The sequence below is a fragment of the Pseudonaja textilis genome, chromosome 2 (genome assembly GCF_049901715.1).
Source record: "Pseudonaja textilis isolate UNSWEBS1 chromosome 2, rPseTex1.2, whole genome shotgun sequence".
Taxonomy (NCBI): domain Eukaryota; kingdom Metazoa; phylum Chordata; class Lepidosauria; order Squamata; family Elapidae; genus Pseudonaja; species Pseudonaja textilis.
The window spans coordinates 166,381,233-166,453,321 of record NC_141991.1 but is presented as its reverse complement, the minus strand read 5'-3'; the positions used below and the strand labels follow the sequence as shown (position 1 = coordinate 166,453,321).

The 72,089-nt window shown below is 40.2% G+C and overlaps 1 protein-coding gene across 1 annotated transcript; it reads left to right on the top strand.

The window, feature by feature from the left end:
* The first annotated feature begins 25,341 nt into the window (after nt 1-25,341).
* On the top strand, nt 25,342-67,719 carry LOC113444128 (cysteine-rich protein 1-like). Its single transcript, XM_026712696.2, has 4 exons — nt 25,342-25,449; nt 55,188-55,282; nt 63,740-63,794; nt 67,381-67,719. The coding sequence occupies exons 1-4, from the start codon at nt 25,407-25,409 to the stop codon at nt 67,458-67,460; spliced, it is 273 nt and encodes a 90-aa protein (XP_026568481.1). The 5' UTR covers nt 25,342-25,406; the 3' UTR covers nt 67,461-67,719.
* The last annotated feature ends 4,370 nt before the right edge of the window (nt 67,720-72,089 follow it).

The window sequence follows — 72,089 nt, the reverse complement described above, 5'->3', positions numbered from 1 at the left end:
CGATCTCTATCTGCAAAGTGTGTGTGTGTGTGTTTAAATAAAATGTATAAAATAATGGAGGACCAAAAGTTATAAATAACAAAAAAAAATCAAATACTCCAATAAGAGCTTTTATTTTATTCAAACAATGTGTTTTAATGTTCTTTCTGAAGAAGAAAAAATCATGGAGAAGCCTCTTTTTATAATAGTAGTAGTAGTAGTAGTAGTAGTAGTAGTAGTAGTAGTAATCTACCTATCTATTGCATTCCCTGGCTGGCACCCTTGTAATTAAAATAGATGTGCAAATTTTAAGCAGGGGGTTAAGCAGATGTGAAATTCAGTTTGTTAATTGATTTCATCATGATCTGTCAGTTTTCAGTTGTTTTACTGTCACTTTTCAATCCTCCAGTCAAATATCACACTGCAGTATATTTTTTGGTCTCTTCAAACTGGATATAGAGGTTAAAACTGGAGATTCAGTACAAGTGTCTTCCCTAGCCTGGGCAGGTATAATACAAGAAGTAGCTGCTTTATTGTTGGAAATGCTGTATATTTTAGGTTCTGGTTTCAATGCAATGCATTTAACAGTGTTGTGGGAAATTCCAAATTTTCTTGGATTCCTATTGACAGATTTAGCTGAGTGCTTATTGAACTAATCTTTCCAACTAATAAACTCAACATCCAGTGCCAGACATCTGAGCGATTATGTGCCATTGAGTTTTTTTTGGGGGGGAGGGTCAACTATTAGCAATTACATACTGTTGCCCTGCACAGGAGAACGGAGCTGGAAAGCAGGTTAGTGGGGTGGGGAGGGAATAGAGATTTTGCAGTATCCTTCCCCTGCCACACCCACCAAGCCACGCCCATCAAGCCACACCACGCCCACCAAGCCACGCCCACAGAACCAGTAGTAAAAAAAATTGAATCCCACAACTGCTTTTAAGATGCTGAATTGAAGGATTCAAGATTTGGAGTTGTGTGGGAAGTCCACGAGTTGTCCAACAGGCAATATTATTGATACTAATGGTTCTTATCACAGTTCAATTCAATGGCTCTCTAATGGGGAGTAAATCTAGCTAACCAAGCCTTTATATCAATCACACTACTCTAGTTTTCAATTTTGGGGCTAAGTCTGAAACCGAGATATCATGATGCAGTCACCCTCTCCAAATAGAATAACAAAGATTGAAAAACATGCACCTAAATGAACATCTCTTCCCCAGAAGAAGTCTGTGGAGTTTAAAAACCCGATTTCTAGCATGTGTTGAGCAATCAATTTTTTTTCACAACATGCTACCAATATGAGTGTGAGGCCCCCAGCCTATCTGTCTCCAGACCCCAAATAAGTGATTTCTCTGTGTGTGATCATTTTCATTAGCTGCTTGAGATCAATGTGACTTTTAAATGCATCTGCATTTGTAATGCTTGCACATACCATCCCTTAAATGGACTGTCATAAATATCGAGTGAAAAATTCAACCCTCTGCATTTTGTATCTCTGCAGATGCTACTCACTGTTGGAAATAAATTTGGAACCCCAATGGGGAAGTCTATCATTGTGCAAACTATTTTCTCCAGAGATCTATTTTCATGTGGATCACAGGAGAGCAGGAGTGAATTACTCTTCTCTTACATGCCTACTATGATCTCAATGATTATACTCCCCCATTGAATCTATTTACTCCACCCCCTCTTCTCCAAATAATGGATGCATGCCTTCACACAATAGTTCAATAGCCAGCTTCTGGTAGTTAAAGTATCATAAGAGTTACCTAAAGCCTTTCATTCTTGCACAGTGAAAATATAATTGGAGGGTATGTTTCTATTTGCTTTCTCTCTCCCTCCCTTCCTCCCTCTCTGTCTCTGTATGTTGTTGTGCAGCCATGGAAGTTGCTCTTAAGCACTCAAGATCCTAAAATTTGCACTCTTGGCTCTACACTTGATCAGAACAGAACAGAACAGAACAGAACAGATTTGGAAGGGACCTTTGAGGTCTTCAACCAAGCTGAAGCTAAGTGACACTGGATCTAATGGAGTCCATATGGAACATATCCTGAGCACAGCTTTTGTGCAATTTTGTTTTCCTTCCATGAAAGGCAAGGTGTTGATATTTTTTTAAAAAACAAAGGATATAGTTCAATTAATTGAGAGAGTAGCATGATAGGAGAGCAACTGGCTCCTAGGTTCAAATTATGCAAGTTGTTACCCATTAGCATTATTTTGGCCACTAACACACTTAAAATTGTATTTCTGAGATGTAACTTGGATTCTGGTCCTAGATCCTTATTGTCAGTGGTGGGATTCAAAAATGTTTATTACCGGTTCGGTGGGCATGGCTTGGTGGGCGTGGCAGGGGAAAGTTACTGCAAAATCCCCATTCTCTCCCCACCCCACTAACCTGCTTCCCAGCTCTGTTCTCCTGTGCAAGGAACCAAAGAAGATCCAGCCGAACAGCTGAGACTCGGGAGGTAGAGAATAGATGGGGGCGGGGCCAGTCAGAGGCGGTATTTGCCAGTTCTTCTAACTACTCAAAATTTCCACTACCGGTTCTCCAGAACTGGTCAGAACCTGCTGAATACCACCTCTGCTTGTTGTGTGGAAAGTAATTCCAGAACACAGGCAAGATTGAGCTGGGATCTCCTACAGGCAGGGAAGTTGTCAGGTAAATTTGGATTGTTTTCAGTATTGGGGGCAAAGATTGTTCCTGACTGACCTTTGAAAAATACTGGAAGTTTCCATCCGCCGCGGGATGTGTTGACCACTTGTCCCTGACCAGTTTTTAAGAAGATGTATGGAAATGATTTGGCTTCAATAAAATGAATTATTTTGGTCTATGAAATTTTATAAAGTAATATTTATGAGGAGAAAAATGGAAGACAATTTCAACCACTGAAGAACTTACAATTTAACTCATTTTCCCAATCAGGAGCATAGTGCTATGAGTCCTTTTATTTCCAGCCAATAAAATGCATTGAGAGCACCAGTTTAGGGAATGTGGATAAAAATAACCAAGGGAGGAGAATTGCAAGGGAATAAAATGAAAATGATTTCTCAGTCATTTCCATTGGAGGTATCCAGATTTCGTTCCACAATGGTCCGATATTTCAACACAACATCGGGCTAGGTTTTTTTCAGGGAAATATTGTGGATGTTGTGTTTTCTCCCGTGATGAAAAGGAACAAAAAAAATGATAAACTAATTATTGGCATCTGTGCAACAAGCCTAAGTTATTTGAACAGGGATCCTTTGTGTGCTTCCTACCTCCATCACAGTGGTTTCTGTTCCATTTCTCATTTTAGAAATGGAGGGACTAGCTAAACTGTTAGCAAACACAGATTATATTTTGTCACTCTTGAAAGAGTCTTGGATGAGAGAGACCCAACAGGAATGGAGGCCTTGAATTCTGTGCATTATGTTTCTCTGTGGGGAAAAATGATTTAATGACAAAAGGCTTTAGTGCTTGTGGGCACAAAAGGGGCAGCAGAATTGAATTCTGTTGCTCAAACTGAAAGCAGTCTATTTTCATTAACATTGTGAGTGGTAATCATTTTAGTGATTCACAATAACTCAGTAATATTAGTTTCCTCTTTTATTTTTATTTTTTAAAAATAGTATTCTGTTGGATCAAATTCAATGTCCAGAAAGAAAATAACCAACAGCTCCAAGTGCAAAAACTCAAGTACAGTATTCATGGGATATTGCATCATACCAACAAACCTCCTTAGCTGTAAAAATCAAGATTCTTATGAGGAGAATCCCTTGACTCGTTAATACTCAAAATCTATTTGTAAATTCTTTACGGAGGCATGATTAGATAGATATTGGTCTGTTCCAATAAGGCAATTCTCACAGTTTAAATATTATCTTAAAGGAACATTTGCAATAATTCAATAGCAATCTGGGCAGTGTAGTATTTACTAAACAAACCAGGAGTGATTAATTTGCAATTGTGCTCGATTCTTTATTCAATAAACTGTTTATAACTTGCGAGAAATAAGAATCAAATAACAGTAACCCCTACCAACAATTCCAGGGGGTTATATTCTAAATAGATACCAATTGGTCTTTTTGTAGTTTACTGTTGACAGGAAAGGAACTGGGGTTGTTTGTATGTCCTATGCAACACATTCATATTTAATGAAGGCAATCAGAAATGCCCTTGGAAAAAATATAACACCAATTATGGGAGATTTATTATCAGTTTCATATATTGCTACAGTATAACTAACAGGGAAATGAAACAACACATGGTCCTACTTACAACCTTTGATACATCTTCCTTGTTTACACTCTATGGAAGAAATGTTTGGATATGGATAGTTCTTGACTTACGCTCACAGCTGGGACCAGAATTTCCATTGCTAAACAAGGTGATTGTTAAATGAGTCACAATCAATTCTGAAAATATTTTTTTTTGGCCAGAGCGGTTAAGCAGATCAATGCAGTTGTTAAGTGAAATCATGCAGCCATGAAGCAAATCAGGCTTCTCCCATTGCTGATCAGAAGCCAACGGGGAGGATCACAAATGGTGATCCTATGAACCTGTTAGGCTTCAACTGTTGTAAATACTCGCTGGCTGTTATGGTTAGCTGACTACAGATGCAGACGGCTGAGGAGAGCAAGGAGTCACATGAGGGACCAGGACCATTAGGGAGCGGACTGCTGCCTTCAGAGATTGTGGGGGCTGGCAGCAGTGATGAGGAGGTTCCCGAGGAGCCTGTGCCAAGTGCGTGTGCGCGCAGGGCTGCTCACAGGGAAGAGCAGCTGTAGCTGCATGAGCGACTTGGAAGTAAGGCTGCAAGGTAATGGCCCCTCCTTCAAGAAGATAAAAGTCAGCTGTGAAGAGAACATTCTTTGCAGGAAGCAAAGACGTTTTGAAACTCGAGCCTCGTGGACATTGCAGTATCTTAAGTTGATATTTGAAGACTCTTGTGTTGTAAAATATCTCTAGGTAACCTTATCTGTTATTCTTGCCAACCTCGCACAGTTTTGGCAAGGCTTGTGCTTATCAATTAGTTTGCAGCAGCCTTTTAATTGGGGATTCGTAAGAATCATTAAAAGGTTTCAGTTCCCTTTGGTTCATGTTTGTTTTATTGGAAAAGGGTTTGGGTCAGAACACTGGCTGCATTTTGATCATGTGATTGTGAAAATGCTGCAACAGTTGTAGGTGCAAGGATGGGTCACTTGCTTCAGTGTTGTAACTTCAAACAAGTGCTAAATAAATGGCTGATAGTGGAGGACTACTGGTATCATTTTAAGTTCATTCTTGTTACACTGGGAACCAAAAAGCTGGCTTTTGAGAATAGAATTAATCTGCCCTGGACTCAAAAACTGGAATTTGAATCAAAAAAAGTAAAAACATGAAATGTCTATAGAACCCAAATGGTTTACTTGTGATAAAACATATCTATTAGAAGGAAGTAAAGGGATCCCTGAAGGTTTTACTCTTCTAGTCATAGTAGACATTAGGGTGCTCATCTCCATTTCTTTAAGCCATTGAACCAGGGCTGTTCGAAGATGTTTCTGTGGTTCTATGGCCAGCATGACATCATGCTGCAGCTCAGAATGCCTAGTGAAGAACAGAACCGCATCCCACAATAGCAGTACCTGTTATGACTCCCCTTCGAAATTCAACAAACAAAACGGAAAGCAGTCGCTTCACAACTAAATCAAACGTGAAAAAGTCTTAATAAATAACGGCTGGCAGAAACCACAGCATAAGTCTTACTCTGTCCGGCAAACCAGTCCTGGCAATAACTCCTCAACCTCAGAGCTCTTTGCTGTAACGTCCTCACTCAAATAGACATTTTGTTCCTGGCGAAAATGCACCAGCCCAGCTGTGTCCTTTTATACCCATTAAGGCAACGTGCTAATTTACTGACTTGCTCTTCACATTTGCTTCAGCTGATTTTGCCTTTTCAACCGTCTTCTATTTTTTATATTTAACCACAAATTTTCCAAGTTCTCATCTCCACTAGAAGACTCTCTCAAAACTTCCCTGTCAGCCATTCCCGGCTGTTGATCAGATAAAGAACCAGAGGAGATCAAAGGTCCTGACAATTCTAATACATCAGGTCTGTCGTCCTTTGTCACGTCCACCTCCTCATCCTGGTTATCAGTCCAATCAGAAAGCCAGGCTGGTTCAAATTGTTCTGACATAACCTCTTCACTTGAACTCATATCAATCACAGGAGCTGAATCCAAGCCCGGAGCCACAACACTATCCCTCACCGCAGGGCCCTTCCCCCGGGTCTGACGATCTGGATGCGGTTTCGAAGGGAAACGTGCATGAAAGTCCCGAATGATGTCTGGAGCATGAACTGCAGACGCATCCGTCCATGAGCAAATTTCCGAGTCATCCACTCTCCTCCCGACTAAATACTGGAAACGACCCTTGAGCCAACGCGAATCAGTAACGCTGATCACCGTGTCATCAACCTCCGCCTCCTCATGGGGTGTTGATGGGGAAGTCGTACCAGCTGGAGCACACAGAGGACAGTCCGGGGAATCAGGAACTAAAAGAGAGCGATGGAATACAGGGTGAATACGCATGGAGCGCGGTAAGGTGAGCCGGTATGCCACAGGGTTGATAACCGCCTCAATCGGGAATGGACCGATGAAACGATGGTCCAATTTCCTAATTGGGCGATCGATCCGAAGGTGTTTCGTGGACAACCACACCTTGTCACCCACAGCTAACGGAGGCGATGCTCGACGTGACCGGTCCGCAAACCGTTTATAGTCCTCTTTCGCTTGTTCAAGTTGTTGTCTTACTAAACGGTGGACCGCTTGTAATTCCTCCAGAAAATCTTGTGTCTCAGGAACCGGTGAATCCATCCAAGTTAATGGGAAGAAGCGCGGATGATAACCTACATTCGCGAAAAATGGCGTTACCCGAGTGGAGGTGTGTTGCGAGTTATTAAAAGCGAATTCTGCCAATGGGAGGTATTTCGCCCAATCGTTTTGTCGCTGATTAACAAAACACCTCAAATATTGGGTAAGAATGCCAATCACCTTCTCAGTCCCGCCATCAGTTTCCGGATGATGCGCTGACGCTAAGCACACCTGAACTTGTAGCGCTGCCATTAACTGTTTCCAAAACTGCGCAGTAAACTGAACCCCACGATCAGAAACCACTCTATCTGGCAGTCCATGCAGACGAAAGATATGCTGTAAAAATAGCTGAGCCGTAGTGCGAGATGAAGGTAATCTCCTACAGGGAATGAAATGAGCCATTTTAGTCAACATATCAACTACCACAAGTACCGTCGTGAAGCCCGACGAGGATGGTAAATGCGTGAGAAAGTCCATGGAGATTGCTCCCCATGGTCTGCTCGGAGTCGGCAATGGTTGGAGGAGTCCAGGGGGCGCACCCGACGCCGCTTTCGCTTGCCTACACTGGACGCAAGAAGCGACGTAAGAGAACACATCATGACGAACCCGAGGCCACCAAAAAGTCCGGGTGACCAAATGCAAGGTTTTATAAAATCCAAAATGGCCAGCAGCGGGGTTATCATGACATTGTGTCATGATGAGAGCTCTCAACGACCTGGTAGGTACGTATAATAAACCCCGATGTCGGAGCAAATCCTCTTCAATGGACCATGGAGAATCAGGTCCGACGTCCCCCCGTCTCTGCTGCGTCCACGCATCCAATCGTTGCGCCTCTCGTATGCGAGCCCGCAAGTCTACTGGATCTTGCAGTACGGCCAAGGATTCTGGTGGTAACACCGTTCGTAGAGGAAGAGGATTCTCGGGCCCGTTATACTCAGGCTTCCGAGACAGTGCGTCTGCCCTCCGATTATGTCCACTCGGAACATAAGTAACAGAGAAATTGAACCTGGCAAAAAACAACGACCACCGAATCTGGCGTTGGTTCAATTTCTTAGCTGTGGTCAAATGTTCCAAATTTCGGTGATCTGTCCGAACCTCTATCTTGTGTCGAGCCCCCTCTAAATGATGTCTCCAGGTCTCAAAAGCAGCCTTAATGGCCAACAACTCCTTTTCCCAGATGGTGTAATTGTGCTCTGACGCTGTGAGCTTCCTAGAATAGTATGCGCATGGGAAAAGAGGCGCGCCATCTTTCGAAGCTTGTAACAGAACCGCTCCGATAGCGACATTAGAGGCATCTGTCTCGACCACAAATGGACGATTCGGATCAGGATGCCTCAATATCGGCTCGGCTACAAACGCTTTCTTTAAAATGTCAAAAGCCTGTTGTTGCGGGGGCCCCCACACAAATGGGACCTTCTTACGGAGAAGCTGAGTTATGGGGTCCATTACTTTAGCAAAGTCCGGGATAAAAGTCCGATAGTAGTTGGCAAATCCCAAAAGACGTTGGACGTCCTTGACTCGACGAGGGGCTTCCCAACTACACAATGCTTCAACCTTTTTAGGGTCCATAGCAATGCCCTCGGGAGAAATGATGTGCCCTAAAAACTCTATCGACGACTGAAAAAAGAAACACTTCTCCAGTTTCGCATAGGGCTTATGCTCCCGAAGACGCTGCAGCACTTGACGGACCTGATGAAGGTGGTGATCCCTGGATCGAGAGTAGATTAAAATATCATCCAGATACACCACGACAAACCGATCCAGCATGTCCCGAAAAATGTCGTTCATCAAATGCTGGAATACAGCGGGAGCGTTGGTTAAACCAAATGGCATGACGGTGTACTCAAAATGACCATAACGAGTGCCAAACGCCGTCTTCCACTCATCCCCCTTGCGCATCCGAACCAGGTTGTAAGCCCCATGTAGATCGAGTTTAGTGAAGATAGTAGCCTCCCGCAACCGCTCCATCAATTCCGGAATGAGCGGTAAGGGATAGCTATTCCTCACGGTGATAGAGTTTAGTCCTCTATAATCACAACAGAGATGCAGTTCTCCCGACTTCTTCTTAACAAAAAGAATGGGAGCCGAAAGAGGGGACGACGAGGGTCGAATAAATCCCCGAGCTAAGTTTTTATCCAAAAACTCTCGGAGTGCAACCAACTCGGGCTCCGACATGGAGTATAATCTCCCCTTTGGCAATGGAGCATCCGGTATCAGATCCACGGGACAATCATAAGCACGATGTGGGGGTAATCGATCTGCCTCCTGTTCGCTGAAAACATCGGAGAAGTCCGACAGCTCCGAAGGAATCGAGACAGCAGGAGCAGTGATATCTTGGCCAGTGCAAACATGCCTCAGGTGATCCACACATTGTAGGCTTGGAAAAGAAATGGCGTTCTGCGACCAAGCCACCAACGGATCGTGCAAATGCAACCAGGACATTCCGAGCACCAAAGGGAGATGAAGGTTCGAGGTGATATAAAAACTTATCGCCTCCTCATGATCCCCAATATGCCTATGCACTGGCTGAGTAGCACAGCGAATGGGTCCCGACTTGAGTTCACGCCCATCTACGGTTTCCACCTTAATGGGTGGGTTCACAGGAATCAAAGGAATTCCGAAATGTTTAACAAAAGCACAGTCCATAAAGCTGGTTGTAGCCCCTGAATCCACCAGCGCAACGGCAGGAATTCCTTCCTTCTGGGACTGTAGGAAGATACAAGTGTCCAAAAGTAAATGCCGAGGAGGACCAGGATTTACTTCGGCAATTTGGGATGGGGGTGGAGGATGTACCCGACCTAAGGTTTCCCTGAGGTCGGGCCTACCCCGTTTCTCGACGGGCCAGGAACAATAATGTTATGACTCCCCTTCGAAATTCAACAAACAAAACGGAAAGCAGTCGCTTCACAACTAAATCAAACGTGAAAAAGTCTTAATAAATAACGGCTGGCAGAAACCACAGCATAAGTCTTACTCTGTCCGGCAAACCAGTCCTGGCAATAAATCCTCAACCTCAGAGCTCTTTGCTGTAACGTCCTCACTCAAATAGACATTTTGTTCCTGGCGAAAATGCACCAGCCCAGCTGTGTCCTTTTATACCCATTAAGGCAACGTGCTAATTTACTGACTTGCTCTTCTCATTTGCTTCAGCTGATTTTGCCTTTTCAACCGTCTTCTATTTTTTACATTTAACCACAAATTTTCCAAGTTCTCATCTCCACTAGAAGACTCTCTCAAAACTTCCCTGTCAACCATTCCCGGCTGTTGATCAGATAAAGAACCAGAGGAGATCAAAGGTCCTGACAATTCTAATACATCAGGTCTGTCGTCCTTTGTCACGTCCACCTCCTCATCCTGGTTATCAGTCCAATCAGAAAGCCAGGCTGGTTCAAATTGTTCTGACATAACCTCTTCACTTGAACTCATATCAATCACAGGAGCTGAATCCAAGCCCGGAGCCACACCAAGTACCTATTTATCTACTTGCATTTACATTGTAAATAGATGGTACCTATTTATCTACTTGCATCTACATTACAATTGCTTGGTTGGCAGGAGCTAGGGTGAGAGAGGAAAGCTCACTCCTTCATAAGACTCAAACCACTGTAGTACATAGACTTTCTTTGGCATCTTTCAAGCCACTGAGCCACCACACCTCTCAATTAGGAGGATAGTGTGCTCAAAATACTAGTCAATTTTCATCCTTTATCTCTCCTCCATGGAGATCATAATGAACAATGTTTCCTCACCAGAGTGTCTGGGCTCACATATATTAAATCAAACTCTGTTGTGAATTCAATTTCTGAATCAAATCATTGGTCAAATACCACATATATCTTTCTGTCTTTTTAGTGAATGTATGTATGTATGTATGTATGTATGTATGTATGTATGTATATATGTATGTATGTATGTATGTATATTTCTTAAGTTTTCGTGGGCATCTGTATGTATGGTATTCAGCTTTGTTCAGGTATTTTCCCACATCATTATAGTTGCACTTTTAAAGTTGTAGCAACATTTCGGCAGAATCTCATCTGCCATCATCAGGCTTCTGTATTGTGTTCGTCTGCGAGCAAAGCACAAAGCTGAAAGCACCAGCCTGAAGATAGCGAGTGGGACCTCATCGAAATGTTGCCAAGATACTCTCAATCTTACATGAGAAAAAACCCAAACACACCAAGACCTGCATACCTGTACCCATGAAAATCTACAAAAACACACACACACACACACACACACACACACACACACACACACATATATATATATATATTTCCCACGTCACTATCGTTGTGCTTTTTGTAGCAACGTTTCAGCAGAATCTCATCTGCCATCATCAGGCTTATGTATTGGGTTCGTCTGTGTGTCAGGCTTGAATAGAAGAGATGACTCCACCAGACTGTCAATTATCTGGAAGCCTGCATTCACAAACAAAAAAATCTCCACACCACAAGCCAAGCAAACACCTGAGCATAAACAAACCCCCCCCGATACCTCCAGCCCAAACACACCCCCAACCAGCCACCCAGATGAAGCCTAGCTTCCTAATAAATGAAAGCCGGCCAGTCACCCGAAGCCAAGCCACACTAAAAGCCCCCAATACATGAAACACAATGTTGCCAGCCAATCAAGACAAAAAAAATGTTACAAAACAGAAGGAAGATATTAGAAACATCAATCAAGCAGAACATAGCAAACTCCAAGACCAATAAACACAGACCAAGACTCCCAACCAATCAGGATGAAGAAAAAAACATTCTAACACAGCACGAGGCTAGCACCAAATTTAAAACAGAAATGGCTGCGAAAGTCTGACTCACAGACGAACACAATACAGAAGCCTGATGATGGCAGATGAGATTCTGCCGAAACGTTGCTACAACTTTAAAAGTACAACTCTAATGACATGGGAAAATAACCGAACAAATGGTCAGGGGGTGTGACAGCTGGTGAAGCAGCCATGGTCTGGTTTCTGGATGGTGGTTGTCCTTCGTTTATAGGATGGGTTCAGGCCTGGGTCTGATGAGAGGGATTGGCAATGGTGTCCCGTGTTGTTTTGGGTCTGGTGTTGGTTTTCATGTCTGGGACTCGTTTGTTGGTGATGGCTAGTTTCCAGATGTCTGGTAGGTGGGAGGTATCTTTCCGTTTATTCATGTTATGGGGGTGTTTCTCTATTTTGATGCTTCACCAGCTGTTGTACCCCCTGACCCTAAAACCAAACAAGCTGACACACTCCAAGAACACAGACCCAGACCTCAAACTCGAAGCCAGACCAAAACCCAGACTGCTACATCACAGCCACCCGTTCAGGATATCACATCAGAAAACTCAGGAAATTACACCACAAGAACTCAAGAAGTTGCAACACAGCAAATGACCCAGGAAATCACAGCACAAGACCAAGGATACCACAGCAATAAAACTCACAAGGTCATCACACATTAACCAAGCTGTTACAACACAGGAGGCTAATGGAAAAGAAATCAAAACACAAACGACCCAGAAGATTACAATGCAGGGCCCAGGATACCACAACAAAAGAACTTGCAAGGCCATCACACAACCCATTACCCAAGCCATTAAAACACGGGAGGCTAACGGAAAAAAGATCACTACAAAACGAACGACCCAGGAGATTACAGCACAAGATCCAGGATATCTCCACAACAAAACTCACAAGGCCATCCCACAGCCCATTATGCCAACATCAACTCCATCAACCAATCAAGAGGCAGCAGCGCAGCCAACCAGCCCAGCACACCAGCCCCCACCACCAGTATTTATAGAGAGACGGCAGTTCCGATCACACACTGCTTGCACTGGCATGAAGCCGAAAGCACCAGCCTGAGGATAGCGAGTGAGACCTCACTGAAACATCACCAAGATACTCTTAATCTTACACAGGAAAAGATCCGAACACACCTAGACCTACATATATATGTTTGTGTGTGTGTGTGTGTGTGTGTGTGTGTGTGTGTAGTTTTTCCCTTGTAGCAGTGATGCCACAAGACAAAGATATCCACATTGTCTGCCCTGAAAAAGACAGTAAAAGCCAAGAATCCAGAGGAAGGTAAGCAAGCAGACTTGAAACATCAAACCTTTTTTGCTAAAAAGAATGTTTACTTGACTGCATACTGTGAGAAAATAGCTTCATGAAGATCTGGCAATCTGTGCTGTCCTGTTCTTTCTATATTTGGTGATAGTAGCCTTAACTTCCTTAAAATAAATATTACAGACATGATTTGGAAACACTCGTTACTGTTTGATTGATTTATATTGGAGAAGTTCGACTTTACTTACATCACATTTGGTGTGGAAGTGAGGAAGGCCTGGGTACCCATATCCCAATTTTAAAAAAGTAATAGAAAAACAGACCTGTCTTATTACCTTATTAGTTCTCCAGCTGCCTCATTGGATGATCTATAGTGTAAATATTGCACTAAGGTAGGCAAGATGAAAGTGTTTTTGAAGCCCCTTGATGTTACAATTTTATTTATATTTCTTTTTCTATAGCTGCCCAAATCAACTAAGGGACTCTGGGTGGCTTATAATTCTAAAATGCAGGAAATAGCCATGATCCCTGGATTCAATTTCTCTTACCATTCTTCTTATGCTTGTCCTCCTATTTCTTAGTACACTCTGGAAAATATTTCTGTGTTTAAAATGGACAACGCAGGAACAGAAGATTTTCTCCTATAAGAACATGAGGATTTTGTTCAACTCTGCAGGAAGGGCCTTCCCAGGATCCCACCACTTGTAGAAGACCCTTTATGGGCCTCCTGGGAAAGATTCCTCTTACAGTCTCAAAATGTGATTTTTTTCCTCTTCACTGTTACAGCCTGGTTTTACTTTCTGGCCTATTAGAAAAAAATATTTCATTTTTACACTCTGCTTTTATTGTTATAATTGTGTTCTGCTATTGTTTTTCTTTTCTTCTTCTATTTTTAAATCCAGTTTTGGGGATCTTTAATGGAAAAAATAGAATAAAATTCATAATAATGAATGTTGGCTATACTGGATTTCCAAACATCCCAGGTGAGACCTGCCTTATGCATCACCTCTAATGCTGGTTTAGATTCACCATCTTCTTTACTTGTCACTCCTCTGCAGTTAATTCTCTTCCTATGTTTCTTTCCCTTTCTCATATGTCATCTGGATTTCTTCATGGGGCATTTAAGTACCCTGCATTGTTCTCTAGCTATACGCTAAACCAGTGGTGGCTAACCTTTTGGGGCTCCTGTGACAAAAATTATGCGTGAGCCATGCCAGCACCCAGAAGGCAATGCACATGCCCCCGTGCATGCATGAGCAATTTCCCCCGCCACCCCCTTACCTGCACTACACCTCATAGCTGATTTTTGGACAGTTTGAGGCCTTTTTCGGCCTTCCAGAGGGTTGAAGAAAGCCTCTGCAGGTTTTTCAAGCTGAATAATAGGCCTGTTTTGTCACTTCCGGTATTTCCCAAAATATGGGAAGTGATGAAACGGGCCTATTATTCGTCCTGAAAAGCCTGAAGAAGCTTTCCTCAAGCCTCTGGAAGGCCGAAAAAGGCCTCAAACCAGCCGAAACTCAGCTGTGAGGCATGTGCATGTGCAGTGAAGTAAGTTTGCCTGCAGCTCACGTGCCGGCACAAATGGCTCTGCGTGCCACCTGTGGCACGCCTGCCATAGGTTCGCCATCACGGCACTAAACCCTTGCCAGATACACCTGCAGATATAACTTATAGGCACTCATGACCGACATTAGTGGACAAATACACGTCCTCAGCCAATGAAGAGGAGCTGCCATAGACTACGCTCCAATGAATGGACTCTTCTGCAAACATGGTTTTTAATAAGCACCAGCTCTATGGCATCTTAAAGATCCACACACATTGGGTTGAATGGGAACTTCCATAATTCTACCCTAAGAACAAATCTGATTATCCAAGGACATTGTCTTGCACCAAATGCTGTGGCTTTGGCTTTGAGACTTTCCTGCCAAATGTTCTCAGCAGCTTGTATGCAAACCCATATAGACACGGAAATATTGAGAACTTTTGCAGAGAGTTGGTGAACATTTAGAACAAGGGTCTTCAAACTTGGCAAGTTTAAGACTTGTGGACTTCAACTCCCAGAATTCCTGAGCTAACATGACTGGAGGAGGAATTCTGGGAGTTGAAGTCCACAAGTCTTAAAGCTCTCAAGTTTGAAGACCCCCTGATTCAGAATCTTGTACACTTCAACAGAATGGGGAGATTTGAGAATGTTGGTAGCTGTAGGCATAGGAGTATTATTTGCTCATTTATCATGGAAGGAAAAAGAAAGTTTAGAACAGCACCCCTTGCATGAATCGAGTTAACTAATGCTCACAATAGCCATGGTGAGCTTCCCAGGAGCAGCCTATTGTTTGCCTCAACGTTTTTCTTTTTAATTTGGAAACTTGCTGTAGAAGGATGCTTGGCACAGTTCTTTCCATATGCATCTTGCCTACAGAGCTGTTTTGGACATAAAGGATGGCTTTGTCTTTTATATTGGCAAAGAGAAGATCAAAGAATCTTTCTACCTATGTCTCAGCTGAAACTGAATCAAGTCAATGAATGGAGTTAATAACTTGCTAATTTGAAAGTATGCCTTTAAAAAAAAAAGACTTCAATTATCAACCAAGGGACCTATTTCATGAGATCTGTCTGAATAAATGGGTGTTTATTTTCAATTGCTCATGTCATAATAAATTTATTGCACGGGATTTTCCTTTCTTTTTGTGCAGTCTGATATTAACCACAGCATGGTTAAACTGGCACTGGAGCCCATGAGCTTTGGGAAAGAAATTCTTTTTCTTTAGTTTTATTTTTCAATAGAACAACAGGTGGGCCCTTCAAATAACTGGCAAAGCTTTAGTCATCTACCACAATCTTTTCCTCGATATGCTTCTCAGTCTGCAACATCTATGCTATTTTATGGAAGAAAATATTAACATGAGGGAGTAAAAGAGAATGCAGCATGATTATATTGTTCACCAATGCAAGGTTAATTCGTTTGAAGTGGGAGGGTGCCAAAAGGAATAAAGACCCCGCCAAAGTTGTAAGTTTGAAGTTTGCAGAACTGATATAGGTGGGTGATGTAGTTCAAAAGATGAAATGGAAGGTATTAAGATGGTATCTCATGTAGGAACTTCAAAGCCCATTTTTGTTATTATTTAAAATGTCAGAATGTTATGTTCTGGTGGCATCTAGAAGTACAATGCCAAGTTATCTTCCTTATAATCCACACCTGAGCATGATCAACCTTTGCTCCAGTGGGTGTGGGAAAGCCCATCCAGTGTCACACTGGGCCTTCTGCTCTAGATAGTTGGGAAGAAACTTCAACTGTGGTCATCAGCAGAGGACACACAAAGATAGGATTTCACTCTTTTCTTGTTGTGTTGGCTACTCCAATTAATTCAGCAATTCAGCACTGTCAATCCGTGTTTTTGGTTTAGATATTTGTTTAAATAAATCAAGTGTTTCTTAACAATTGTTATAGGTCAAGGAAAGATGGATGAAGATTGGGGCTTGGTTTATGCAAAGTTTCAACTTGACTACAAGAACTTGCAGCAATGACTTGTAACATCTTGGGCTATAATCTAGCCTCAATCAGCTGTTTTAATTGGTTTTTCTGAATAGGTGCAGATTCCTTATTTAAGTATTTATTTAAGAAACATGCAGACTCACCTTGGAGGAGAAGGTGGACAGCTTATTCCTTCCTTAGTTTTGGGTACTTAGAAACCCCCTTAGGCAAAGAATCAAACAAGGCACGGAGTGGATCTGAGAAAAGAAATAAAACAAGAAGACTCTTCCTGTATTGTTGGACTAACTAGATATTCTCTGCTGGGGAGGTCTTGTATGTATCTTTTCCTCAGTATGCTTCTCAGTCTGCAACATCTGTGTTATTTTATGGAAGAAAATATTAACATGAGGGAGTAAAAGAGAATGCAGTATGATTATGTTGTTCACCAATGCAAAGTTAATTCATTTGAAATATACGTATATAAGACCTTCCCAGCAGAGTACAAATAGTTAGTCCAACAATATATTATATATATGTATCATATATATTGTTAATTAGTCCAACTATCTATCTATCTATCTATCTATCTATCTATCTATCTATCTATCTATCTATCTATCTATCTATCTATCTATCCAAACATCTTAAAAATATTTGATATTTATGTAGTGTATTTCATTTCATATATCACTTATTATGATATTTATGTAGTTACTTACCAAGCACCTCTAAACTATATTCAAGTAATCAAAATATCTTTACAATCCCCAAGGCATGTTGCAACATTTGAGCACCCCTAATGTTTGGAAATTGGAAGTTGAAAAATTCAACACACCCTAATGCATATTCTACTTTGGCAGAAATTGGCATGTCTTCTAAATTCAATACAAAAGTTGCATCCTCCTGAGAGGCCTCTGATTTGAGCCCAATTGAATTATGTAGTGAGGTGGTGTTTGAGAGGGAAGTGAATGTAGCATCCTTAACCTCTCTCATCTAAAATTAATATAGGAGGTGCTTAGTTTACAAGAGGAGGGAGCAAAGTGGAGAGAGATGCTTTATACTCCACTGGAGCAGCTGAAGCAAATATTTAACAATATTCCAAATGTCCAGTTTCACCTCTGCTCAAGAGACTGGAGCTGCTGAAACTGGGGGCAACAGAAATAAAGAAGGCCACTTCAGAGGCTATCAGGTTGTCCCTCAGCCATGCATCCAGTGGACTGCTCAAGAGTCCTAGAGCTGAGCATTGCCAGGAAGGAAAAACAACAAAGGGCAGGTTTCTAGGCAACCATAAATTGTGAAGCAATAGGCTATTAGCCTTTTCTGCTCAGCTGCATACATCAATCAAGCCAAACTCCCAGGAGGGTACAAGCTAGGGGCAAGCCCATGTATATTCAGTGTTTCTTCCTGGCAAAATATTTACCTGCTAAAATGTCACCTTCCTCTTTGATCTCCAGCCCACAGGGGTCTGACTTGGCCTTGCTCTACTCTGAGCTAGACGTGCCACAGAGGCAGAGGCCTTCTGCCTGGTTGAGTTCTGGAAGGGCCAGCTGCATAACACTGTTTCTGCTCAGTTTTGGAATATTTTTTTATAGGAAAAAAGAAAGGAAAGGAAAAGCAAGAACCCAACGTTGTAAGAGAGTAGAGAGAGCAAAATAGCCATAGATTACATGCAGTGTCAAAGCAGGGTGTATCTGGGGGACACAGTTCCCGGGAATGTGAGTAGCGAAGGTTGGATGCTGTGTTTCAGCTCTACAAGGCAGACCAGACTAAGAAACCGATGCTATCCAGGTCAAGATTGGGATAATGGGCTACAATGAAATAGCAGTTTTCCAGGAAGGAGACAGCATATTCCAAGGAAGGAGGCAAAACAAGAGACGAAACAATCAGAGCTGGATCAGAGAAAGAGGAAGATATTTAAGATGGCCACTCCCTAGAATCTCCCAGAGTATATCCATTAGCTTTAGAGAAGTATGGGTTTAGTCTGGCAAGATTCTGTCTATGTGAGAAAATAAAGAACTGAACTTTGGCTGAATTGTTTTATGGTGTTCTTGAACTGGACCCGACAACTATGTAGTTTTATTGAAACAGTTGTAGTAACAGAATCTTGCAAGTGTAAACGGACTTTCCCCTCTCCCTCTTATTTTCATGTGAACTAGGAAGGGACTTGTCTGAGATATTTCCTCAATGGTTGCTCATCTAACCATTGACTCTTCCTCCTGTCCTTCAAGGGGATTGCCTATTCCTACATTGTATCACAGAATGCTGGACTAGATCTAGCAGGCATCATCCCTTAATTTCTTTTTTGGGTTGTGACCTTTCAAAGGTGCTAAGATGGTCAGTTCTAGAAGAAAGAAAGTAGGATTTGTTGTCCACGAACCTAGTAGGATTATTAATTGGGGGAGGGGGCATTACAGCACCCTGCTAGAATTAGAGAGACTGTTAGTTTACATGAAAAAAAAAAGTCTCTGAAAAACACCAGGTATCTTTCAAAAAAGCTATAATTGAGTGATGATTTTTAAAGAAACTGTATACTCAGTGAAAAATCAAAAATTGCCTTTACATAAAGTGTGAAATGTTCCTATGGCCCAGCAATTTCACATCAATCTGTTTGATATCTGCTAAAGTGGGTGGGAAAGTGCTTAATATAGAGGTAACATAAAAGCATGGAATAATTTGGAAGACCCACTTCTATCAATCAAAAACTAAAGTAAGAGATTAGTGGGAATATCAACAGAAAGATATTTCTGAGTATACCTCCAGATAAGAAATGAGAAAGAATCAAAAAGAAAAAAACAAAGCAGAATGTATTTTTTTTTTACAGATTATAAACAATTGAATGAAATCGGGGCCATGTTACTCCATCAACTGGCCCAAGTGAAACAAGAGTTTTGCCTAAATATGACAAAATAGGAAATTATCCAGCAATGTATATAACAGAATAAAAAGGACCAATTAATCTGTGATCAACCCTTCAAAGACTATGGGAGAGGAGAAGCTGAATCATCTCAGGGGTCTTTGCCCATTTAACTTCCTCTTCAACCAGAATGAAATGTTTCCTTTCCCTTTCAAATGTGCTGTTATCCTCTTCAAGACAACTTTTTCTTAATGGAGGAAACAGGAGTAAATACTCTTATTAACATCATGAAAATCATGCTGGTAGGAGAGCAAGGGTTAATCAAGCCCCTAGGTTTGTAGTTTTTGTAAGAAATGACCAGTCTGAGCCCGAGGGAGGGGTGAAGCATGCCATCAGTCTCAAATTCCTTCATGTCCACAAGAGTTCTAACTTTTTTTTTTCATGTAAACTAACAGTCTCTCTAATTCTAGCAGGGTGCTGTAATGCCCACTTTGAATTCCACTGACTCTTCTGTACTGCCAATTTGCTTTGGGCATGAGTAGTTCAGATTCTTGTACAGAGTGACAGCATGCAATAAACCTCTATTCATTTGAACCACCTTGACTTCTGATTTCCTGCACTTGATAGTTTTGCTGCCCTGTCCCATCACATTAGAGGAGGCAATTGGTCAACTAATCTCTGTTGCCCAATCTCCTTTGGCTTTTTTTAGAGCAGACTTTTATATCTGGAAAAAAAATGTTTGGTCAAGATCAAGGGAAGAAGAAAAAAAGAAATCAGTTAAGTGGCAAGTTCGGTTTGACTTCAGCTATATTCTCAGAGAGCAAACAGATTGTCATTAACCAACTACGGTTCATTAGCTTTGGAGCCAGCTGCTTTGCTCTCATTGCAGCATATGCAAATCACAGGACTACATTTGGGAGTCTTATTGGCTCCTTACAGGGTAGCAATATCCCATTGGTCAGTTTTACCCTTTGTCTGGTTCCCACTTACAAGTAAAGTGGCTACAACTGACTACTGATCAAGAGGAATATAGACAGTATTGCAACCAGAGGTGGTATTCAGCAGGTTCTGACCAGTTCTGGAGAATCTGTAGCAGAAATTTTGAGTAGTTTAGAAAACTGGCAAATCCCACCTCTGACTGGAGATTTTACAGTATCCTTCCCCTGCCATACCCACCAAACCATGCCCACAGAACCGGTAGTAAAATTTTTGAATCCCACCACTGATTGCAACCTTTTGTTTAGTGGCCGTTCGAAGTTACAACAGTATGGACAATAATGACTCAGAACCATTTTTCACACTTATGACTGTTGGAGCATCCCCATGGTCACACGATCAAGATTCAGATGCTTGGCAACTGGCTTATATTGGCAATCCTTGCAGCATCCTGGGGTAAGGTGATCTCCCTTTGTGGCTTTCTGACAAGCAAAGTCAACAGGAAAGCCAGATTCACTCAACAACCCTGCTAGAAATTTAGCAGCTGCAGTAATTCAGTTAGCAACCGTGGCAAGAAAGCTTGTACAATGGGGCAAAACTCACTTAACAACTGTCTTGCTTAGCAATGGAAGTTCCCTTGGGCTCATTTGTGGTCATACATCGAGGACTTACCTGTATAGTTACTTGCAGATAGTCCTTGAAGTACAATCATTTGTTTAGCAACCATTTGAAGTTACTGTCATGCCCTTGTTAAAGTCAGACTCTGAGGGAGAGGAGGAACAGCCGACAGGGAGTGGAGGAGTGGCTCTGGAGGTTGTGGAGGAGGCTGGGGAAGAGCAGAGGCTGGCTGGGCAGTCAGAGGAAGACCCAGGCCCATCCCCTCTTCATCCTAGGGCATGCAGGAAGGAACAGAGAAGGGAACAACGTGGTTTACAGGAGAGGAAGCAGCCATGATCCTCCTCATTGGCTGCAGCTGGGGGGAATAGTATATAAGAGAGACAATTACAACACAGCATTGCCAGAAGCACAGCGTGTTTTATTTTGGGCTGAAGTTATCTTGGTTGGTGTCCTTCCAACAGACTCTGCCTTGTTATCTCCTTGAATTGGGTAATTACTTATCCTCGTCCATTGTGGAAATTTCATCATTGTAGTTTGTTTTAGTTTTTTATTTCACCTCTATCTGCTCATTAAGTTCAGACTGTATTGCTTTCTTTTGAAGACTATTTTTGAGTATGTTTTATCTCCAACTGAGAATTATTGAACAGTGGGGCCAAGTTGGGGGCATTAAAGGATATTTATTTATGTTTTGGATTTTGTTATGTTTGTGTTATACTCTGGGTCATCACAGTTGCAATGGCACTGCAGAAAGTTACCTACCTCTGGTCCTTGCACTTATGACCATCCCCATGGTCACCTGATCAAAATTTGGGAGTTCAGCCATTGCCCTATAGTTAAAATGGTTGCAGCATCCTGGATGGGGTCATACAATTACTATTTGCCATCTTCCCAGCTGGCTTTTAACAAGGAAAATCAACGTGGGAAGCTGTTTATTTAACAGCTACTTAACAACTTTAGTGATTCGTTTCACAAAAGTGACCCCCCCAAAAAGGTGTAAAACTGGGTTGAACTCACTTCACAACCGCCCTGCTTAGCAACAGAAATTCTGGTCCCAACTGTAGTCATAAGTTGAGAACTACCTGTGTAAAGTTCTGTTGCATCGAGGACAATTATATTCTTTACCAAATGAAGCATTGTGTATAATGACATTTACGGACACCACCCCCAGGTGTATCTGTTATAAAAAAATAACTTATAGGCTGTCCATAAAGTTTATTCCATATTTGATTTAATGACCTTTAAGAGGCTAGAAGACACCTGGTTGTTTCCACTGCAATGTATGAAGAATCTTTCCGCAGCAGCAAACTTTGCAGTAATCCAGCCATTGCTGTAGCACCATAAAAGAACTATTGCCATCATTATGCTTTGCCCCAACTCCTTTCACTCTGTATTTTGCAGCATGAAAAACAGCAGCATGAGGCTGTGTAATTCAGGGTCTGCAACGAGACAAGGGTAGCTTCATGGGGACAGGGTACGAAATCTAGGTTGTCAGGCTGCTCTGGTATCCCAGGGCAGTAGCTCTTTTGAATTCTGCTGTATAGTGCAGTGTTGGTGAGGTGTCGGGGGTTTCTGGTTCAATGTGTGAAGGGTGAAGGATGTGTGTTTGTGTTTATTTTCATGGTCATGGTCATGATGTGCACTGAAGATGGTGTTTGATTTCGCTGAACGAGGTGCAATGACAATGAAGTAAACTATATAAAAAAAGTAAAATCAGCAAGGAAGAAAGGCTTTAAGTGGTCTCCCTTAATGTTTGGTATGTTTTATGCTAACTTAGAAACCCTCCATATATAAAAAAAAGACAATTATGCATTGGAAAGAGACTCTGCAATCACTCTCCCAGGTTCCATATCCCCCAAAGATAGGGAAAGGTTCCACAAGGGTTCTTTCTCTTTCAGCTACAAGGGTAATTTAGGACATAGAGAAGGATGTACTGCTGGAGGAAGATATTTCATTGGCTCTTAGCAGGGGCTAAACTTGTAAACACATAGGCTTTAGGTGATGTTGACAGGGGAACATTGCAGTCATCACCACTCAAGAATGGAGGTATCAATGGACGTGTGATTCAGGTGAGAGTTTAGGTCAGTGACAATGTGACCTTATGACATTTTGATATAGAACATCAGGAGACAACACACATAGAACATAATCAGAGTTGGAAGGGACCTCAGAGATCTTCTAGTCCAACTGTATATCAGGAATTTGTTGTTGTTCATTGTGAAGTCATGTCTGATCCATCGTGACCCCATGGACAACGTTCCTCCAGGCCTTCCTGTCCTCTACCATCTTCTGGAGTCCATTTGAGCTCATGCCTACTGCTTCAGTGACTCCATCCAGCCACCTCAATCTCTGTCGTCCCCTTCTTCAACTGCCCTCAATCTTTCCCAGCATTAGACTCTTCGTAGTGAGAGCTTAAAATAAAGCGGATTTCCAATAGATATTCACATAAATAGGAGAGAGGTGATTAAAAATAAGAAAGAATGGGAACCCACTGCATTTTGTTAACATCTCCCAGAGAATTTGGAAGCTGCATAGGGCAGAAGTTGCCTACTTTGGTCTAGACCACAGGTAACCAACCTTGGCATCTTTAAGACTTGTGGATTTCAACTTCCAGAATTACCCAGCCAACCAGTTGCCAAAGTTGAGCACTTCTGGTCTAGAAGATTAGCAATAGCACTTACACTTATATACCCACTTCGCAGTGCTTTACAGGACTCTCAGAATCGGAATAGAGCTGGAAGGGACCTTGTAGGTCTTCTAGTCCAGTCCTCTGCTCAAACAAGAGATCCTATACCATTTCATACAGGTGACTGCCCAGTCTCTTCTTTAAAACTTCTAGAGATGAAGGACCCATAATGTCTGAAGGCAAGCTGTTCCATTGTCCTCACTGTTAGAAGGTTTCTCCTCAATTCTAGGTTGCTTCTCTCCTTGATTAGTTTCTATCCATTATTTCTTGTCTGGCCTTCTGGTGCTTTGGAAATAAATTGGCCTCCTCTTCCTTGTGGCAGCCTCTCAAATACTGGAATAATGCTATCATATCCTCCCTAGTCTTTCTTTTCTCCAGACTAGCCAAACCCCAATCCTCCAAATGTTCTTCATATGTTTTAGTCTCCAGGCCTTTAATTATCTTAGTTGCCCTCCTTTGCACTTTTTTCCAAAATCTCAACATCTTTTTTTGTAATGTGGTAACCAAAACTGGATGCAGTGTTCCAGGTGTGGTCTTACCAAGGTTCTATAAAGTGGTATTGATACTTCATGTGATTTTGATTCTATGCCTCTGTTTATACAACCAAGGATTGAATTAGTTTTTTTGGCTGCTGCTGCACTCTGCTGACTCATGTTTAAGAGATCATTCCAATAGGACTCCAAGGTCCCTCGCATAGTTACTGTTTTGGAGCCAAGTTTTTGCCTAATCTGTACTTGTACCTTTGCTTTTTTTTCTGCCCAGGTGTAAAACTTTGCTTTTCTCCACATCAAATTTAGGGCCCTGTTGTTCAAGTCTGTCAAGATCTCTCTGGGCAGTTTACAACATCATCATATTGCTCCTAACAATCTGGGTCCTCATTTTACCAGCCTCAAAAGGATGGAAGGCTTAGTCAACCTGGAGCTCATCAGTATTGAACTCCTGGCAATGGGCAGAGTCAGCCTGCAATACTGCATTCTAATCACTATACCACCATGGCCCCTGAGAATGTTTGCCTAAGCCAGTGATGGCTAACCTTTTCAGCTTGGTGTGTCGAAAATCGGGAAAAAGTGTAGCCTTCCTCGGGTCGTGTGTCACTTCAAGAAATATCAATAATTTGGTTTATGATGGACTGGGCTGGGGTGATCACACAGGGCTGTGAAACTCGTCTCCCTGGTCTCAGGGCTGCAGGTACAGGATGTGGGGATCGGAAGGCCACCTTACAGGGCTGTGAACCTCATGGATCTCCTTTCCTCCTGTAGCGTTCCTGAGGTAATGAAACTGACAAACCTCAGTTTATGGCGGTTAAAACTGGTTCTCTGCTGCAAAGATCTTGTGGCAGCGGTGACACCATGCCTCCACGCAACAAGCATTAATTGTGTAATCTTGATTTTTTTTTTTAAACATTCCTTCCCCCGGCAAGCCTCCTAAAAAGACATAATTATGTGATCAGTGTCATCAAAAAATGGCAAAGGATGGGTAGGAAGGATTGATAGCAAAATTCATTTTGGAATGCAGTAGTGGTTTTAAAATAACTGGCTTTTTAATTGTCATATTTTAACTTTTTAAATTCTTTTGCTTTAAGAAAGTTATCATAAGGTTTTGTCTGTTTCAGACTCCACATGTTTCCTTCAGGAGGTAGGGTGCTAATAAACAATAACACAGCATTTAAAATAAAGGGATAAAAGAAAATAAATAACTAACAAATAAGCAGAGGCAGAAAGGCCCAAGGTTGCCAGATCAGAACCTAGAGAGATTACAAAAATCATGCTTTAAAATAAGAAATACTTGATACCTTCCTTCCATACCACACTGCTACTACACAACATTTACCAACGACCACAACATCCTCTCTGAAAAAACGGAATGTAGCACCACCCTGCTCACCCAACTCTGCTTTTCCTGTCCATGTGAACAAAAAGTCTGTTTATTCAAGAAGCGTTAATTGGAGAGTGTGCCTAAAGGAAGGCAGACAATGCTTTCCTACTGTCCCATTTGTGGAAAGCCAGTCTACTTTGGTAAGTCTTTTCGTCTTATGACCATTTCAAAATGCAAGTCTCATCTGTTCAGGTGGGAATACTGGATGTTGTGAATGAGCCATGGTGGTGCAGAATGCAGTAATGAACTCCACATTCCCACTGTCAGGAGTTCGATCCTGACCAGCTCAAGGTTGACTCATCCTTCCGAGGTCGGTAAAACGGGAAGCCAGATTGTTGGGGGCAGTACGCTGACTCTGTAAGTCACCTAGAGAGGACTGTAAATCACTGTGAAGCAGTATATAAGTCTAAGTGCTATAGCTATTGCTATGCTCTAGCCATGATGAATAGCCTGAAGAGCCCATTTTAGAACTTCATTGACAACTAAGAAGTGGGTTTTTTCCTCACTTTATATAGAAAAAAACTATTTTACTTGAATGGCTAAGAAAATATAAACTGCCATAGAAAATGGCTTTCAGATGTGCTTGTTTGGAAAGTCAACTGCACAGGGCTGAAATGGACTACAAAAGAATCATTGGTTCTATTACAATGTTCTTATAAAAGAGAGGGATTCAGAAATATTTAAGATGCCTTCTAATTTAGGAAATATTTATCTTTTTAATTCTGAGCCCTGCCTTTCTATGGCAAAAGACACTCCGCAAATTCTGTTGCTGGAGCTTGAAATTAGACATGTTGCACGAAGGGGGTCCAAACTAGGAAACAGCTCCACGTGACGGTCCCTCAAATTAATTATACACAGTTTCATCCTAATTGTTTGACTCTTATGTTCCTTTGACATATGGCCTTAATTTTGTTCAAATGTATCATCATTGGGTTCCTTTTCTTTACTGTAAGCTTGAAAACAGTTTCTTTAAAAACTGCTCCCTAGAATTGTCCCCATAGGCCAAAAGGAACTTGGAAGACCTCTTTTTTGTACCTTCAAGAAATTAAATGAAAGTTAGCTATTATTTAATTTAAATTGTATGAAAAGTCTCCCACAACCTAGTATCTTTCAGATGAGCTTTGGCTCCCATTATTCATCCCCCTCACAGGGTGGATGAACAAAATGGGGGTGCCTTCTGTTGGACTCTCAATGCCCAAAGGGAAGCCTCCAGCAAACTTTTGTGATGGAACTAATTAAAGAATGTGTGCTGAGGTATGCTTTCTTATAGCAATATTTTGCAGATGTTTCAGCAAGGCCTGGAAGAGAGTGCAGTGGAGACAGAGAAGAAACATGGCCAAAAACCCTTTTCTCTCTTTTAATGGAAAAGCATTTTAGAAGGTGACTGGGAGCAGAAATTTGAGCCTATCCCTCCTTTCCATTTCTTCCTATTGTATCCTATATTAAAGTGACCCTCCCCCCTATTTCTTTTCTTTGGCTATCGAAGTATCCTCATACTGAAACCCAAAATAATAACCCTTAGAATTGTATTTAAGTGGTTTTATTTTTCTGCCTGATATGAAAAATCCTGACCCATCTGAACGTTTGAAATCCTGAAATTGTAGTGTATTTAAATAGAGACTTCTAGGGCAATGTTCCTATTGGTTAACAGAAGCAACGATACGATTGGTTAGTAACGTTAGTACCTGATTGGCTGCCAATAGTGGCGGGAAGTTTAACTAAATGTCATTGGTTGCGAGCCATGGAGCAGCCGCTATAAAAAGGGCTGCTGCGGTTCGACTGCAGTTGAAGTTACTTTTATTATTAAAGAGCTGAATTCAACTCCGGTCTGCGAGTCTCTTTACTGGCGACAGAACAGAAATGTATCTTGGGTAGATTGTGTTTGGGTTTTGGATCAATTGTCTCTTTCACTCTCATTTTAAACAGCTCCTGTTTTACAGAAATACTCTTCCCCTTTCCAATTTATAGGTTTCTTCATCTTTAGTGCTTGTAGCAAACTCTAACCTTTCCAAGAACCACTCATTGGGGGGACCTTTCAAATCTGACTTTGTAGGTTTTAGTCACATATTTGAGAGACTGCTATTAATCTCCCAAAGCTAGGCAGGTTGTGCTACATCAGGAATGTAGACAGTTCTATCACAATGTTCTTGTAAATGAGAGGGATAATCTCTTAATCATATTATTCCATTCCACCCAGCGGTGGGATTCAAAACATTTTAATACCGGTTCTGTGGGTGTGGCTTGGTGGGCGTGGCAGGAGAAGGATACCGTAAAGTCTCCATTCCCTCCCCACTCCTGAGGGAAGGTTACTGCAAAATCCCATTCCCTCCTTACCTCACTAACCTGCTTTTCAGTTCTGTTCTCCTGTGCAGAGCAACAAAAGAAGACCCAGCCAATCAGCTGGGACTCAGGAGGCAGAGAATAGATGGGGGTGGGGCCAGTCAGGGGTGGTATTTGCCGGTCTCCAAACTACTCAAAAGTTCCACTACCAGTTCTCCAGAACTGGTCAGAACCTGCCTGTATACCATCTCTGCTTCCACCTTACCTGAACTGTGGGTATTCATTCTGAGAGAGAAAATTGTCCCTGCCTCTTCTTTTTCTCCTATTTATGGTAGCAGAAGAGGTATCTCTACATGGATCTGGATCTATTTCCAATAAAACTGGGGAGGGGGAGGAATCTGTCCATGTGCTTCACGGACTCCAGGCGATCACTTTTGGCTTCATGGAGGCACAGCTGCCATTGTTGCAGAGGTTCCAAATTTACAGGGAATCTAAACACATTTCCTCCCCAAAAGGCAACAGTGTCTTTTCAGTATTGGGAAGTGATGTGCATCCCCTCCATTCTTCTCCCCGTCTCATGATACACTTTTTTTTTCATTATGATTATCTATTTATGAGCATGACAGCTGCAAAAGCCATGAAGGCAGTGCAGGCCTTCTCCCCAAAAGCAAAACAATGAAGCCACAACAGCAGAAAACATGGTTGAAATATTAACATCGTAAAAAAAAAAAGCACACTAAAAATAACGTTAAAGGTCAGTGTAAAGCCAGTCTACCCCCCTTCAAAATTTCATGGATGTTTCTATCAAGATGAAGCCTTTACAACGCCTTGAATTTTTTGCTTCAAGCTTAGTTTTGAAGGCATCACATTTACTCTATTTGAAACTGCCGTTGTTTTATGGCTGGAGAAATCATTGTGTTAGTATTGGACAGCCAATTTTGCACAACCTTCTCTTATCAAGGGTTGGTCTTGTGTCCCATTTTCTCCAAACAGCACAGCAGATAGTGGGTTCATTGTCTATGAGCTTCCCAGAGTTATTTGGTTAGAATAGCCAGTCATTTACGTAAGTCCATGACTTTCAACCATTTGTTTAGTGACGGTTACAACGGCACTAGAAAAAGTGACTTATGACCAGTTTTGACACTTACAACCATTGCAGTATCTCTATGGTCACATGATCAAAATCATGTGGTAACAGGTGTGTATTTATGACAGTTGCACTGTCCTGGGGTTATGTGATCACAATTTGTAAACAGGGATAGGATCCTACCGGTTCAGTCTGGTTCTATAGATCTGGTAGCTCCAAAGAGCAGCTGATACCTAACCAGTTTGCTGGGACGAAGTTTTAGTCTGCTATTTGGCCCACCTGCCTGCCCGGGCTCTAGGCTGTCCTTTAGTGGCCTAGAGGTAGAGCTCTTGCCTCACAATCAGGAGACTGTGAGTTCAATCCAAGGTAGAGGCAGATATTTCTCTCTGGACACAATGAGAATATATCTGCTGAACAAAACTCTGCATTGGTGACAGGAAGGGCAGCTGGCCAGTAAACACTCTGCTAGCTCCATTCAGTTGTTCAGACTCCACCCTACAAGGGATTGTGGGGTTGTTAAAAGATGATGAATGCTATGCAGTTTTTCAGGAGCAATTGGATTCCAGGTTGATGGATGAGGCAAAAGACTGCTGTCCTTCAACCCACCTCTCTCAAAACCACAGTTCCTTTCCTTCTGCCAGAGGCCTAGACTAAGAAGCCATGCAGTTCATTAACAAATGCTCTACAACACAGGTGTCAAACTCACGGTGTCACATTGCCGCGTTCCATGACGTTTTCCATCTTCACGGAGCTGGGGTGGGTGTGGCCTGCGCATGACGCATCTGGCCTGCCGCCCGCCAGTTTGATGCTCCTGCTCTAGAACCATGACTCAACCCACTAACTCAATATTCTTCTCCCAGAAGTAGTTCTAGAACGGGCCTATCAAACTCACAGCCCACACACTGGATGCATCACGTACTGGCCACGCCCATACCCTGTTTAGTGAAGGAGGGAAAAGTTGTGATATGTCACATGACGACACGGCGACAGCACAAGTTTGACACCCTTGTTCTAGAAACTGGGATTCTGCATTCTGAGCTGCTCCTTTTTCTGGGGTGCTTCATTTCCTCCCCCAACAAAGAAAATGTATCTCAGAATTTTTGAATCATATGAAAAAACCTTTCCATTCTCACCTTCATTTCCTCAAATGTAGTTGTTGGGGCTTCAGATAGAACCATCATTACTCTCCTTCCTGATCACACAATTTCCTGAATATGTGTGCTCTTGGGGTTCTTTTTCTGATACTTCCTCAAACATCTGGTCTTCTTTTGAGCAGGTGATCACTCTTCAATTCTCAGCAGTTTTCTTGCAAAGGACTTGCAGACATCAGTACAAGGGCTTTTGGGAAATGAGTTGTGTGGAATCATTTTTCTCTGTTCAGATGACTATCCTAAAAGTTGCTGGATACTCTGACAAGGAATGTGACTATGTGATGCGGTTGGCAAATTACATGTACAAGGAAGGTGAAACCAATTTGTGCACCAATAGAGAAGGAAATGTGATAATAAAAATATGTGCAGGCTTTGCGGAATCTTACAAAAACTTTTAAAGAGGTCCATAGAAATCCTGCACTGAATTTGTTAAGCGCTGGGGACTTTACCAACTCTGGCATGAACTTGTCCCCTGCTATATGAGGCTAGTTTAGACATTAAAATTTAGTTATTTGCAATTATTGTGTAAGAAAGAAAACAGCCATTTCTGTTTGATCTTCCAAATCTATGATCCTTTGCCATAGTATTGACCTAACTTGATCTGACTCTAAGGTTAAGATGGTGTCACTGGAGAAACCATGGAGGCTCAGTTCCTCTGGCATTGCTGTTTCCAAGGAAAAACTGCCAATATTAGATGGGTCAGTCTGCTAGGTTTTGGTGTAGTTTCAGCCAGCAGATAAAAGTATTTATCTAGAGATTAGATTCAAGTTTACTGAGTCCTGAGCACTGCATTTGGAACACAGTGGGTAACCTGGAAGATACTTCTTAGAAGTTTTGTTTGAATCCTTTGTAAGGTGATCATACTGTATTTTTTCTTCTTTTTATGATCTGTAATCCTTTAAGGTGATCACACAGTTATATAGTCCTAACTGCATCTCTTATAGCAATTGTGCTTAAGTTTTAGCAGCAAAAAACTTAATTGCAGCAGGAATAAATTGTGTGTCAGATGTTAATGGCATTCAAACAATTGCGGTTTAAGCAGTGAGGAAGCCCAGTGACTTAAAAAGATAACAAATGCAACATAAACAGGAAGTACAGGTCCAAAAAGGAAATTACCAGCTTACAATCTTATGTAGCTCAAGAGGCAAACATGTTGCTCAGAAAATGTGAAGGAAAGATGAAGAAAAGATGAAGGGAAAATGGATTGGTGGATAACAAGCTTCCCATTGATCTTTCATTATTCTATTGTTTTGGGCGGCTTTTCCTAGCAATCACTGGGAGTCATCATTTCCTATTTATTTACCTGCAAGAAGATTAACGAAGTCAGTAGCACATATCACCATTCCAAAAAAAAAAAAAAGAAAAGAAAACTGGTTTGCATCCATGTTAACCAGCTTTACTTTTTAATGCATGATTGGATTAATGAAAAGAAGGACTAGTGGTGACATGAAAGCAGTGTCCCAATATCTAACGGTTTGCCACAAAGAAGAAGGAATCAAAAGCAATGGATAGAAACTAATCAAGGAGAGAAGCAACCTAGAACTAAAGAGAAATTTCCTGATAGTTAGAACAATTAATCAGTGGAACAATTTGCCTCCAGAAGCTGTGAATGCTCCAACGCTGGAAGTTTTTAAGAAGAGAGTGGACCACCATTGGTCTGAAATGGTATAGGGCTTCCTGACTGAGCAGGAGGATGGACTAGAAGACCTCCAAGGTCCCTTCCAACTATGTTATTCCACTCTTCCATTATTAGACCTGCCTCAAATTTACCCCAACTGTTGAACTTTCCATTCAGAGCAATGTGATACCAGATAGATATTCTTTTTAGAGCAGTTTTTTTTTAAAACTGGCATTTTGTGTATTCTAATTCTGTTTCAAATTCTTTCCAGAGTATGAATATGCAATAAGCTTTCCAGTGCTAGCTTATATTCTTCCCTTTCTCCCCCTTCCCTTCTTCCTTCCACTGTGCTTGGTGAAATCAATTGTAATTATTGCACAAGCTGGAGTTTTCACAGGCAACACCTATATTGTTTAGTAAAATATCTGTGCAGAATGAAGAATCTCTTCTCAGGCAGTAAAACAGAAAATGGTTAAGGAGAAATATGAGACTGATTTCCAATTAGAAATTCTGAATGGCCCTTCATCTTCTAATTATTCCCAGGGTTCATGTTCACTTAAAAAAGTGGTTAGAGAAAATAAAACTTAGACCGATACATCAATATTTATGGGACCATCTCCTGCTGCTGATATGTAATCTGAGGATGAGATAAGTTGAGTGTGGTCTGGAGAAGAGCAGTGGAGAAAAAAGTAGAGGAAAGCAAACCATCAGCATGTCGAGCGTGGCAGTCCAAAGAAATGTGCAAAACAATTTGAAACATTTCAAGCTTCAAATAGCTGCTTCAAGTGATTTGTGCTATGTGTGTGTGTGTGTGTGTGTGTGTGTGTGTGTGTGTGTGTGTGTGTGTGTGTGTGTGAAAAAAGACTTGATTCAAATGGAACACAAAACAGGTTGATCTGTTTGGAAGAAATCTTGGTTGGTTCAATAAAAGGGCTTTAAAAGTTCCATTAGAAGTCTTATTTTTTCCTTGTCATTGGAGCGTTACACTGAGTTGAGTTTTCCTGCCGGAGGAACTGGGGCTGTATGGCAGAATGGCTGTGTATGTATTCCTTATTGCAGGGGTGTCAAACTGGATTTCTTGGAGGGCTGGATCAGCACTGTAGTTGTCCTCCGTGGGCCAGCACAGGAGCGGGGTAGGAGACAGGACGGATGCCCACCTGCAGCATTCTGCTGGCCAAAATGGAGCGCACCAACACACCACTCAGCCTCCTGCTTTGTGATGGCTGTGAGCAAGCATAAGTGGTCTGGTGACCATGTGGGCTCCTGTTGCACATGTGCCGCTTTGAGGCCAGTGTCGGAGCGTGGATGATCTGGCTGTGTGAGGGCCCTGAGGTAAGCCATGGTGGGGTATGTGGACCCGCTCCACTACCCCACTTTTTGTGGCTGCCTGACACCACAAGCAGCCAGACAGAATGGGGGTGTGGCCAGCTGCACAGGCTCTTAAGTAGGGGCTTATTTTGGGGCATAGGGTTTATATTAGGTACTAGGGATTATGTTTGGTATAGGTCTTATTTTGGGGGAAACAGGGTAGATTAGCGTGTGAATGTAAAATTGATTTTTACATTTGATTCATTGAGATTTGAGATGACTTCATAAATGCAGTGAGCCTCTATTTTCAAAGGTGCTTTGAAACTGCCACCATCAGCAGAACAAGGCCATGCACAGAGTGCACACAAGTACTTTTACTTAGCAAGCCAGCAATGTTGCATTTTGTTTGACTTCATTCAGCTGCTTAAACAATTAATTCTTTTGGAGTTCTGTCATTTGGGTGTGTTTGAAAAAGCAGACACGTAGCAACTCTGTTTGATTTGGGTGAGAGTCTCTGGGTTTTGTTGATTATTTCACTGTGCGTTCTCTTGTGCTTTTTTTTTTTTTTAATCTGTGAAACCTTTAGAGTGCAAAAGACTTAGTTGGCCTGCTAAGTAAAATAACTGTGCGCTCTTGAATATTATTGATATGGTGCATTTTGATGCAAGGGCATGTTCAGTTTGTTGATTTGGCCTGTATGCATCTCAACCACTAAACATGTTTTTTTTTTAAAAGAGTTGCTTTGCTGAGTGAGAGTTTGTGCATGACCTATGATTACTTTGGTGTTTCACATGCTGATGAGGATGAAAATGTAATTTACACTTAAGATATAAAATATCTGATTGGGAGGGTTGTTTTAATTTATTTCTGCTGTCTGGAAGGGGGCCTCTGTCCTGGGCGGACACTTTTTTTTTCTACCAGGCAAAAATTGCATTAATTTTGGGTAGCTAGCCTGTATCAAATTGCCAAAAAGGGGAGAACTCCCTCCTCCAACTAAATTTGCAGGTATATTTTTAAATATTGCAATGAGACCATGATCCTTCTATCAGCAAAGATAGGTTTGCGCTCATCCAGCTTAGGTTAAGAGGAGGCTTACTCTGCTTCCATTATGGCTTGGCATCTGGATATCTACAGGACCACGTGCTCCATTCTGAATTGGCACAAGCTATTGCATCGTATTGGAAAAACATACTCTAGTGCTCCACCATCAGTAGCTAGAGGAAGCTGAAGTACGGAAGGGCTACTTTTTGGTGATCTTCAGGAATGATCTCTCTTAAGGGCATTCAGGGGGAGAAAATTTTTTTGGAGCTATGGTGGCACAGTGGTGAAAATGCAGTATTGCAGGCTAACTCTGCCAAATGCCAGCAGTTCGATTCTCACTGGTTCAAAGTTGACTCAGCCTTTTATCCTTCTGAGGTTGGTAAAATGAGGACCCAGATTGTTGGGGGCAAAATGCTGACTCTGTAAACTGCTTAGAGAGGTCTGTAAAGCCCTATGAAGCGGTATATATAGTATGTATGTCTAAGTGCTATTGCTATTTCTATTTTATTTGGGGTTGTTTTGTTTTATTTTTGTTTTGTTCTTCACTGTTATAAAGTTTTGTGTTTTACACACACACACACGCACATATTAATGGATGCTTTTTTAAAAAAAAAATCTTGTTTAGGTTAATGGACTGACTGGAATTCATTTTCTGCCAGGATGTCCTCCTGCCCTGGAGGAGGAAATTGATTTGAAAGGTGTGTGAGAGAAATTACCGCCACTGTGTGTTCTTTCTCTTTCTTAAAATGAACCAGTTTAGTAATCTCTCCGTATGTTTCTTTCAATTAGTATCTCGGTGGACAAAGGAATAAAGTTAGCCATATATTTGGATTCAAGGAAAGCAACAGAGGAGACTGAAAAACATGCTTTTGTGATGGGTGTTTTCAAAAATATTTTATTTTTTTCTTCTTTGCCAGTTCTTCTGCAAGCTGGCTTGGTGGTTGCACTCAGGCTGAACTGCTACCATATCTATTCTTGTAATGCTGGAGAGAAAAGAAGGGAGCAAGATACTTCTGTGTTTCCATGGTTTCTTATGGCCAAAATACTCAAAATGTTTTGAGCCTTGTTTCAATGAAACATGTAATGCACGAACTGATCAGAATTTCTTTCTGTCAGGAGATAGCCAGTTTGAACTGTTTGACTGGACTGCTCCTGATAAGGTGTTTTATTTTGTGCTTGAAACAAAAACACATTTTTGTTTTCTTTTCAAGCATTGTTCCCAGTAGGGCTAACAGCAGGCAACTACAGATTCTTGAATCACTTTTTATGACCCCTTGGAAAATAATCACTGCGAATTAAAATTGCTATTTCTTGCTATTCTGAGAAAGAAAAGACACATAAATTACAGTGTAATCCCTAAGATTGATTTACCATAGTTAGCTAAGCAAAGACCCACATTCAGATCTCCAGGAACATAAGGAATTATAAGCTGCTCAAATCACTAGGTTAAGTTGGGCAGGATATAGAAGGATGGATGGATGGAGATAGATAGACAGACAGACAGACAGATAGATAGATAGATAGATAGATAGATAGATAGATAGATAGATAGATAGATAGATAGATAGATAGATCTATCTTTTGTCCATTTTTCTTATTGCTTGACCCACCTTGACTCTTGCTTTTCCCTTCATTGTCCAAAATTAACTGCAGCTCCTGGCCACCAAAACATTGACCAACCTGAACTTAAATTACTTAAATTCCGATGGGAGCCTATGTCAGTCAGCTGACTTTGGCTGTTGTACTACTCCCATAATTACTGACTATTTGGCCCCATTAACAAGGGAAATTGTAATCCAGTAACATCTGGTTTCTCCCTCCAGGAAATATCTTAAGGCATTGGCTGCCTGAACTAGAGCAGGCAATAGAACCCCTTCTACTCAAAATAAGATTTATTTTAGTATTTGCAGTAGAAAATCCTACATCCTCCTCTCCTTGCCATAAATTTGGATGATTAACACATTAAATCATCAACAATTTCCTGCTCTGTCATGGCAGGCAAAATCGGCCTCTCTCTGCTGCATGATACACCTGACCCTGGACCCAGCTGTTGCAGAGAAACCAAGAGCTTCTTCATAGTCAGCAATAAGCAGGGTAGTGCAGGGTAGTCTCCTTGAGCCACATAAAGGTAGTCCTTAACAGCCACAATCAGGATTTCTTTTCCTAAGCAAGGTGGTTGTTAAGTGAGTCATGTCAGAATTTGTGACATTTTTTTTTTTGCCACAGTTGTCAAGTGAAGCACTGAAGTGAAATGAATTATGTGGTTGTGAAATGAATTTGGCTTCCCCTGTTGTCTTTGCTTTTTGGAAACAAGTTGGGAAGATCACAAATGGCAATTCTGTGACCCTGGGACACTGCAACTATCATAAGTTGCCAAGCACCTGAATTTTCATCATGTGACCATGGAGATCCTACAAAAGTACTTACGTGCAAGGGCCAGTCATAAGTCAGTGGCATGTAACTTCAAAGGGTCACTAAATGCATGGTTGTAACTCAATGACTTCCTGTGTTGAATTTCTGGTCTTGTACTATATTTTCTGTCATTTTTATTGCTAACGCTGAGGTTCTCCTGGTGTATCTGGAAAGGAAGAGTTGCCACTTTAGATCTGAGGTTCTCCATCATAGTTTCCATATGTTACTAGACCACAGGGTTCCCATCACCTAAGACGAGTGATGGCGGGAGCCATAATTCAACATGCAAGATGGAGGATCTATTGTAATGTAGTGGGAATTGTATTGGTAAAGAATCATAGTTCATTAGCTTTCCTATTCTGGCATCCTTTAGATATATTGAATTCTTATCAAGAATGATGGAAGTTACTGGACTGGAAAAGACAACATGGGGTGGTGGAAAAATATTAATCAGATAGAGATTTGCACTTAGGCTCTATGATGATTACATTTGTTTAAATTAGATGTCACTAAATCTTTACAAACTCCTGGTAGATGAACCATTTACCATTTACCATGGTTCTCTTGATGAACTCTTCAGGAGAATTCTTTCTAGCATCTGCATTTCAAGTTTTCAAATATTTTGGGGGCTGTAGGCTAAAACATATGAAGAATGGTTACAGGAATTGGGTATGTCTAGTCTAATGAAAAGAAGGACTAGTGGTGACATAATACCAGTGCTCCAATATTTGAGGGGCTGCCACAAAAAAAGGCTGCCACAACCTATTCTCCAAAGCACCCAAAGGCAAGGCAAGATGGAATGGATGGAAACTAAAGAAGGAGAGAAGCAACCTAGAACTAAGGAGACACTTCTTGACAGGGAGGACAATAAACCAACAGAATGGCTTGCCTTCAGAAGTTATAGGTGTTTCATCAATGGAGGCTTTTAAAAAGAGATTGGACAGTCATTTGTCTGAAATAGTATGCTTGAGTAGGGAGTAGAGGATCTCCAAGGTCCCTTGCAACTCCTTTATTCTGTTTGTAACAAAGATATTGAGAGCAACTTCACAAAGTTATATGAAAGTGCAGCATACTAAGAAATATTGCTAGGATAATAACTAATACCGTAGAATTTACCTGTTTGCAGGTATGGAAATTAATTACTCAGTTCTTAAATCACAGAAATGGCTACCACCGGCAGTATTTTCATATCACTAACCCAACACATGGGTTCTCTACCATTACAGTATTTATTACCCCTGTTAATAACTGCTATGTTGTTTGGTCAAGTAAACACTCTGAGCAGGAGTAATTAATACTGACGTCCTACTAATGGTATTCTAAATGCTGTCAGAAATGATTGTGTGTATAAGAGCACTGGCTGTGAAATCCCTTCCATTAATAAGTGCTTACGGGCACAACATGACCTCAAGAACTTTGTTGGCATGCCAATATTTTGATTTTACGAGGAGGAAAGTGACGAGAATATTTAGGGTGGTGAAGAGTGAAAAGAAGTAGAGATTAACTGAACTGACCATTGATATTAGTCATTTGAATGCATGAAAATGCACCTAGGAAACACTTTCTTTTCATCATTTGTAAATGTCAAACTTATTTCCTTTATAATATTTCGTCTCTTTCACATTTCAGTATTTTATGAACATGGGCATTTTGTTCATAGGATACCAAGTTTACAATGTCATTAAAAGGAAAGTGATTAGCCAGTGAAAACCTGAGCGGTGAATTATTCTATATAGCTTCTTTGTTGTCTTCAGCCAAGCTTTTCTCAGCTTATATTGCCAAGACCAAGCCAAGTTTGAAATTTAAAAATAAACATTGTCAATTAACATGATTTAGAACAGTATATATTATTAAAACCAAGTGTGATGTCTGAAAGGATCTGAAACAGCAAGCACATAAATAATCTCTAGTTTAGTGATGTGTGTATTGAACATAAGTAGGAGGGCAACGGTAATGTATGTTGAGGAATAACGTTTGGTTATAATGGTATATAACGAACTCTTTTTTTCAAGAGGTTCTTCTCTCGTGTCTGTGGAGATTCTTAGTCATCCAGGTCATGATTGTCCCAAAGGTGCTTTTTCTAAAGGCAATTGAACTTCCTTTGTTTTTCCTTGAAGATGTTTCACTTCTCATCCAAGAGCCTCTTCAGTTCTGACAGGAATGATTACAAGAGGCAATTCTTGTCTCGTAATCCTGACAAGGATTCAGTCCATTCTAATTCCTGATTGGTCAGTAAAAGCATGGATTCCTAAGTATTCCTAAGATATAACCCTGTGTTTTTTGAAAAACAACAACAACACCTCATAATACTATTAAGAAGACATCCAGTGTGATTCTGTACTGATAGTCCTCAAGTTATGACTGTAATTGAGCCCTGCAGTTATGTCCTAAGTCTTGACAGTCATAAAGCAGATCACTCCACATTTGCTTAATGACTGCTTCAAAAAAAAGTCATAGAATTGGATGATGATCTACTTTACCTCCACCACAATTTATGACTGTAATTGCTAGGCTCAATTAGAGTTGCAACTCAAGGACTGCCTGCATGTCAGAACAGCATCTCTCCAGAGATCAGTATGACTCCTACCCTGATGACATTTAGAAAATCACTGAAAACTTGGTTGTTCTTCCAGGCCTTGGGGCAGAGTGGTGGCTGAGTCCCTGCAGCAGGTTTTGTTTTCTAAAGAGAGGTTGTCTTCTTAGATCTAAATGGCTGGTTTATGTTTATCATTCTTGTTTTTAAGTCACCCAGAATCATTTGGAGTCAGTCAGCCTCTAAACTGTATGTGGTAAGATGGGTGGTCAATACAGGTAAAACTTTAAAAATTAGAATATTGTGCAAAAGTTCATTTATTTCAGTAATGCAACTTAAAAGGTGAACCTAATATATGAGATAGACTCATTACATGCAAAGCAAGATAGTTCAAGCTGTGATTTTTCATAATTGTGATGATTATGGCTTACAGTTCATGAAAACCCCAAATCCACAATCTCAGAAAATTAGAATATTACATGCAATCAATAAAACAAGGATTGTACATAGAACAATATACGACCTCTGAAAAGTATAAGCATGCATAGGTACTCAGTACTTGGTTTGGGCCCCTTTTGCAGCAATTACTGCCTCAGTGCGGCGTGGAATGGAAGTTATCAGCCTGTGGCACTGCTGAGGTGTTATGGAAGACCAGGATTCTTCAATAGCAGCCTTCAGCTCTTCTGCATTGTTTGGTCTCATGTCTCTCATCTTTCTCTTGGCAATGCCCCATAGATTCTCTATGGGTTCAGGTCAGGTGAGTTTGCAGGCCAATCAAGCACAGTAATCCCATGGTCATTGAACCAGGTTTTGGTGCTTTTGGAAGTATGGGCAGGTGCCAAGTCCTGCTGGAAAATGAAGTCAGCATCCCCATAAAGCTCATCTGCGGAAGGAAGCATGAAGTGCTCCAAAATCTCCTGGTAGACAGCTGCGTTGACCCTGGACTTGATTTCTGCACAACTGTCAGTTCAGCAGTCTTTCCCATGATTGTGCTTCCTACTGAACCAGACTGAGAGACCATTTAAAGGCTCAGGAACCCTTTGCAGGTGTTATGGCTTAATTAGCTGATTAGAGTGGGACACTTTGAGTCTAGAATATTGAATCTTTTCACAATATTTAATTTTCTGAGATTTGTGGAGTTGGGGTTTTCATAAGCTGTAAGCCATAATCATCTCAATTATGACAAATCATGGCTTGAACTATCTTGCTTTGCATGTAATGTCTATCTCATATATTAGGTTCACCTTTTAAGTTGCATTACTGAAATAAATGAACTTTTGCATGATATTCTAATTTTTTGAGTTTCACCTGTACATTTTATAAATAAATAAATTATAAACAAGTAAATGCTCAGGAATGAACCCTATTACATTTAATGGGACCAACTGTCAGAAGAGTTTGTGGAGAAATGCAGCTTTCAAATATTCTTACATGTGTTAAAAAACATCTAAGGATAATGTGTAAATTTGCTGTCTGAATTTACTTACTGCTGTTGACGATAAGTTATCACACATAATAACTTACCAACTATGTCAAGCATTCAAAAATTTCTCAATAATCTCAATACTTCTTACAACACAAAGTTCCACATTGTCAAGGGAGAGAAAGAGAGAGAACATGATGAAGGCTGACAGAATACTGATGTTAGGGAACACTGTGCAAGCCTATGCTCATATACTCAGTAGTGGGACATATCTCTAATTAGTGTATTTAGTAGACCAATGCAAATTGGGTCTAACTCAATTGGAATCATTATAAAATTACAAGAGTTCTCTTGAATCAGGCCATAAGCCCATCCAATGCAGAATTTAATGTCACATAATGGCCAACTACGCATAGTTGGAAGTTCAGGTGCCTGTACTAGAGAATGATTGCTCTCTTCCACTGTTGGAACAACCCAGCTTATTGTTCAAGAGATAATCAGCTACCATCAATATTTATAGCCACTGATAGCTTGATTCTCCATGAATTTGTCCTCTGCCCTTTCAAAACCTTTGAAACTGGCTGCCAGTTCCACAATGCTTGGCAGCAAATTGCATTGTTTATGTATGCACTATGTAAAAAAAAAAATCTTTTGTTGGTCTCACATCTCCCTCCCTCCTTTTCTATTGATGAACCTGGAAATCTAACTTGGGAGAGATAGAGAGCAAAACTCACTATTCACATTATCTATGTCATGTATAATTGTATGTTCATCAAGCAGGTCTTTCTTTAACTTATTTTATCGATGACTAAAGTGTTCAAGTTGCGGCATTCTTACCTTCTAGGAGAACAGCTTCAACCCTTCAATTATTTTGGTTGCCCACTTCTGACACCCATTCTATCTCTATCATATGCATGCAGTATCCTTCTTAAGGTAGAATGACCAAAATTATACACAGAATTCTGAGACTTGTTGCGATATGACACATCAGTAGGAAGTCATGTACACAGACAACCCAATACACATACAATACATATATAGGGTGACACTATAGGAACAGCTACGTGTAAAACCTGAGTCACTAGGGATTAGCCATATATGGCAATGATTCCTGTTCCTGTATAAAATCCTGAGTCAGCTATAGCATAAGGATTAACCATATATGGCAGTGTTTCCTGTTCCTGTCTAACCTCATGTAACCTAAACCCACCCCCCTGCTTGCTGCACAATAAAAGAGAGGGGCAAAGTTTGCTCTGGGCGCTTCCTCTCACCAAAAGAAACCTTTGTGTCGCTGTCATCTTTGCCATCAAGAGGAGCCCACCCAGACAGTCTGCCTGGGTGCAGGTCGTCAACTGATTCATCCCGGCACTGGGACCCGCAACTCATCAGAGACTGATCTTATTGCAGAGCTGTATAAGGATTATTATAGTGTTAGACTTGTTTCCAATCCTTTCCAAGGATTCCAGACATGGAATTTCCCTTTTTATAGCAATTGCATTCTGGACTGATATTGTCACTGAATTGTCCATCATGACTTAGTTTCTTCTTTTGGTCAAAATCAGAATCCACTAATATATAAGTGAATTTTACACCCTTTTAGTTAATCTGCACTTGCCATCACTGAATTTGAAGGGATCCTTCTGGAACTCTTTATAATTTCTTTTAAGATTACTATCCTGAACTGATTGGTATATCATCAGGAACCGTAGTCTCTCATTGCTCAGCTTTAACTCCAGATCATTTACACTATATATATATATAAAAGCACTGACTTGAATGAATGATCTCTCAGGGACTCCACCTTGCATGTCTTTCTAGTGTGAGTATTGTCCATTTCTTTCTATTTTGTGCTTCTTGTTGCCAAATCCATTAGAGCCCATGTCCTTGTATTCCATGAAAATTGAGTTTCCTCAGAAGGCTTTGATGAAGGAATTTAGAACAGGCCTTTAGAAAGTCCAAATGTACAACATCTGTTGGTTCACCCTTGTCTCCTTGCTAGTCGACATTCTGAATAACCTCTAAGAAGATCAGTAAGACAAGACTTATCTTTGCTAAAGCTATGTTGGTACTTTCTAGTTAGACATATTCTTTTGCAGTTGCTTATTTTTTCTTTCTTTAATACTGTGATACTTTCAACCATTCTTCTCCAGAAGAGAATTGACTTAGAGTTTTCTTTATTATTCATCCCTTCATCTCTGTGTTAAAACATAATAATAATCAGAACTGTCATTGCTATTTTCCAGCCCTTGGGAACAAATTCCAAGGTTCAAAAGAGACTGCATATTTTTACGAAAAGATCAGCAATTTCATATCCAAGTTGTTCAAAAATTCTTGGGTGGAAACTGCCTGGATCCAGGGTTTTATTTATTTTTAGTTTGTCAATTGGCTTAGAACCTCAGCTCTCATTACCTTTATTTGCCTCAGTTCATGTGACTTCCTCCTGAAAAGCCAACTCAGGCACACCCATCCATCCTACAACCTCAGCAGGAAGCCTGAGGCAAAGAATTCAGTTTCTCCATTATTTCCTTTTTCTTCTTTAAGTGCCTGTAACATGCAAGGGCCAAATGACCTTTCTGGACCCCTCTTTTTATTTCAAGCATATATATTGTTTTTTTTCTTAATAGTCTCTGTTATGGGCTCCACATAGATTTTGTTGGTTTGTTTTTCATTTTTTAGCATTGCTTGTATATCTAACTTGTCAGAACATGTGGTCATTTCTGTTCTGGTCTGAGCAGATTTCTCTGATCTTGTTCATTAATCATTCTGGTATTTTCTTAGACTCAGGTTTTTTTTTTCTTGGACTTTAGTGAGTATTTATCATTTTGAGATATACAGTAATTTCTAATCAAGATTCTGTTCTTGTGTTTTTAAATAATATTCAACCATTATGGAACAAATGGACCTTCTTAAATCTCTTTTTCAATTTTCCTTTTTTTCAATCCACAGTTTTTGGGGAAGAGCAAGGGAAGAGTTTACTCCTCCAAAGTAAAACATGACTAGCAAATACCGAATAGGTGCGAACTGGTAGAATCTCCCCACACCCCCGCCGGACAGAATACTGGTTACCATTCTACCTTATAAGTCTTGAACAAGATTCTGGACTTACTTAGGATTAAATCTCATTTTACCTTTCCCCTTATTGGCTCATAGGCTACATAGAAATTTACTTTGTTTTCCTCATTCAGAACATTCATTTTTCCAATCTGTTTCCCATTGTTTCTTTGTCAGATAAATTCATTTTCCACTTGTGGCCAGCTTTACCTTTTCAGCCTGACTAGTGAAAACTACTATCAATAATACTGGCTTGCTTTTGAAGGATGAATAAAGATACCTGCAATGATTCAGCAGAAGAGTTCCTTCCATTTGTATTTTTTTTTTTAACTTCATGGGATTCTGTGTATTCTTTGAAGTATTGCACCTCTAATACTTCTTTTCCAGTCTTTCCTCTATAACTTATTTCCAGAGATAACCCTGGCCCAGTTGACGATTTCTATTCATCCAGTTTCTGCAGTGGTTGCTAGAACTGTGTCTTGCACTTTTACCCTTGCTATTTTGTGGAGTTTTTGTTTTGCTCAGCTACACTTAGTTCTTAGATCTACATTGTCTCACCTTGAGACAACAGTTAGAAAAGCACATACTTTAACCCCCTCTTTTCTGCACCATTTAAATCAAATGCTTGCATCCTGATTTAAATGGATTCCTGCCCTTCCTATCCTCACGAATTTGTTTGGAACCTGCTGTGCCACCCTTTAAATGTACACCTGCAATTTAGTACCACCCAGATCCAAGAGCAACCCATTTATTTTTTACAAACCTAATTTGCCCCCAAAGGTCCCTCATTTGTAGCTCTAACCCATGTCCCCAGGTTATACAGGCATTTTTTCCTAAGCAAACCAGCTTGGTAGCCCTGGATTTCAGCACCCTAACAAACAACCTAAGATTTCCTTTCAGAATGACCTGTTTTCTTTACATAACTGATGCCAGCATCCATTGGCTTATTCCCAGCATCTCCTACCAGGCTGTCTAGACACTCTGTGATGTCTGAAACATTGCATCATACCAGCAAGTCATCAGGCAATCAGTATACCCCTCACACACCCATAAGTACTGTATATGCTTTGAATAATCAAATCCCTCAATATTTATTTATTTATTTATTTATTTTCCTGGCTTTATTATTTTTTACAAATAATTCAAGGCAATGAATATATCCAACATACCTTCCTCCTCCTGTTTTCTTTGCAATAACAATAACCCTGAATGGTAAATTGGGCTGAGAGAGAGAGAGAGCGATTGGCCCAAAGTAACGCAGATGGCATTTATGGCTAAGGTGAGCTCAGTAAAATTTGAATTCAATTTTTTGGTGCACCTCCTTTAATATAAGAGGATATTTGTTTATCCCTCAAAGACGTAATGTCTCCTACAGTTCCTCTTCCTTCTGAGGCATTCTCCCATCCTGAGGTATTTATTTCTTTGTACACTTTATAGACTGCTCACCAGTGATGGGATTCAAATTTTTTTACTACCAGTTCTGTGGGCGTGGTTTGGTGGGCATGGTGTGGCTTGGTGGGCATAGCAGGGGAAGTGTTTTGTAGTAACATACTCACTTGTGATTGGTTGGTCCTCGGTGGCGGGAAATTGAACAGCCGTCACTGGCTATGGCTGCAAGCAGCAGCTGTAAAAGGAGCTACCGCAGCTGCAGCAGCAGAGTCCTGTTAGAGAAATAAAGAAATCGTTATTGAGCTGACTCTGTCTCATGTCTCATTACCCGCGATCTAACAAGAAGGATACTGCAAAATCTCCACTCCCACCCCACCCCACTAACCTGCTTTCCAGTTCAGTTCTCCTGTGCAGGCAACAAAAGGAGACCCAGCCAATCAGTTGGGACTCAGGAGGCAAAGAATAGATGGGGGTGGGGCAAGTCAGAAGTGGTCTTTGCTGGTTCTCCGAACTACTCAAAATTTCTGCTACTGGTTCTACAGAATTGGTCTGCTGTCCACTTCCCAGAGACCCTAGATTGCAAACAATTACAAGTTTTAAAAAATAAACAAACACAAATACACTCCCTCCCCCCCAAAACCCCAAAACAACACATAATCAAAGAAAACCAATCCACCTCAACTTTCATTCTGTCCGCGAGCTTGGGAGAATAGCTTCCAGGACATCATCAATTTTATTTTCAAAGTCTGTCAGAGTATTACAATTGAGTGGGATGCCTTGCTATTCACTGAACTCCAAAGGCCCCTCTCTCTGTCTCTCCCAGCTTTCTCCAAATGAACTGTCCTCCTGGATTTAAAGAAAGGACTTTATTTCTTAAGACCCACTTCATTGATTGCATACCTCTGGCTTTAGTATAAGATACTGAATAGTCTTTACACCCCTGCTGGTTCTCTGACAGTATATATGTGTTCTTATTTGTTTGAAATTATTTAGATGGACAGTCAAGTTCCTTAAAATATTGTGGGGGCGGATAGTGTTGAATGTCCCAACCTCCTTTCAATGATATTAGATTCACAAGTCAATTTCATTTCCGTTTATAAAAGAATATTGACACTGTTGTCCCTGGGCCATGTTGCTTTGTTAGCTGAGGAGGGTCTCCTGGTGTTCAGCTTGGATCAATTTACTGGGATCATTGTGTTGATTTGAAGCACTGAATCGATTTGATTTGACACTTGGAATTGATCCGCATTGGGTTGATTGGATTCAAGTAAATTCAATTGTGAAAGACATTCAATAAACATCCATTTGAAGGTGTCTGATTTGATCGGACAGCTCTAAATATTGCTTCAGAAGATGCTTTGAAAAATTTGATCATTTTCCTTTGTGCTAAATCTTCAGATTGAAATCACACAGCTATACTAGTTAGGTTTTAGGATTATGGCCTTAATGAGGTTATGGGAAAGGAGTAGGTGCTCAAGTAGCACAATAAAAAGAAAGAAAAAGAAAATGGTGCCTAAGATCTTGGAAAGTTGGATGGACCATCATGAATTAGAGGAATCAGTGATCTGAGATAGTTTGACTTCCTGGCGGTGACTATGTCATGTTGACTCTCTTGTGTCTTAAGCACTTCCAGTCTTAATCCATCAAAAAAGACAGCAGCTTGGTATAGTGCTAATAGAACATTATTTTTTTTGTAGACCAGTTTATCTTGGGAAAAGCTGATTGAAAAAGCAACTCTTAGGGACAATATTTGTGGATGTAAGAAGAACGTGAAGCATGGTATTGTCCAGGTTGCCCCAGTGTGATTCTGGTTGTTCCTATGTTGTTTCTGTCTTCTTTATACATTGTGTTTGCTCAATATACTAAAACATAAAGCTAATTAACAAGTATGTAATATATAGCCATCATAGTCCCTTATCTAAATGTTTTGGGTTAGTGTATCACACAAGCTTAAAATGGCCTTTATTTTTTATCCAATTTAACAGGCATTTATGGGAATTATAAATGTAAATTCCAGTTCCCACATAATCAAAATGGCAGCTTGTTCAGGTTCTTGTTGACAGCGACACCAAAGTAAAGGGGCCACTGTGTGCAATTGTTAATTAGGCCTTTTGTAAAGCCATCTGCCCATTTCATCATTTTTGCCTTTTGGTATCATTTGTCTACTGAGATGCAAATCCCAGCCTGCCTCTGTCATTGATTCTTTATTTAATGGTTTTTTTCACTAATACTATTTGGTGATATTAACAATAGCAATATCACTTGGACTCACATACTGCTTCATAGTGCTTTACAGCCCATTCTAAGTGGTTTCCAGAGTCAGCATATTAAGCCCTAAAACCTGGAACCTCATTTTACCAACCATGGAAGGAAGGATGAGTTAACTGTGAACCAGTGGTGGGATTCAATTTTTTTTACTATCGGTTCTGTGGGCGTGGCTTGGTGAGCGTGGCAGGGGAAGGATACTGTAAAATCTTTAGTCAGAGGTGGTATTTGCAGGTTCTCCAAACTACTCAAAATTTCCACTACCGGTTCTCCAGAACTAGTCAGAACCTGCTGAGTACCACCTCTGCTGTGAACCAGTTAGAATCAAACTGCTTCCAGTTGGCAACATTAGCCTGCAATACTGCATTCTAACCACTGCATCACCATGGCTCTTATATATTAATAGATCACCTTATAATTTATGATTAGGTAAATCCATGCCGTGAGACATTTTTCTGCACTTACAGGCTTCATTACTGTACCATTTCATATCACACCAAGAGATCCTTTATGTAATCCATTGCCTGGTCTGTCTGTCTGTCTGTCTGCCTGTCTGTTTATCTAATTTATCATTTGCTTTTGAAAAGGAAGGAGTGAATTCTATATTCTAAAATCCAACATCTCTGGAGTATGCCATTTTCTGAAGGGTTCGATTAAAATATATGGCATTTAACCAAATTCATTAAGGGCAGTACTGAACTAAAATAAACAAGCTGATGAGAGCTGATAAAGCAAGGAGAAAATATAACCATCAGGGATTCAGAAACAGCTCTCTGGATTTTGTTTTCCCTTGTCTATTAAAAAGGCTGATGGGACCAATTTCAGATCCTCTCACCAGATTGTTTTCCCATCCTGCTGCAGCAGAATTCCAGGGATCTGGTAAATGGTAAATAAGGCAGTTATTTGATATGCTTTCACTTTCATACACAACTTTTTGGTTCTCCGCCCTCACACATACACCCTTTCTCAAAGTGCTGTTCTTTCCAACCGCATTGTAACTTCCTTTTTTAAAAAAAAATCACAGTCAGACTTCAAAATAGTTCAACAATCCCAGATCAACCTCTCCCCCTGTTGCCTGAAGAGACGGTTTGGGATCAAGGTATGGTGTTTGTGGGCACTGTAGAAGCAAAGCTGCTGCCCTGCTTTCTGAATTAGATTTGATTTGATAGGAAGTGGAGCCCTCTGCAGACTCTTGATGCGAAAGAGCTTTTCTCCAGGGCATTTGCTCGCATGCTTACTAATGCTTCACCTCGACAAGGGCAGTGCAACATTTAGCTTGTGCCGAACAGCCTTTTTCCAAAGGCGAGAACACATGGTGCTGAATATAGAGGACTGCAGTATTCCCTGCAATTGAACGAATTTGAGGGGGGAGGAGGTGGTTTTAAAGTGTGACTGATGCATCATGCATTTAATAAGTCCCAGTGCATCCTGCAGGGAGGTGATGGGACAAAACGCTGACAGATTTATTTCCAGAATCAGATGGCTCCATTATTAATCAGAGACAGTACCTACCAAGGGAAGGCACATAGGATGAAAGCTAAAAATAACCTGGAAGGAAACAGATGGGATTTCGTCCACCTTTTTCTTTAAGGTTTTAAAACTCTATGAGAAATAATCGTCAGGAACAGCTTGCCTATGTTTTGAATGTATGTTTTAATATATTGACTAAAGGCAGGTGAGATGTGCTGGGGGTGATAAACAGAGACCAATCAGGTGCAACCTTTGCATCTCCTTCCCAACCTCTGGTGCAGTCCTGCTTTTGTCTCAAGCTCATTAATCAAAGCATACAGTTTACCCCATAGAACGTATACCATACATACACACACACACACACACACACACACACACACACACACACACACACATACACGCACACACATTTTCTGTCCTTCCTCAGAGGCTCAATGAGACAAAGAACATAAACCCTCTGAGTTAGGATAAACTGCAAGGGTATACTAGCAATAGTAATAGCACTTAGATTTATATACCGCTTCACAGTGCTTTTACAGCTCTCTCTAAGCAGTTTTACAGAGTCAGCCAATTGCCCCCAACAATCTGGATCCTCATTTTAGCCATCTAGGAAGGATGGAAGGCTGAGTCAACCTTGAATCGAATTGATGGCAGTCAGCAGAATTAGCCTACAGGACAGCATTCTAATCATGGTGCCACCACGACTCTCAGTCCCAACTATACAGCTTTGCAAAAAAATTGTAGAACAGCTGGCTTAAGCTGATGTCCAACACAGACTACCTGAAAGGCACTGGGTCCAGAAGATGATCCTAAAGATCCCATAAATATCTGTAATAGATTTTATGAAGAACACGAAGTGCTTGGATTGCTAAAGATGTAGACATTTTATTCTCAGAGTGGGTAGCACTGTTGGCCCATAAACTTCTCAGTGCTTGAAAGCTGGCTGCACATACATAATACAGTCATCTTAAACAAAGTGAAAAGCATTGTGGGTTGTGATTGGGACTTAAATCTTTTGCAGCCATGGTTTACATGTGGCTCTTGCAACGGCTGCTGATTTTGCTGTGCTTTTCATGCTATAGAATAGAATAGAATAGAATAGAATAGAATAGAATAGAATAGAATAGAATAGAATAGAATAGAATAGAATTCTTTATTGGCCAAGTGTGTTTGGACACACAAGGAAGTGTACAGAAAAGAAAAGATACATTCGTCAAGAGTCAAGAATCATAAGGTACAACACTTAATAATAGTCATAGGGTACAATAAGCAATCAAGTCATACTAGGAAACAGTCAATATAAAGCGACAAATTTACAGTCATACAGTCACAAGTGGGAGGGGATGGGTGATGAGAAGATTAATAAGGAGTGATGAGAAGATTAATAGTAATAGTAGTGCAGACTTTGTAATAGTTTGACTGTGTTGAGGGAATTATTTGTTTAGCATTCGGGAAAAACTGTCCTTGTGTCTAGTTGTTCTGATGTGCAGTGCTCTATTAGCTCTTGTTTCTCTCATTCACTCCTTGCACCTTCATTGAGCATTCTAATGAACATTGCCCAGAATTAGAATTAGAAATGGCTACCAGACTCAGAGGTGGTATTCAGCTGGTTTGGACAGGTTCTAGCATACCGGTAGTGGAAATTTTGAGCAGTTCTGAAGAAGCTTTATATCTGTTTTAGTTTTCATTGCCCTGGAACTTTTTTATAGAGTTAAAGCTAAAGATAAATAAAACAACGGCTTCAACAACAACAATAACAGTGTCAATTTTGAAGATATTTTATCTTATTTTTCCAGCTAACAAAGCCTTGAGGTGAGTTTTGATGCCCTTCTCTAGAGGGCACCCAGTGAGGGAAGTTACCATAGCATTAACCTGAAAACCAATAATTACACATAAATATGCCAAAATATTTTGCTGGAACTACAGATAGTGTTAGACTTCTGTCCACAGTTGAATGCAAAATTTCTGTTGCTAAGTGAGATAGTTGTTAAGTGAATTTTGCCCCATTTTACAACCTTTCTAAGTGGTTAAGGGAATCACTGCAGTTGTTTTCTTTTTTAATAAAGTTTTATTGAGTTTTAACAAAACAAATAAAACATCTTATTTGAGTACAGCATCGTTCCGGGTTATCACATTTCCATACAGACACAGTTTCATATGCATATTCGTCTTACGTATTCAACTTCATATCTTATTACTCTTTTTCCAACTTCTCACTATTTCTCCCTTTACTTCTCTTAATTTTCTTTTATGGTTATCTCATCTTCTTCTTATTCAATTGTATTTCTTTTACCTAAATTTCTATATCTTTTTATTCACTGTACTTATACTTTTGTCTGTCTTGTTTACTATTTCATATGTTCTCTTCCAACATTCTTAAGAAGCAAAATTCCCCCTATGATTGCCAATCGAAGTGCAACGCCTTTAAATCTTATTGTTATTATCATATGAAATCTCATTAAACATTGAATTTGTGCATTCTAAAATTATAAAATTCAAATTTCTAATATCTACTTTATATCATGTAGACCTCATCATTCAGACTCTGCTTGGTACTTCCCCTTGAAAATGTAAAAAGAAAAAATCTAAAAACATAGCAAAAACAATATAAATATATAAACATTAGTAAACAAAATAGTTATTCAAATTCATTCTAGTAATGGTTTGAACCTTGTAAATCTTTCACATTTCTTTTCAATATCTATCAATCTTTGAGAACAATTGAAACGTTTCCCTCCCTCATTCATTATTACTTAACTGTTAATAAGCATACCATTGGATAGTCATACAGTTTTATCTTATAAATTATTTACTATTAATAAGCAAAATAATTATTCAAATTCATTCTAATAACTGGTATAAATTTCCTTATAAATCTTTCACATTTCTTTTCAATATTTTATCAATCTTTAGAAACAATTGCAATGTTTCCCTCTCTTCTTTATTATTGCATTAATTATAAATAAACATACCATTACATAACGATAGTTTTATCTCATAGATTATTTACTTATTTCATTTCTAACTCACTACAGTATTCTACTGTCACAACACAATCTTTTGTACCTTTGCAGAATCCTCACTTTTAATTTAATTTAACCATTGTCTCTGTGTCTTCTAGCTGAGCAAATACCTTTAATCCTAGTACTTTCCCCCTTTTTCTTTATTTCCTGTTTTTGTCCCTCATAAATTCTTTCCCTTTCTATCTTTCCCCCCTTTTTCTCATCCATTTTTTATACCCTTCTCTCTCTAATTTTCCCTTCTGTAGTTTTCTTTTCTGCTTCTCCTTGCTGTTATAGTTCTTTTTTTCTTTTTGGCTGTTCCCTTTGATCTCAAACTTTTAACTCCTTTCCCCCTTTTCCCCCTTATTACCACACTTTGGATTATTTGATCATTGAAAATGGCTTCTTCTTTGTCCCGCCCTTCTTCTTTCTCTTGAAGCTTTTCCTTTTGCTTTTCATAGTTCAGGATCTCTATTTCAAGAAATTCAAATACGGAGCCAAAGGATCTTCCTCCCCTTTCTGCATCTCCTTTCTGTTTTTTAAGGCTCATCTTCAATTCCTCCAGGACTGATAGCATTTTAAACACTTTTGAACAACCACCCGATTGACTTTAAGTAAAAACAGAAAAAGAAAGAAAAAACCAATGCCAAAAACTTTTGTTTTAAATCACCAAATGATCCCAGACTGTTCCTTCTTGTTTCTTTCCTTTACTTTTCCTTTCCGTGGGTTACTGTCTCTTTTAATAAGATTTCAGTTACAATGTATCCTTGGGAGTTTCTTCAAAGTTTCACTGTTAATCCTCTTTATTTTTCCAGGTGGCATTCAATTTTTCCATTATTCCAAGTCCCACCCTTTTGCCTCTACTCTTATCCTTTTTAGGGCTTTAAAATGACCAAGAAAAAATCTTTATTCTCCTTTTGACACTTAGATTTCAGCTTAAGGTTGCCTATTAGTGTCAAAATAGATTAATATAAATTTCTTTCCATACCATTTGTAATTGTTAATATAAAGGTAAAAAAGGGTTTTTAACTTCCTTTTCTCTCTCCTTCGCTGCTTAAAGATCTTCTTTCAGAAGTATCCTTCTAAGTACTTTTAGATTCAGGGTACCTTGCTTAGATATTCTCTGTTGTTTAGCCTGGTCTGTCCTGCTTTCCTCTTTGTCTTCCTCCTGCACAATCTTATCCAGTCGGGTTCTTCTTTGAGGTGGCCATTTCTAACCACCGCTGCAACCGCTTTCGGGGAAGGGAGTTTAGACCAGTCAAGGAGGAGAGATGTGTCTCCCCTCCACTCAGCTAGCAACCTCCCTCCTCTTCACCACCTCTATGGGGTGGCTTCAGCCCCGAATCCAAGCAGCAAGCACAGATCGAAACCACGCACGATCACAGATTTCGGTCTGTCACTGAAGAGACCCAAACCGGAAGTCCAGAATCACTGCAGTTGTTGAGTTAGTCACAGGGCTGTTAAATGAACCTAGCTTCCCCATTGACTTTGCTTGCTTGTCAGAAGGTCACTAAGGGTGATCACAAGACCCCGGGACATTGAAACCATCATAAATATGAATCAGCAAGTGTCTGAATTTTGATCACATGATCATGGGGATAATGAAACTGTCATAAGTGTGAAACATGGTCATAAGTCGCTTTTTTAGTGCCATTGTGACTTCGAATGGCCACTAAATGAACAATTGAAAGTTGAGGACTACCTGGATAGGACGTGGCCAGTCCATGTTCTACAGAGGGGGAGGCAGAATGGCAACAGTGACATTTGATCAGCTGAGGCCTGTGGATTGCTGAATTTCCTATCCAGTCAGTCTGCCTGGTTGCCTTTAATTTTCTAGCTACATCATCCAAACGCTGTAAGCTTTTGGGGAGGCTTTCTGGCCTGCTATGAGAGAAAGTTATTCCCTCTTGCCTGTACTCCACCTGCACCAGAGGTGGCATTCAGCAGGTTCTTACAATTCTGGAGAACCGTAGTGGAAATTTTGAGTAGTTCAGAGAACCAGTAAATACCGCCTCTAACTGGCCCCGCCCCATCTATTCTCTGCCTCCCAAGTCCCAGCTGATTGGCTGGGTCTTATTTTGTTGCCCTGCACAGGAGAACGGAAAGCAGGTTAGCGGGGTGGGGATTTTGCAGTAACCTTTCCCTGGCATGCCCACCAAGCCACGCCACACTCACCAAACCATGCCCACAGAACCGGTAGTAAATATTTTTGAATCCCACCACTGACTGGCATGTACAAAATTGGCAACCTTGTGACAGAGAATGGTAGACTGAGCTAAGCAGGGATCTTCCTTTTATGACTTCTTGGAATGACGCATTGGCCCTGACCTACTGCAAACAATCCCTTTCCTGTTCCTGCAGACTGGCATTTTGCATTTTGTGCAATCTCAGTTGCTGGCAGACAATCACAGCTAGGCTGCACACATGGAATGGCAAAGGTGTAAAATTCAGCAGTCCTTTAAAAAATGTGCCTACAAATTTCTTCTTTTCTTCTGTAGAGAAAGCTATTTCTCTCTTACAACAGGTGGGGAAATGTCCCTAAAGTCTCAAAAGTTTTGTTGTTGTTAGTTGCAAAGTCATGCCTGACCCATCGCGACCCATGGACAATGTTCCACCAGGCCTTCCTGTCCTCTACCATCCTCTGGAGTCTATTTAAGATCACGCCTGCTGTTTCAGTGACTCTCTGTCACCCAATTCTTCTTTTGCCCTCAGTCTTTCCTCAAAAAAGTTTACATGCCCTTAAATTGGATAGCAGAATCAGTTGGGTGTAGTGGTTGAATCATCAGACTAGAAACTGGGAGACTGCAGGGTTCTAGTCCTGCCATAGGCACAAAGCCAGCTGGGTAACCTTGAGCCAATCACACTCTCTCAGCCCTAGAAAAGAGGCAATGCCAAACCATTTCTGAAAAACCTTGCCAAGAAAACTGTAGTGACTTCTCCAGGCAATCTCCAAGAATCAGACACAATTAAATGGAAGGGGGGGCGGAAATGGACAACATAAATGAAATCCATTAAACAATTACGATTTTAACCCATCTAAAAGTTAAAGAAGAGAATGGTATCTTTATTTGTTATGAGCCAAATATGGGAATTATAAAAGAGAAACGGGTAGGGTTCAACAGGGGAAAATGCCAATTTCTTCTGTATTAAAAGATTTGTTGGAAGAAATGTCCATCTGGGTTCAGTTCCAAGTAGGGAGAAAGACACTGGAAACATGTTTAGAAATATGGTTTAATGGTGGACAGGACCACATGTTTGAGGTCCTGGGCAATTGAGCATATGGGGGGAGAGAGAGGGGGGGGGGCTTTGGGCTTTGAACTTGCTTCCTGTTCCTGTGAAAGAAATGTATTCTGATTGGTTGTCAGACTCCCATGGGGCCATGCAGGGGTAACTTTGTAGGTTGTCTTGAGTCCCAGCTTGGTTGAATCTTGCTGGGTGATGTAATCTTCCCAGGTGCCAAGTGGTGAGATGGGTTGAGGGCTAATCCTATTATGTCCTGACGCGAAGGTCTTTTATGTTGTAGATAAGTTGGTCCAGCCTTTTGTCTTGTAGATAGGATGGTCCAGTCTTTCTGGGGCTATTAACAAAGGTGGGGGCTGCTTTCCAAGAGCATGTATCTCCTTTTCTCATCCAAGGAGGAATAATATTCAGCCTTCTTAATATTTCCTAGAATATTTCATTCTTCTAGGAGAAGGGAGGTTGCTAACTTTCTACAGATTCTACTCCTTTTATTCTGAAATTCCAGCAAGACATTTTGCAGATCAAAGCTGAATTCCACATACCTTCTCCTATTAATGAGGGGCTTTGGAGCTTTGCAATTATTCATACCTTTCCCCTCTCTTTAACAGCTGAGCGGAGGCGTTCTCTCGGCAAGGACTACCATCCCCTCTGCCTGAAGTGCCACCACTGCAAACGGCAACTCACCCCTGGCCAGCATGCTGAGGTACAGAGCAAACCACTCCATCTGCCTCCTTCTGTAACTTGTGATACCCTGACAGCAATCTCTCCTGAGAGAGGGCTCCGTTTTCAAAGGCTTCCTGGAATTGGTTTGCCAGCAAAGATTGCTTTCATCTTTTGGCTTGGAGAGAGGGAAAGGGCAGGAAAAATAACTTAACTTAAATCCAGTAGAATGGAATGTGGGTGTGCAGTGGTGTGTGAGTGAATGTGTGTATGTGCGAGAGGAAGATATTGCAAGGGGAACCTTTGTGAATGTGTGTATGTGCGAGAGGAAGATATTGCAAGGGGAACCTTTGTTTGTTTATATCTCTACATAACAGTGATGGGATTCAAAACATTTTTACTACCGGTTCTGTGGACGTGGCTTGATGGGCATGACATGTCTTGGTGGGTGTGGCTTGGTGGGCACGGCAGGGGAAGGATATTATAAAATCCCCATTCCCACCCCACTCCAGGGGAAGGATACTGCAAAATCCCATTCCCTCCCCACCCCACTAACCTACTTTCCAGCTCCATTCTCCTGTGTAGGGCAACAAAAGAAGACCCAGCCAATCAGCTGGGACTCGGGAGGCAGAAAATAGATAGGGGCGGGGCTAGTCCGAGCTAGTATTTGCCACTTCTCTGAACTACTCAAAATTTCCACTACCAGTTCTCCAGAACTGGTCAGAATCTGCTGAACACCACCTCTGCTATATTCACTGCATCTACATGTACGTCAACCAGGGACTCAGTCAGTTTTGGCCAAGATGCCAGGTTTTCTGGAGAGCTTTTTCTTTCAATTGTTGTTTGCATATAAGAAAGTAAAAGCATGATTGGTGAGATCTAAACGTTGTTCCCCTTAAGTACCTCTAAGGCTGTGTGTTTCTTTTGTGTTTTTTTGGAAGACAACTAAATGTCTAGAGAACAATGGCAACTCCCCCATGTTTTGTCTGACTTATTCCTTCCCCCTCCCTGATTCATGTCATTCAGTTATGGTTCAGTGGGCAGGTAGACTGTAATGGAATGTGGATTGCACTTGATTACATGGAGAAAGAGACTAATTACAGTAAAGGCCTACCAAGTTTGACAGGAGAGGAAGGACTCGGAATAGCACCAGTTCTGCTCAATCTCTCTGCAATGATGAATAACGGAATGCCATAAAAACCAGGTAAAGATAGTCAAGTTAATAAACCCCACATGGCTAGGTGGACACAACCATGCAGTTCCTTGATAGTAATAGGCACATGGTTTGCCTTGTTCCTGTTGCTGTTTTTAACTTTGCCATCTGACCTACAATTCTGAGATTTTTCTAATGGTCTCTATCCAAGTACTAATGCTTACCTGCTTACCAGCACTGATGATGGTACTTAGTTTGGGCAATAAAATGTCTGCAAGGAAACAACTAAGCTCTGAGAGCACTAAGGACCCTTCAATCTTGCTTACCTTCCAAACCCAGACAGGGTCGGTCTTGTACATCACCTCACTGAAATATAACAACAACAACAACAACAACAACAACAACAACAACAATAAATGGAAAAGATGCATGGGCTAAATCCAGATAGCCAGGTATCTCCAAGCTGCCTCTAGCACTAAAACCTTAATGACTTCTTCTTAAAATCAGAGGTCTCCAAACTTGGCAACTTTAAGACTTCAACAAGTCTTAAAGTTGCCACGTTTGAGGACCCCTGTCTTAAATTATACTGTTGGGTTAAGACACGGTTATTAGAACTGACAGAAGTTAACGATAATATCATGTTGTTTTCAATGATGCTAAGTTGGAGCCAATGATGCAGAAGTTCCAACTTCTTCAGCAGCAATAGATTATGTCTTATTGGTTGGTCAAAAAAGAAGTCAGAGCCATGAAACAACATCATTCCATTTCAGGAAAGGGAACTGTGAAGGATTGACTCCTTCTGTTGAGTAACAGGAAAGGAGAATCTATTCCAACGTACTTCCTTTTTGGGTGAATTCAAAGCATCAAATTAAGCTTACTATCACTGTAAAGTGGTTTCCCTTAAGAATGTTTGATCCAGTTTGCAGCATTAAATCAAGTTTTCTGCCTGGGATGCATGAACAAATTCATAGAATACAAAATGGCCCTGACACAGCAAGGGGAGAAATAGTATCATTTCAGCCACATTTAAAATGCTTTGGGAAGAAAAGCAAAAATATGCGCACTGAGCACAAAGATGCAAGGCCCAATTCCTGAAATTTACTTTTTACAGCCTTCCCTTAAGTCTTTTTTCTTCATTGGCAAACTTCTAAATCCATGTTTCTCAAACTTGGTGACTTTAAGACAAGAGGACTTCAACTCCCAGAAGTCCTCAGCCAGTATGCTTTTGAAGTCCCCATGTCTTAAAGTTGCCAGATTTGAGAAACCCTGGTTTTAACTCTAATATTGGTATTATTCATGGAAACATAGCACATCTATTTGGAAGCCTGTAAATGCATAAAGGTGCACCTTTTGATCTCTTCCTTTATTTCCTTATTGTAGACTATTTAAGTCCATTGATATTGTTAGTTCAAGGATGGTAAACTGTGACTACCAATACAGGAGAATATTTGTAGTTCAGGGTTGAAATGTGGGGCTTGAAGCCAGGAGTGGGATTCAAATTTCTTAACAACTGTTTCTGTGGGCATGGTCTAATTTGTGAGTATGGCTTGGTGATCATGTGACTGGCTGGGCGTGGCTTGTACGTAAACATTGTAAATATATATGTAAAGATTGAATTTTTTATTTTAAAAAAGAGCAACTTTTACCCAAAATCAGGCAAAGCAGGCAAGCAGATTGAGTTGCTTGCAGAATCACAGATTCACTCAGAGATCTACCATTCTGCAATCTGCTGCCTGAGTCTGCACTGAAAAATAGAAGCTTCAATCCTAAGGAAGATTCAGCTATGCTCTCAGGCCACTTCTCCCTCCCCCAACCCCCTGAATACCACCCCTGACTGGGCCTCAGGGAAGCCTCCTGGGTGGGGTGGGGAGGGAGGGGAGGGGCCAGCCACTGGTGTGATTTGCGAGTTCTCTGAACTGTGCAGAATTGTAACAACCGGTTCTATAGAACTGGAAGAATCCCACCCCTGCTTGGAGCTCCCTGAACTTGGTTGTTTTCTTACCCAAACTAGGTAACAACATCAGTGCTAGTAGTGACTAAAATCCAAGCAATCCATAAATGTCCCCTAAGAGAATTTAGCTTATTTGGGGATGCTGATGCCCTTTTGCCATCTTGGTTGCTTCACCGCATACCCTGGACTTTTTGATTTGCTCATGAGAATGACTCCTTCAAAGTTTTAGTTTATATGGAGAGTATCTTTTCTACCTTTGATGGGGGTCCCCCTAATGCAAATATCAGTTTCAGAGGAGGGATTTTCACTAAAATTGCAGCCAGGGAGGAAAGGGTTAAATCAAAGGTCTTCAAACTTGGCAAGTTTAAGACTTGTGGACTTCAACTCCCAGAATTCCTGAGCTAACATGACTATAGAAGGAATTTTGGGAGTTGAAGTCCACAAGTCTTAAAGCTGTCAAGTTTGAAGACCCCTGAGTTAAATTCTCATGATATGAAGCTGGTAATTATGAATGGCCTTATTTTAGCAGGGCATGTTAAATATACAGAAGTTAACAGTGAAGACAGAGTTAAAATACCCAAGCAAGTTTTCAGAAATTGGCTGCAGAAATTCTCTGGAGAGAAGAGACAGTGCTTGTCATCAGAGTTAGTAATGGCGGAGGGAGAACGATGCACTGAGCTGGTCTAATATAACTTCCTAGGTTCATCTGGAATAACATAGATATGATCAAATTACAAAGCACAAGCATTGCTCAGAAGGACCTGAAGTCAAAAAGATCTCTTCAGAAAGGAAACTGTTTATGAAGGTTGATTAACGGCCTTCCCTCTTATTGTTCTATCCAAGCCTTCTTCAACCTATCCTTCCCTAGATGCTTAGGTTGCTACTTGAAGAATCCATAGCTGCCTACCTGACGCAGGTTCAGAATGGGACAATTCACCATGGTCAACTTGCCTTGGCAAACTCACCATTGCCAATTTGCCATAGCAATTCACCATGGCCAGCTCGCCACAGCCAACTTGACACAGGCCAATTCACCATGGGAAAACTTGGCACAGGGCAATTCAACAAATTTAATCATTTAAAATTAATTAAAAATTATTTTAATTTTTTGTTATTCACATTTCATTTTGCCCCTCCTTTTTCATCCTTTCTTTGATGATTCTATTTCACCATTTCTTCAATATTATGTAACTTTTGTCTTTTGGTAAGTTGGCCGTAGCGAATTGGCTACAGTGAGTTGGCTGTGGTGAGTTGTTCTAGACCCAGCTGGTTTGTATAGAGCTACTCTTCAATTTACATCCACAGTTGAGCCCAACATTTTCATTGCTAAGCAAGGTAGTTGTTAAGTGAGTTTTTCCCCATTTTATGACCTTTCTTGACACAGTTCTTAAGTGAATCATTACAGACTTAAACATCAGTTTCTACACACATGGGAAGCTGGAGCATGAACATTATTCTTTTAAGATTGGCACCTGTGACTCTGGCCAGATAGTTAAGCTCAATGCCATCTATTCCTCCCCGCCTCCCCTCCGCCCAAAACCAAATCAATAGACCAAACAGATGATGAATAATTTTTATTAGTTATTGTCAGTTTCGTTTTTATGGTGGGATTTGTATATAAGGTTTTATAGATGAAATATGGCTACTTTTAAGTACCGTGTTTCTCATATAATAAGGCCGGGTCTTTTTTTTTTTATTTTATTTTTTTGAGCCCTGAAAAAATGGCTAGGTCGTCTTTTTGGGGGTGACTTAATTTCTCCCCCCCTTGCATCTTTGGGTGGGCGGGCGGCGACAGCTTGGATGTTGACCTCGGCATTGGTGGGGCACTTCGTATCGGGGTCAATGCAGGCAACACCATATCCGGGTGTGCAACAAAAGTAATTCCTAACGGCAAGCCCCCCACACCATTCCCCCCCATTTCACATGGGGGCTTAATTTCATTTCATGCCTATAAAACATGCTGGGACTTCTTATTGGGAGAGGCCATATTGTTGGAGAAACAGGGTAGCATCTCTTAACAACTTTCCAGTACTATAATGTCTCATTAATGTGTGTGTGTGTGTGTGTGTGTGTGTGTGTGTGTGTGATTGTATATATAGACCCTTATAAACCCCCTGGTTTATTTTCTTTGTGTGGATTAGGAAATACAACCCTGAGCAGAGCACACATTTTTTGAACTGCTTGTGCTGGACCCAGACTGTTTATCAATTACACATTAATGTCAATGATGATTTGAGCACTGAAGAGTAAGTCATGAAGTTTCATGTCCAAAAACATGACTTCTCAATGATGCAACCTGGAAATTGTTGCAAAACACGATTGCTCTATAGATCAACTCTCAATCTGTGTCCGTTCATCAGCCCTAGAAACCAAGGGGACTTCCATTTTGACTCCCGCAATTGCTCCGAAGCAGCTTAAACATGATCCACTTGTATTCTTTTTTGTTGATTCAAAAGCATGAGCAATGAGAGAAGATCACCACCTGGTCTCGGTTGCTGCATAATTTAAAGCAAGAAAAATCTCTTTGTCCCCATGCTACACAAAGGCAGGAGGAGTGGGAGAGAATGAAGAAAAAAAAAAGCAAAGCAATCTGGCACTTTGGAAAGGAGGTCCATCAGGGAAGAGAAAATGGAAACTGGCATTTCATCCCTGTTTGCTTTGCCAAGGCTTCTGAGACTCGGAAGACACTGAGGAGAAGAAGTATTTTCCCTTCTTACAAGATCCTTTAAGGCTCCAAAACTCAGGAATCAGGAGGAGGGAATGCAAATGTGCTTCTTCAGGAGGCAACTAGACTTCTTGTTTTTTCTTTGAAGACGTTTCGCTTCTCATCCAAGAAGCTTCTTCAGCTCTGACTGGATGGTGTGGAATGGAAGGATTATATTCTTTGCAGACAGCAGGTCATTTGCATTCTTTTTAGAGTCATTGAGACCACTTGGAGGTTTATCTGTGTCCTCATGGTCACCTGTGTAGTGCAAATGGGTGTGAAGCCTTCTTGGCTGCAGGGTGTTTTCTGTCCTGTGTCCTGTTGAAGACAGGCGTAGGCTGTTGTGGATGAGTCTGTGTTGTCTGCATCTCACATTAGATTTGCACTACTCAGGTGACCCTGAGGATAGATAGACCTACAGGTGGCCTCAATGACTGTCTGTAAATGATGGTAAGACTTTAACTCAAGATTCAGTCTTAGTTAGCATTTTATAAATTAAGCCAGGGGTGGGATTCTACAGGTTCGCACCTATTCACTAGAACCGGTTGTTAACATTCTAAACAGTTTGAAGAGCTGGTTGTTAGAAGAAATTACTGGCCTAATCCTGTAAGGAAGGCAGGAAGGAAACATTCTGGTGTCGCTTACAGAAACTGCCTCTCCGTTAACCCTTATTACATTTTTGGCAGGACTAGACTTCCTGTTTCTGGAACATCTCTGTAGTTTTTTTTTCTACTTTGCTGGTACTTTGCTTGTGTGGAATGACTATTCAAAGTTACAATGGCACTGAAAAAAGTGACTTATGACCATTTTTCACACTTACGACTGTTGCAGCATCCCCACAGTCATGAGAGGCCAGGCGAGGGGATGTGTGCCTCTATGTGAGTGATGTTGAGTTGACCACACCCAGCCAGTCACATGAGCACTAAGCCATGCCCACCAACTAAGCCACGCTTACAGAACTGGTTGTTAAAAAATTTGAATCCCACCCCTGAATTAAGCACTACATTCTACCAGCACCAACAGAATTTCTCTGGGCAAAACATACCCCGGTGCTAATGGTAGCTCCACTGCATTTCAGCCTTGAAGAATAGGCTATCTATCCTGAATGGGGGAAAGGGCAGGACTGAACTGGCAATGACTTTAACATTGTGCTGAGCTCAGAGTAAACCCTCCCAATAAAGAGAAAATAAGATACAAAACTAAAGTACAACTCCAGTCTCTCAGTCATAACTGTTTGAACTCTCCACATGGAATTCCTTACTAAGTTTTCAGCTTTTATCCTGTTTCCCCATGTAACAACAGCCATGTGTTTTACTCTGCATGATTACACCCACATCTTTGCCAGAATTTAAATCTCCTTAACAAGAACATTTGGGGGAGGCATAATGGCAGATCTCCTCTATCCCCCAAAAGGGACATTGCAGGAATTTGAGAAAATGTTAATAATAAGAAATGAGGGTGTCTTGTTAATTTATTGACTGGATTCCCCCCCCCAAAATACCCAAATATGTTGGACTGGCACATATGTTTAATTTCCCATTAGCACCTGATTTAAAGAAAATAGACTTCAAAAAGAAAATAAAACCTGGGTGGACTTCAAAGTGTCTGGAGAAGGAGGGTTCGGTTTAAACTATCAAGCATCTTTTGGCAGGTATATGAGTAATTCAGAGGAAAAAAGTTCAAGTAGGGTCTGCTAGAAAAATGTGCATTTTAATGTACACAGGACTCTTTTTTTGCAGACTTTTTTTTTGTTTAAAAAGAGAAACCTTCCTACTGCTGTAGATAAAATGAAAAGGTGGAACAGCGAGAAACTGACTTGACAAATGTATCCATCCTACTCAGATTGAGCAGATGGATAGCAAGTGTGTGCATGGATAATACTAGGATCAATCTTTCTTGCCAGAACTCCATCAGAAGCATCTCTTACATCACAGACATGTTTGTTCCAGATTCAGACTGATTCATATTCTCTTTTTGTCTTCGAGTGGTAATTTTGCTTTTAGCCCAGTGGCACGCGATATAAATTCCAATGATCTGAAATACTTATGATCAGAATCCTATTGTCTATCCTCAGATATTATGCACTATCAGCATGCGGTACAATGGCCTCCATGGGATTTAACGGTCCATGAATATCTTTAGTAAATATGCAACAATGGATCTTGTAAGAGGTGCGATGGTTCAGTGGCTTAATGACGTTGGAGATTATTTATGCTCCAGCGATTCGAGTCTTAGCATTGCGGGGCGGGGTGAGCTCCCATCACTCGCTTCAGCTTCTGCCCACCTAAGCATATTCTATGCAAGTAGATAAACAGGTACCATTTCAGAGGAGTGGAAACCAGCTAGTGCTCTGTGCAGGCAGGCAGTTTTCTGCCCTCTGAACCTTCCTGGCTGTATGTAATGTATGGAATTATCAGACATGGATCAGCTTGGATTTGAAATGATCCAAGTCTAAAATGGCTCATGGGGGGGGCTTGGATGATGTTGTAAGAAGAACCACTTGTCTTTCTTTCTGGTACAAAGCCAGCTGATCCTCTTGTGGCACACACCATGGGAAGCACATGAGCGTTTCCTTCAACAGAGCTGGTACCTTGGCAGCCAAACTACTACTCTGCAATTGCTAATGTAACAATGACATACGATAATAATAATAATAATAATTACTGATCTTGTTTCTCATCTCCTTTAACAGCATGATGACAAGCCTTATTGCACCCATTGCTATCTTCAGCGTTTTGGACCAAGAGGTAAATTTAAGTCCCGGAAACCAGTTGCCTGTAATAGAAGAGGAACACTGGAAAACAGGGGAACAGAAGCAGAATACAAACAAGTAGTAGGGAGTAAATAGAGATTTCAGGATTTCTTCTGTGTTCCCTCTTTATTATTTTTCTTCCTCTTTGACTAAAAGATTGCTAATCTTGGGTTATTTCCTTTCCTGTCATATGTAGACTCTTTTCTTTGCAAGATGTAGGTAGCTAGATGCTGGGCTTTAGAACGTATTTCCAATAAATAAATCACTTTCTGTTATAGTTATAAAACCTCCTTTAGATATCATTGCTCAGGTCAAATTCACATGCTTGCACACCATGTTTCAACCTCCAGCAAGAAGGAGAGAAAAAAAGATTGTTGATCAACGTTAAAGTTATACAAACATACACACGTAAGACCATTTTTCACTGGTCTGAAATGGACAAGTGTGGGAGGCATGGAGGCAGCTGTGAGGGTGCTCCTGCTCTCAAGTAATCACTTACAGTATATCCATGCCCATGTTCTTCATGTCCGTGTTCCATTCAATTGTGATGCAACTTGTGGGTCTTCTAAGCCAGGTGGCCAGTCCTTAAGCCTGATAAGATGCATGCAAATGAAAATTGAATCAGGAGAAATATGAGGACTCTATGAAGGAACTCAGTGTCAAGTGAGGCATCATATTAGTAGCTGCAAAGAAAGCTTATTTGAAACAGTGACAGATCCTTTTCAGAGTGTATTCTTAGCTTCTTTCCAGAGTGGTGAATTTGGCATTTGATCAATCAAGTCAATTTCATTTTACTGTGCTGAAGTAAACAGAATTGAATTTTAGAAACCTTGTCCTAGTTTACAAGAATAAGAAGAAAGTTGAATATTCAACTTTCCTAAATTCATAATAATCATTCCAGTTTATGCCCTTAAGTTTAAGATCAAATTTTGAGTATAATACTTTTTCCAAATTGGTTATATCATGGAATGGAAGGGAAGGGAAAGGAAGGGAAGGGAATGCGGAGTGAAGTGGAATAATAGAATTAGAAGAATAGAAAATAGGATAGGATAGGATAGGATAGGAGAATAGAATAGAGTAGAGTAGAGTAGAGTAGAGTAGACTGGAATATAATAGAATAGAATAGAATAGAATAGAATAGAATAGAATAGAATAGAATAGAATAGAATAGAATAGAATAGAATAGAACAGAATAAAATAGAATAGAATAGCTTTATTTGACCAAGTGTGATTAGATAGTTTTAGATTGTTTAGATTGGACTGTTTTAGATTGTAAATCCATTAAAGAAGCAATCTCTCAACTTGTTCTTTATAAAACAGAGCTAAAAGATGTTTTTATATAAATTTATCAGTAATACCCACGATTCGTTATTATGCTAGTGAATGGCCTCTCCAGAAATGTTGATGTTTGCCTACAAATTATATTTATCTGGTTTCTTTCTTCCTTTGCTCCCCCCTCCCCGATTGTTATTTAACAATTCTTAATTATTTAAGGAAAGTGTGACTATCTTTGCTTTCTCGTTTTTTTCCCCTCCCATTTTGCCTTTTCTTGTCATACTGGCTTCTAAAGACCAGTCTTGTTTCTCTGAACATTATTTTTGTATAGCACTTATCAACTACAATACATTTAAAATTAGCACTAGGAGCATGCTAACCATGCTATCTTTGAGATACAGTCAGTGAACCGAAACAATTTGGTTATTGGGCCAAAGGTTTCTGACTCTTCTCCCTGTCACCACTCAGGATCAATTCAGAGTTCTATGGATGTTTTCTTACAATGGCAATTTAAGCAGTCCATACATAAAGGGGTGGGAGATCTCATAGGTTTGGTGGTGAATGTAGTTTACCTGTGTAGAGGGGGTGGGGGTACCTTTTATCACCACAAAGGGTTGGCCAGATTCTAAGTTGCAAAAATCCATCTTGAGGTCAAGAACATGCAATTTTTTCAAGGTCTCCAAATGTCTTCATTCAACTAATTGTTGGAAAAACAGTTGGCTAGAGAGAAAACCAACCTTAAGAAAATGTCCAGTAAAATGCAAACATTCCAATAATCCAGTGAATTCTATCCTGACATCTTTTCAGAACTTCAAGAAATGTTTAGTGTTATTTTCCCCCCGAATTCAGCTTAAATATTTGTAGTCTCCTCTTCTCCCTCCCCAACCCACCCCAGCAATATATCTTGGGATTCAAACAGTGGGAATCATAAGTTCTGTTTCCATATAAGTTTTCAGTCTTTGGTTTCCTAGAACGGTTTCTATTAATGTCTTATCAGATGAGATTAAAAAAAAATCAAACGTTTGCATATTTTTCATTGGACTTAAATTGAGAAAATATCCTCATGCACATTTTAAATCTTACAGTAGTGTGCGATGTTTCCCACTCAGATGATATGAATAATAGTGGATTGCCAAGTTTATTTAATCTTGATTTGTTTAATCGGACACAATGGCTTGGTCCACTCACTGTACTAATCCCAAACAACCTTCCTACATTTTGATTTAGTATCAATTGATAAGCATTCCTTGCAGTAACTATTGAGAATAGGGTTACCATATCTGGGCTGCAAAAATGCAGGAAACAACACATGACAATAAAGTTTCCCGTATCTCTCTTCCATGTAGTGGTCATTTGGCTTTTTGGAACCCAGATCTAGAAGTTTCAGCCAAGAACTGCAGTTTGTCTCTTATCTCTCTTCTCTGTGCAAATGTAGCAAATGAAAGCTTGCAAGAAAAATAAATATGCATTAGGATATCTTTTTCTTCTTGAGATCATAATATTTCCTTGGAAAAGTCTTTGTGCTATGTAAAAACGAGGTGTAGATGATTTGGAACAGGTCGGTTACGACTTGTAATCTGGGGAAAAACTTATATTTTCTGTGTTTAATTCAATTAATTTCAGTTATTGGATGCTTCAAGAATTATAAATTGCATTTTATTCACTCACACACACACACACACATACACACACAGAGAGAGAGACCACATATTCCAGTAAAGTTTAATTTTATGAATCCCTTGTGAGATTAAACTAGCTTTGAAAAGTGGGAGTAAAAGAGAACGAATAGCTTTAATCATATGCTTCTACACTATAGGACCAAAAGCTTGTCATTATTTTTTTTCACTTTTCCCTGTTAATTGCCAATATTAGATTTTGCAAACTTTCTGCAAAACTGAGCCAGTTTAATTTCCTAGAAAGGATAAATTTTGATAAAAAAAATTAAAGAAAGTGATACAGATTAGCTTTCTGGTGCAGCAACTTTCCTGGTATGTGTGCATATTTTAATTGTCTAACTTCTTTATTTATTTGTTTGTTTGTTTGTTTGTTTGTTACATTTTGGAACCTATCCATCTCTCTCACAGAGGAATTCTGGGCTATGTATAATAACCTATTGAACCATAAAAACATCATCTAAAAGTTACAAATTTAAAAAAGGAGCAAGAATGATTAAAATACTGTTAACAAATAGTTAAAAGGCAGAGGGGAGGACTTTCAGCACTAACCTATGAAGGTTAAATGCATTTTTTTCTTTATCGATCCATCCATCCATCTATCCCTAACATTAATACTTTTTTTTTTTTAAGGAGCAAGACCTTCAAGATTGCGTTCGTCCTTTGGTGCTTCTTCTTCTTCTTCATCTTCCCGAGTTCCAGCACAAATCTGAAAATCCAGCTCTTTGCCTGGCTTTTGTTATGCTGCAGAAGTAGCGTTTTATAAAACAATACACCAAGTTCACATTTAAAGGACTTTATCGCTTGGTTATAAATATGAGTCCAAATAAGTTAAGACAGTTCCTCAAAGAGTGTTAATGCTACAGCTGCTTCAGATAGCAGCTGTGATAAATACATTTTCAATAGGTTGCAGTTAATATCTGCAAAAAATGGACTACCTTTTAGTGTTTCAATGAACAATTTTGTTCTGCACCTTTTAGTCGGTGTTACATCTTTTTTCCTTTTCATTCAGAAATGAAGCAAAAAAAAACAAAACTTGAATGCACATCTCTAATGTAGACAAGAGAGCAGGTTTGGCCCAATTTCACAATCAATCCAGATAGTCATGGGCCTATTCATGTATGTGGTGGCTATGGGAAATATGTTTTCATGTTTGATATGTGGAAAGGGAGTTTCACGAAGGCAGTAGTGTCACAAAAAACAGGAAAAGCCCAAGGGGAACATCAGGTCAGCCAGAAAACAAACTTACATAGGAAAAGGAATCAAATAAAAAGTATTAAAGAATCCCTATAGACAAAAGCCTAAGTAATTAAGAAAACTAGACAAAAAGGAAAAGGAAACAAAAGATAATTTAGAAAACCCTTACAAACACAAGGCATACCAAATAAAAAAAACAAACAGACAAAAGACACAAAATATAAATTACAAAAGGGACAGACAGGAGATTGCCACAAGAACAAATATGAAAAACTATCTTAAAGCTAAAAGAGATTACAGAAAAACAATACTACAATCTGGCCACCCCGCGGAGTTTGCCCTCCGGCGGAAATAAAGACAAACTCAAACAGGATTTGAAATATTAGGCACAAATACAAACACTCACACAAAATCAACTTACAAAGGGAGAAAAGGGTATAAAAAAACCAGGGACTTACCATAAAAAGCTAGCTAGCCCAGGAACGCAGACTTCTCGCTGTTCTCCGCCTTCCTGAAAAATAAAAATATCCAGCTTTCAAGCAGTTGTCCGTATCCTTGCACCGGAGCTCTCCCAGCGGGAAAATCGAATCCTCGAAAGAAAGGCATTTTGACACCTTTCAACAGATATATGTTTTATGTTTCATGCAATATTTTCCTAGACCTCTGAGGTAAAAACAAGCAATAAGAACATACTGAAACAAGTTCTCAGTTGTCCCTAATTCACATAATTGGCATTCTGTCATTAGCAACCATTTATGGGAACCATAGGTTTAATCCATGCAATCCTACAGTGTATGCACTAAGCCCAGCATGATTTACTTTTGAGAAAATGTACTGCATTATGCTGTAAGATAATCCTTGGATTTATATATAATAAATCTACACCTCATTATAAAGAACTAAGGGCAATCAAGCCACATTTCCAACACAATAATAATTCATTTTTTTGCAATTTGTTTTAATGTATTATGTCAAAAGGCTTCTCAATCAGCAAACCAAGGTAGTATTCCATTGAAAGAGTGGTGTGCTTTCTATGTGGAATACACTTGATATGATTTGACGGCTTTTGGGTTTTGAATTGAGTTTTGATAGATCAATCTATTGTTCACACACACACACACCCTGAGTGTTTAAATAAGCAGGAATTGGGCCATAATTTTATACTAAATAAGGAAATATTTTGAGCAGTTAATGTTACTTCTGGTGACTTCTGAGAGCCCAGATCTACATGATCATCTTAGATAAATGAAGAAATAAATGTATACCACTCCAAAAAAAATTATAACTCTTGTCTTTTGTTGGTGTGTGATGGAATCAAGCTACTCTCCAAAATTTTTTCCACTTATATATTCCCAAGATGTTTCTTAGGAACACAAAGAATGACAGTTAAGAAAACCACCACTGATAAATAATGAGAACTGAAGATGATGTATAAGTATAGGTATAGGTATAGGTATGGGTATATGTATATGTATGTAATTTGTTTGAAAAAATATCTTCAATTTAGAAAAAATTATACAAGGCAGTGATGGAGTCCAAAATATAAGCAAGTACATGCAGCCTTGTCTCCTGAGATGTTTAATTTCATGCCCTTCTTTCTGTCCTCTTGAAAATATCATGTCCTTTTAAACATATATCATGCCTCATCCACTTTCTCCTTTTATACCTTGAACACTTTTTCCTGCACACAATCACTTTTTTAACTCAATATGTCAGGCAAGATTGAAAGCAGCTGTCGTTACCACCGAAACGTTGCTCTCCCGTATTCTGTTCTTTTCAACTCTTGTTATAAATAGCGAAATAGACCCCTGAATAAACTAAAGGCGCCAAGCACTTTGCTGTAAAAGCTAAACAACAGGAGAAGGAAATTCTCTTCCTGTCTTTGCAACCTCTAACTATCCAAATCACTCACAGTTTGACCTTGAGTATATCAGTAACAAATTTTCACGTCTTGCTGAGAATATTGCCAGTATTATTTTTTCAACTGCCCTGATGTTGCTTCCTTAATAAAATATACACAACTAGACATGGGAAGAGATTTGGTAGCTTTGTGTAACTGGGTTTGTTCTTGCTCACAAAGGGCATACACGTTAATGTGATTGTACACATACCAAAGAAAATTCTGAAAAAAGAGTATATTCTTTCTAAGTATAAGCCTGGATTCTCATTTGTCTAGGAAAAATAATTATTAATACAAGATTGGTGACAATAATATCACAAAATACAAACAAATATTTCTTTATTTAGATGTGTGTTTGTTTGTTTGTTTGTCTTGTAAGCTGCCCATTTCACCTACTGTAAAGGCAACACTGGGTGACTTACAAACATTGAAAGCCAGTAAAACATTACACAATAAATAAGAGTAATAATTAAACATTGGGGAAGAGGGGAGCAAGATGCGCACAGGGAGAGGTGGGGGATGTCTTCTCTTATTCCAGCAGCCATCTCCAGAGTGATGCATCCCTGTTGGGGCCCCAGGACAACTGGCAGAACCAAGTCTTCAGACCTGGAAGACTGAAGAATAGGAATGGATTTCGCCTCTAGGGGAGCTATGATGTTCTAAAGGATAGGAGCCGTGGTGGGATTCCATTCTTTTTGCTACCGGTTCTGTGGGTGTGGCTTGGTGGGCGTGGCAGGAGAAGGATACTGTAAAATCTCCATTCCCTCCCCACTTCTGGGAGAAGATTACTGCAAAATCCCTGTTTCCCCCATCCCACCCCACTAACCTGCTTTCCAGCTCCGTTCTCCTGTGCAGGGCAACAAAAGAAAACCCAGCCAATCAGCTGGGACTTGGGAGGCAGAAAATAGATGGGGGCAGGGCCAGTCAGAGGTGGTATTTGCTGGTTCTCTGAACTACTCAAAATTTCTGCTACTGGTTCTCCGGAACTGATTAGAACCTGCTGAATACCACCTCTGATAGGAGCCACATAGAAAAGGCTCTTCTTCTGAATCCCACCAGCCGAAATGCCTTAATGGATTTTTGCATCTTCTTTTACATTAGTTCTTTGTTTTTCAAACCAGTTCGTTAGCCTCTACTTTTTTTTTTCATTATGTAATCTTCCTAAAATAAAAGCCAGTGAATCTAGATTTATACATAATCACAGTGCACACTATCGTATTTCTCTGAAAATAAGACTGGGTCTTATTATATTTATTTTTGCTCCAAAAGACATATTAGGGCTTATTGTTCAGATAGGTCTTATTTTCAGGGAAATAAGGTACTAAATGCATCCATCTGGCTGATGATCTTAACTGGGCTTTATTTTTTGGATAGGGCTTATATTATGAGCCTCCTGAAAAATCATGCTAAGGCTTATTTTCCAGTTAGATCTTATTTTCAGGGAAACAAGGTAGATGGCTTTCATAGGGGTGTTGGGGGATAAAAAATTGCCAAATTCCCTTCTACTCATATGTCACAAAAAGAAAAAAGAGAGAAAGAAGGAAGGAAGGAAGGAAGGAAGGAAGGAAGGAAGGAAGGAAGGAAGGAAGGAAGGAAGGAAGGAAGAAAGAAAGAAAGAAAGAAAGAAAGAAAGAAAGAAAGAAAGAAAGAAAGAAAGAAAAAGAAAGAAAGAAAGAAAGACAGACAGACAGGATGCTCATTTGAGAATTTTGGAGGTGCTTAATTTTGGAGGGTTAAAATTATTGACATGGCTGTGGAATGAGGAAGATAAATACTAATAAAAACCTAGTCATAATTGTTTTTAAAATGGATCCTTCAATGTATTGAAAAAACAGTATGAAATATTAAAGTGATGCTGTTATTTGTTCTATGACCATATTAGTTAAATTATAGAACACCGCATAAATTGTAGGGGAGGAATTTTTGGAAGTATTCTTCTACAGTGCGATTCTTCAAGGAGAGACTCTATTATGGTGACACAATAATTTTCCGCAGATAATTTAGTGGAGTGATTAAATAATGTTAATTTATTTTATTATGGAATAGGTTTGGGGGTTATTCAAACCACAGGACATTCTAACAAATCAGTCAGAGACAATGAAAGAATAATATAAACAATGTATTTTTTTATAGCAGAAGCAATAAGGTTATAATCATTGCATTTATATACTTGGATTTAGATGTAAAGCACCAGGGACAAGCTCTACTTTTTTAAGATGGAATGGGAATTTCTTAGAAATTTTAC

Excerpts from the sequence above, each read along its gene's own strand:
- LOC113444128 (XM_026712696.2), top strand. The coding sequence starts at position 25,407 with ATGCTTTCCTACTGTCCCATTTGTGGAAAGCCAGTCTACTTTG. Across the intron at positions 25,450-55,187 it reads TGGAAAGCCAGTCTACTTTG|CTGAGCGGAGGCGTTCTCTC; the intron begins GTAAGTCTTTTC and ends TCTCTTTAACAG. Across the intron at positions 55,283-63,739 it reads CCCCTGGCCAGCATGCTGAG|CATGATGACAAGCCTTATTG; the intron begins GTACAGAGCAAA and ends CTCCTTTAACAG.